Source organism: Ranitomeya imitator, chromosome 2 (assembly GCF_032444005.1).
Source record: "Ranitomeya imitator isolate aRanImi1 chromosome 2, aRanImi1.pri, whole genome shotgun sequence".
In the NCBI taxonomy this organism is placed as follows: Eukaryota; Metazoa; Chordata; class Amphibia; order Anura; family Dendrobatidae; genus Ranitomeya; species Ranitomeya imitator.
The window spans coordinates 445,530,825-445,591,772 of NC_091283.1; the positions used below are offsets into that span (position 1 = coordinate 445,530,825).

The 60,948-nt window shown below is 45.2% G+C and overlaps 1 protein-coding gene across 3 annotated transcripts; it reads left to right on the plus strand.

The window, feature by feature from the left end:
- Positions 1-13,367: 13,367 nt before the first annotated feature.
- Positions 13,368-50,719, plus strand: LOC138664344 (breast cancer anti-estrogen resistance protein 3 homolog). Of its 3 annotated transcripts, none has more exons than XM_069750969.1 (11): positions 13,368-13,492; positions 17,850-17,985; positions 19,538-19,653; positions 26,248-26,624; positions 26,940-27,034; positions 27,334-28,136; positions 33,257-33,372; positions 40,300-40,471; positions 40,919-41,024; positions 43,024-43,218; positions 49,028-50,719. In XM_069750969.1, exons 3-11 carry the CDS (start codon positions 19,546-19,548, stop codon positions 49,228-49,230), a joined length of 2,175 nt encoding a protein of 724 aa, XP_069607070.1. In that variant the 5' UTR covers positions 13,368-13,492; positions 17,850-17,985; positions 19,538-19,545; the 3' UTR covers positions 49,231-50,719. The 3 variants fall into 3 exon arrangements, with proteins under 3 accessions (XP_069607070.1, XP_069607069.1, XP_069607072.1); XM_069750968.1 differs by having other exon boundaries at positions 13,382-13,492; positions 17,847-17,985; XM_069750971.1 differs by lacking the exon at positions 13,368-13,492 and having other exon boundaries at positions 17,859-17,985; positions 19,542-19,653.
- The last annotated feature ends 10,229 nt before the right edge of the window (positions 50,720-60,948 follow it).

Here is a 60,948-nt window from a genome sequence, read left to right on the forward strand (position 1 = left end):
AGCGCGGGAAAGCGTGGCCGCAGCATGGCTGCATGCTACCCGGTGAATACATTGGCGGACAGCAGTGGAGAGCCGCCGGGACCTGCCAACACCAGAAGAGATGTCCCCGATCCGGTGCAACAAGAAACCCCGGACCAGAAGATTACCTTAGATCCGGAGCTCCTCGGCGCGGAGATGGAGGAACTGGCCCAACAACTCCTGCGGACCCAGATGACAGCGGTCGCCGCCTGGAAGGAGTCCCTGATTCAGAGGATGACCACCGCACAGCCTCAGACCACACCGCCGGTGCTCACAGCCCCAGCGGAGGTGGAGGGAACGACGCTGCTGCAGAAGATGGCGCTGACGAAAGACCCGGAGTCTGTGCCTTTGACCCCGGTGGAGCCAGAAAGTAAGACACTGCTGAAAAAGATGGCGGCGCCAATGGAAAACCCGGAGCCCCTACCTGTGATCCCAGCGGGGCCGGAAAGTGAGATGCTGGAGAAATGACAACGTTGCAACACCAGGCCCTGCAATCAAAGATCCTCACCCCAGCGGAGGCGGAGAAGAACACTGGCACCGGCGAGACAGGTACGCAAACTGCCCCGGTAGCTGAAGACACCCTGGTGGGTTCCCTAGCACCCCCGCCAACCTTAACAGCTGGTCAGGTAGTCACAGTTACTGTAACCTGGGACTGCATGATAAATCCTGGAAATTACTCGACTGAACCAATGATACCTGAATCATCTCCCCTGAAGGCATGCAGGCCAAAAGAGACTATACATTGGAGGCACCCTAAAACTGACCTGATGGGATTCCCAGTAGAGGCCCAAGCAGCGGCTAATAGTGTGAGAATAACGGAAAAGGAAGAGTATTGTAGACGACAGGTATTAAAACTTGCATTAGAGGAGAAAACGCAGAGCTAGATGGGAGGCAATGGAGGAACACAATATGCTAGCTAAAGCCAAATCCCGCAACTGTAACCCAGAGGACAGAGGAGGACCAATAAGGTCTGGAACTGTTGTTACTTTCAACCTGGACAGAGGCTGGGGATTTATTAGAGAGCAAGGAGGACATAAGGAACTATTTGTGAACCGCAGAGACGTTGAGTCACATCTCCTAAGAGGACACCCTGACCGTGACTTGTACCCAGGAGATAAAGTGACCTTTACCCGGCACCATGGAGAAAGGGGATACTAATACTATGCCCTTCATGTTAAAAGGTGCCCAGGACAGCATATTCACACCCGTGTAGCCACTGAAAGTGGAACGCAAACCCAGGCTACACAAACTTCTGATGATGGACACTTTTCTATGAAGTCACCTGTTGACACCTACACCAAAGAACTTCCCCAGTCAGGAAGCTGTGCCCACCAGGACCTGCCTTGGAAGAATAATTAAAGAGACATTCAGCTGCATCAAAGTAATGTTGATTATGTTAATAATAATAATAATCTTTATTTTTATATTGCTAACATATTCCGCAGCGCTTTACAGTTTTGCACACATTATCATCACTGTCCCCGATGGGGCTCACAATCTAGATTCCCTATCAGTATGTCTTTGGAATGTGGGAGGAAACCGGAGTGCCCGGAGGAAACCCACGCAAACACGGAGAGAACATACAAACTCTTTGCAGATGGTGTCCTGGGTGGGATTAGAACCCAGGACCCCAGCGCTGCAAGGCTGCTGTGCTGCCCACTGCGCCACTGTGCCACCCTATGTTTATTTAATGTTTTCTTTCAATTTAAATGGACAATACGGTAATGGACAATAATTACCTGAGAACTTTCTTGTAAATAGTTGGCACCCGTTCAGGTGTCCCTCATTGGTTTTACCACTCACTGGTAGCGTGAGTAGGACCGTGTCTACCTTGTTTTGCTTTACAGACCAGAAGTAGAACTTTATGGCGTAGCGGAGACCAGGACTGTTTAATACGCCTTGTTATTTAAATGTTTGCACTTGATTTGTGAACAGTTTGCACTTTTCCACCTGTGTGCACTTATGTAAATTGTTTGTTATGCAATGTTTAAGAAACAGCACCTCCCATAAAGGAATGCCTAAGTTTTTACCAATTAACCTGTTGACATGCATGTCTAAAAAACATTTTATGTCTTTAACCTGTACTGTTGTTTTTCTTTTCCCAGTCCAGGAGTACTGGAGTTAACGGGGGGAGTGTAACACCCCAGGTAACCAGTTGTTACAGTGATGTTGCCTTCCTTTCGGGGAGGGTGATATCATGCTTGGAGGCAAGAAGGATTCTCTTTACCAGATAACGCACCTACACAAAACACATTCTGAGTCCAAGCCAGAAGGGGGAGCTCAGGACCCGGATTCAGGGGAGCTTCCCCAGCTTTAAGTGTTATGGTCTGGAGGAGGAGTTAGGCAGTTGGTGAGAGAACGTGAACAGAGAAGGAAGTCTGGAACGGAGAGCAGACAGCAGAGCCGTGCAGCCAGGACTGAGCTGCAGCTCCTGGGAAGTAAGTGAACCCGAGGGGTTGAAAGTGGTGGAGCTACTGAGGAAAGGAGCACAGTGGAGAAGGAAAGAGGTTCAGAGGGGAACTGTGACCGGGCACCCTCAGAGCCAAAGCACAGGAACCGGGCACCGGGAGCCCGAGGCTGTGTTGTACTGTAGGACACGTAGCAGAACTAGAGGGCATAGGACCGTAGGTTATTGGCCCACACCATGCCTGGAAGCGAAGCAGCACCTGAAGAACCCGGGTCATCATAGAGACCCTATAAAATGGCTCCGGCTGCCCACCATACAGGTTCCTGTCTCACGACAGGAGGGAGAGGACATTTCCAGCAAGCTACAGGCAGCAGGGACCTCGCTTACTAGCGCGTGTAGGAAGGCTTACGGACCTCACCTGGGAGAGGGATCCACTTTGTCTCCAGGCCGGCCAGACCTTTCCACCATCTGTTCCTGGTACCCTGTTATGAAAGGCAATTCAGTACCACAATGGACATAGCGGTCAGAGCACATACAGTGATCTGACAATAACCCAAAATCATAGAACGAGCTCTGAGACGTGGGAACTCTGCAGACCGCAATCCCTAATCCTCTCCAAACAACACTAGAGGCAGCCGTGGATTGCGCCTAACTCTGCCTATGCAACTCGGCACAGCCTGAGAAACTAACTAGCCTGAAGATAGAAAATAAGCCTACCTTGCCTCAGAGAAATACCCCAAAGGAAAAGGCAGCCCCCCACATATAATGACTGTGAGTAAAGATGAAAAGACAAACGTAGAGATGAAAATAGATTCAGCAAAGTGAGGCCCGACTTTCTTAACAGAGCGAGGATAGAAAAGGTAACTTTGCGGTCTACACAAAACCCTAAAGAAAACCACGCAAAGGGGGCAAAAAGACCCTCCGTACCGAACTAACGGCACGGAGGTACACCCTTTGCGTCCCAGAGCTTCCAGCAACAAATTAGACAAGCTGGACAGAAAAAATAGCAAACAAATAGCAAAGAAGAACTTAGCTATGCAGAGCAGCAGGCCACAGGAATGATCCAGGGAAAAGCAAGTCCAACACTGGAACATTGACAGGAAGCCAGGATCAAAGCATTAGGTGGAGTTAAGTAGAGAAGCACCTAACGACCTCACCAGATCACCTGAGGGAGGAAACTCAGAAGCCGCAGTACCACTTCCCTCCACCAACAGAAGCTCACAGAGAGAATCAGCCGAAGTACCACTTGTGACCACAGGAGGGAGCTCTGCCACAGAATTCACAACAGTACCCCCCCCTTGAGGATGGGTCACCGAACCCTCACCAGAGCCCCCAGGCCGACCAGGATGAGCCACATGAAAGGCACGAACAAGATCGGGAGCATGGACATCAGAGGCAAAAACCCAGGAATTATCTTCCTGAGCATAACCCTTCCATTTAACCAGATACTGGAGTTTCCGTCTAGAAACACGAGAATCCAAAATCTTCTCCACAATATACTCCAATTCCCCCTCCACCAAAACCGGGGCAGGAGGATCAACAGATGGAACCATAGGTGCCACGTATCTCCGCAACAATGACCTATGGAATACGTTATGTATGGAAAAAGAATCTGGAAGGGTCAGACGAAAAGACACAGGATTAAGAACCTCAGAAATCCTATACGGACCAATGAAACGAGGTTTAAACTTAGGAGAGGAAACCTTCATAGGAATATGACGAGAAGATAACCAAACCAGATCCCCAACACGAAGTCGGGGACCCACACGGCGTCTGCGATTAGCGAAACGTTGAGCCTTCTCCTGGGACAAGGTCAAATTGTCCACTACATGAGTCCAAATCTGCTGCAACCTGTCCACCACAGTATCCACACCAGGACAGTCCGAAGACTCAACCTGTCCTGAAGAGAAACGAGGATGGAACCCAGAATTGCAGAAAAATGGCGAAACCAAGGTAGCCGAGCTGGCCCGATTATTAAGGGCGAACTCAGCCAAAGGCAAAAAGGACACCCAGTCATCCTGATCGGCAGAAACAAAGCATCTCAGATATGTTTCCAAGGTCTGATTGGTTCGTTCGGTCTGGCCATTAGTCTGAGGATGGAAAGCCGAGGAAAAAGACAAGTCAATGCCCAATCTACCACAAAAGGCTCGCCAAAACCTTGAAACAAACTGGGAACCTCTGTCAGAAACGATATTCTCTGGAATGCCATGTAAACGAACCACATGCTGGAAGAACAATGGCACCAAATCAGAGGAGGAAGGCAATTTAGACAAGGGTACCAGATGGACCATCTTAGAAAAGCGATCACAGACCACCCAAATGACTGACATCTTTTGAGAAACGGGAAGATCAGAAATAAAATCCATAGAGATATGTGTCCAAGGCCTCTTCGGGACCGGCAAGGGCAAAAGCAACCCACTGGCACGAGAACAGCAGGGCTTAGCCCGAGCACAAATCCCACAGGACTGCACAAAAGCACGCACATCCCGCGACAGAGACGGCCACCAAAAGGATCTAGCCACTAACTCTCTGGTACCAAAGATTCCAGGATGACCAGCCAACACCGAACAATGAACCTCAGAGATAACTTTATTGGTCCACCTATCAGGGACAAACAGTCTCTCCGCTGGACAACGATCAGGTTTATTAGCCTGAAATTTTTGCAGCACCCGCCGCAAATCAGGGGAGATGGCAGACACAATTACTCCTTCCTTGAGGATACCCGCCGGCTCAGACAAACCCGGAGAGTCGGGCACAAAACTCCTAGACAGAGCATCCGCCTTCACATTTTTAGAGCCTGGAAGGTACGAAATCACAAAGTCAAAACGGGCAAAAAACAGCGACCAACGAGCCTGTCTAGGATTCAACCGCTTAGCAGACTCAAGATAAATCAAGTTCTTATGATCAGTCAATACCACCACGCGATGCTTAGCTCCTTCAAGCCAATGATGCCACTCCTCGAATGCCCACTTCATGGCCAGCAACTCTCGGTTGCCCACATCATAATTTCGCTCAGCAGGCGAAAACTTCCTGGAAAAAAAAGCGCATGGTTTCATCACTGAGCAATCTGAAACCTCTCTGCGACAAAACAGCCCCTGCTCCAATCTCAGAAGCATCAACCTCGACCTGGAACGGAAGAGAAACATCTGGTTGACACAACACAGGGGCAGAAGAAAAACGACGCTTCAACTCTTGAAAAGCTTCCACAGCAGCAGAAGACCAATTGACCAAATCAGCACCCTTCTTGGTCAAATCGATCAATGGTTTGGCAATACTAGAAAAATTGCAGATGAAGCGACGATAAAAATTAGCAAAGCCCAGGAACTTTTGCAGACTTTTCAGAGATGTCGGCTGAGTCCAATCATGGATGGCTTGGACCTTAACAGGATCCATCTCGATAGTAGAAGGGGAAAAGATGAACCCCAAAAATGAAACCTTCTGCACACCAAAGAGACACTTTGATCCCTTCACAAACAAAGAATTAGCACGCAGGACCTGAAACACCGTTCTGACCTGCTTCACATGAGACTCCCAATCATCCGAGAAGATCAAAATGTCATCCAAGTACACAATCAGGAATTTATCCAGGTACTCTCGGAAGATGTCATGCATAAAGGACTGAAACACTGATGGAGCATTGGCAAGCCCGAATGGCATCACTAGATACTCAAAATGACCCTCGGGCGTATTAAATGCAGTTTTCCATTCATCTCCTCGCCTGATTCGCACCAGATTATACGCACCACGAAGATCTATCTTGGTGAACCAACTAGCTCCCTTAATCCGAGCAAACAAATCAGATAACAACGGCAAGGGGTACTGAAATTTAACCGTGATCTTATTTAGAAGGCGGTAATCTATACAAGGTCTCAGCGAACCATCCTTCTTGGCTACAAAAAAGAACCCTGCTCCTAATGGTGACGATGACGGGCGAATATGCCCCTTCTCCAGGGATTCCTTCACATAACTGCGCATAGCGGCGTGCTCAGGCACGGATAAATTAAACAGTTGACCTTTTGGGAATTTACTACCAGGAATCAAATTGATAGCACAATCACAATCCCTATGCGGAGGTAGGGCATCGGACTTGGGCTCATCAAATACATCCCGGTAATCAGACAAGAACTCTGGAACCTCAGAAGGGGTGGATGACGAAATTGACAGAAATGGAACATCATCATGTACCCCCTGACAACCCCAGCTGGACACCGACATGGATTTCCAATCTAATACTGGATTATGGGCTTGTAGCCATGGCAACCCCAACACGACCACATCATGCAGATTATGCAACACCAGAAAGCGAATAACCTCCTGATGTGCAGGAGCCATGCACATGGTCAGCTGGGTCCAGTATTGAGGCTTATTCTTGGCCAAAGGCGTGGCATCAATTCCTCTCAATGGAATAGGACACTGCAAGGGCTCTAAGAGAAACCCACAACGCTTAGCATACTCCAAGTCCATCAAATTCAGGGCAGCGCCTGAATCCACAAATGCCATGACAGAATACGATGACAAAGAACAGATCAAGGTAACGGACAGAAGAAATTTTGACTGTACCGTACCAATGGTGGCAGACCTAGCGAACCGCTTAGTGCGCTTAGGACAATCAGAGATAGCATGAGTGGAATCACCACAGTAGAAACACAGCCCATTCAGACGTCTGTGTTCTTGCCGTTCAACTCTGGTCAAAGTCCTATCGCACTGCATAGGCTCAGGTTTAAGCTCAGGTAATACCGCCAAATGGTGCACAGATTTACGCTCACGCAAGCGTCGACCGATCTGAATGGCCAAAGACATAGACTCATTCAAACCAGCAGGCATAGGAAATCCCACCCTGACATCCTTAAGGGCTTCAGAGAGACCCTTTCTGAACATAGCTGCCAGCGCAGATTCATTCCATTGAGTGAGCACGGACCACTTTCTAAATTTCTGACAATATACCTCTATCTCATCCTGACCCTGACAAAGAGCCAGCAAATTTTTCTCTGCCTGATCCACTGAATTAGGTTCATCGTACAGCAATCCGAGCGCCAGGAAAAACGCATCGATATTACTCAATGCAGGATCTCCTGGCGCAAGAGAAAATGCCCAGTCCTGAGGGTCGCCGCGCAAAAAAGAAATAACAATCAAAACCTGTTGAACTGGATCACCAGAGGAGCGAGGTTTCAAGGCCAGAAATAATTTACAATTATTTTTGAAACTCAGAAACTTAGCTCTATCTCCAAAAAACAAATCAGGAATAGGAATTCTTGGTTCTAACATAGATTTCTGATCAATAGTGTCTTGAATCTTTTGTACTCTTGCCGAGAGCTGATCCACAAATGAAGACAGACTTCTAATGTCCATCTCTACACCTGTGTACTGAACCACCCAAATGTCTAGGGGAAAAAAAAGGCAAAACACAGTGCAAAGAAAAAAAAATGGTCTCAGAACTTCTCCTTTCCCTCTATTGAGAATCATTAGTACTTTTGGCTTCCTGTACTGTTATGAAAGGCAATTCAGTACCACAATGGACATAGCGGTCAGAGCACATACAGTGATCTGACAATAACCCAAAATCATAGAACGAGCTCTGAGACGTGGGAACTCTGCAGACCGCAATCCCTAATCCTCTCCAAACAACACTAGAGGCAGCCGTGGATTGCGCCTAACTCTGCCTATGCAACTCGGCACAGCCTGAGAAACTAACTAGCCTGAAGATAGAAAATAAGCCTACCTTGCCTCAGAGAAATACCCCAAAGGAAAAGGCAGCCCCCCACATATAATGACTGTGAGTAAAGATGAAAAGACAAACGTAGAGATGAAAATAGATTCAGCAAAGTGAGGCCCGACTTTCTTAACAGAGCGATGATAGAAAAGGTAATTTTGCGGTCTACACAAAACCCTAAAGAAAACCACGCAAAGGGGGCAAAAAGACCCTCCGTACCGAACTAACGGCACGGAGGTACACCCTTTGCGTCCCAGAGCTTCCAGCAACAAATTAGACAAGCTGGACAGAAAAAATAGCAAACAAATAGCAAAGAAGAACTTAGCTATGCAGAGCAGCAGGCCACAGGAATGATCCAGGGAAAAGCAAGTCCAACACTGGAACATTGACAGGAAGCCAGGATCAAAGCATTAGGTGGAGTTAAGTAGAGAAGCACCTAACGACCTCACCAGATCACCTGAGGGAGGAAACTCAGAAGCCGCAGTACCACTTCCCTCCACCAACAGAAGCTCACAGAGAGAATCAGCCGAAGTACCACTTGTGACCACAGGAGGGAGCTCTGCCACAGAATTCACAACAGTACCCTGGACTGTGGACTGCTACTGTCAGTAAACCAGGTAAAGACTTTGCAGCTCTGTGTCCTCCACTTATTTGCCGGCATACACCATCCTTGCCCATACACCTTGGGAGCCCTGGGGACCCCGCTTCACCTGTGGGAAGTGTCACTATCTTGCTGCAACAACATCACCCCAGAGGACCCCTTTAAGCAGCATCGGTCCTCTCTGATCAAGAACCACAGGTGGCGTCACGAACACAAACTTTAATACAAAACCCATTAAAGACCTTTCCCCTTTACTTGAGCACCCAGGGCACGGACCATGTCGTTGCCACCGTGACCACCCCTTTAATTGTGACCGGACCCGGTGCCGAGTTCCCAAGGCCCTAGCGGGCGACTAAAATGACTCTTCAATTCTGGGTAACGGGTAAGCATCCTTGTGTGTAATGCGGTTAATCTGCCTGTAGTCAACACACATCCTCATTATACAATCTTTCTTTCTGACGAGGACTAATGGAGCTGACCAGGGGCTACAACTGTCTCTGATCACCACAGCCTACTTCATCTCCTGTAACATACTCTTGGCACATTGGTAGTGAGCTGGAGGTACAGGCCGGTACCTCTCTTTAATGGGCGGATGGCCTCCAGTGGGGATATGATTTTGAACCCCTTTTACATCCCCAAAATCTAGTGGGTGTTTGCTGAATATCCGCTCATACTCATGAACCACCCAGTAAGCCCCATGTTTTTGGTGTGAAGGGGTAGAGTCAGTGCCCACGTGTAACTTCTGTATAAGCAACAGGGGTAGGCGGGCACCGCACAAAATATAACGGCGATCAGCCACGTGCATATGGACAATGTACAAGAAAAAACACCAGAAAAAGATATGCACAAACTGGGATCAACCATATATACTAAATTTTATTTTAACAAGTCTTTACTACAAAAGGCAATAAGCAAAACACACAATTAAAAGCATTTAAAACCAGAACAGACCAACCCTCCTCCTCCAGGATTAAGGTAATGTAGATAAGTATACAGATGTTACATAGGGCATGAGATCAAAAAAACAGATACATATAATCCAAAATTTGGTCACATAAGAGATCAACAATGCCCCATAAGAGAGTCCATCCAGACCCCTACTTATAGCAATTATTTAGATAAACTCTCTAGCCCCTAATAAAGCAGCAGTAATGCGAAAACAGAGCACCAAATATACACCCAACCAATATGGTGCTGCACCCTATACCCGCACACCTGCTACACACCCAAACCTGGACAGCCACTCATACATCACCTAGTCCCCTGACGAAGACGCCTTAGTAGCGTCGGAACGCGTGGGGCCGTCATCCTCCTCCTGGACTTTCTCTCCCTGTCAGCTACCCCCTCGCTACATTCAGCCCTTCTTAGGGACACATTTATTCCGCGTACCGGGGTTTCTGATTACCCTTTCCTTGTTTGTCCAGTACCTTGGCCACCTAGGGACTATTCCTGCATTGATCTGGATCTTTTCCAGACTAGGTGATGTATGAGATTGGCTGTCCAGGTTTGGGTGTGTAGCAGGTGTGCGGGTATAGGGTGCAGCACCATATTGGTTGGGTGTATATTTGGTGCTCTGTTTTCGCATTACTGCTGCTTTATTAGGGGCTAGAGAGTTTATCTAAATAATTGCTATAAATAGGGGTCTGGATGGACTCTCTTATGGGGCATTGTTGATCTCTTATGTGACCAAATTTTGGATTATATGTATCTGTTTTTTTGATCTCATGCCCTATGTAACATCTGTATACTTATCTACATTACCTTAATCCTGGAGGAGGAGGGTTGGTCTGTTCTGGTTTTAAATGCTTTTAATTGTGTGTTTTGCTTATTGCCTTTTGTAGTAAAGACTTGTTAAAATAAAATTTAGTATATATGGTTGATCCCAGTTTGTGCATATCTTTTTCTGGTGTTTTTTCTTGCACGTGTAACTTCTGGCACCATTCCTCCATCTGTCCTGCAGAGCCATTGTCCTCCGCCTGGTCGGACATCAACCACCCCTCTGGCTGTCAGGATTGTGGGCCTACTATCTGAATACACAGGTTCTACCAGGGCCTGGTAATCTTTACCTCTGAGGCCTATTGCTGCCCGACACCAGATTAACATTTCACTCCTGGGGGGTATTGCAATGGGGATCGGATCACTCACTCATAACGGCATTATGGGGGCTGTAGCTGCGGCTGGGTCAGGCCGGTTTACAGAGGTTGCGGCCACCGCGGGGCCTGGTGGAATCATGGGGCCTGCGGCTGCATCTCCTCCCGGGTCGGACATATATCTTCCCCCGTGCTAACCTCAAGCAGGCCTGACGTCCCGTCACCAGAATCTGCAGCAATTCCACCCGCGCTTGGTGCAGTGCTCCTTCCGGTTCTCTGTCCTGGGCATCCTGCTTCTTCACTCGCGTACCTCTCAGCATGGAGCGCCGCTTCCTCTCTGCACTCTTTGTCAAGCTCCGCCCATGAAGGCACGCCCCCTTCTTCTCCTCACACTCCACACGGTGTTGCAATGGCAGCCCACACGCAAATTGAATGCAGTCTATTGCACACAGTACAGGGCGATGCCAGGGTACGCATCCTGTTTGTGACGCCAAGTTGGTGCTCCCGCTAGGACCCTGAGGTACTCGGGCCAGGTCCGGTGGTCGTTAAAGGGGTGGTCACAGTGGCAGTGACCCGGTCCGTGGCCCTGGGCTTCCAAGAAAAAAGGAAGGGACTTTTAAAGGATTATTTGAATAAAGACTGTTTGTGACGCCACCTGTGGTACTAGGTCAGGGATGACCGACGCTGCTTAAAGGGGTCCACTGGTGAATGATGGTACTGCAGGAGGGATGGTATGGCTTCCCGCAGGTGAAGCTGGGTCCCCAGGGCTCCCGATGAAATTGGCAAAGATGGTGCAGTGCCAGAAAGAATCAGAGGACACAAGGTTGCAGTCTCTTTACCTGTTTACTGGTGGTGAAAAGCCACAGTCCAGGGTACCGGTAACAGGTGATGGTGAGGTCCAGGCAGCCTGGAAACGATTAGGGATCCCCTTAGCCAGGTGGGATTAGCAGCCTTCCTTGCTGCGCTATAAGCGCCTTGCTGCCTGAGGCTTCTCTCAAGGTCCTCTCTCTTTCTCTCTCTGTGTCCTAGGACGGTACTTGCATGGCAGGCAGTGGGAGCCTTTTTACAGGTGTCTGTATTTATGGTGACTCCGGGCTCTGGATGCTGCTGTGCCTTCGGGTGTAGATGTGGGCAAGTAACTTTCAATCTCCTGCTCTCCGCTTTCTGCTGTGGGGAATACAGTCCCACACAGCCTCGGACTCCCGGTGTCCGACTCCTGCACTGCAGCGTGGAGGGAGCCCAGTCGCAGCTCCCCTCCAGCTCCTCACTTCTCCTAGGCTCCTTCCTCCTATACACTCTCTACAGACACTGAACTAATTCCTCCTCCAAGCCAGAACATATTTAAGGGAATTTCCCTGAAACCAGGTCTAGAGCTCCCCCTTCTGGCCTTGAGTCAGAACATGTTGCATGTAGAGGTTACCTGTTAAAGGGATCCTCCTCATTTCCAGGCATGGCATCACCCTCCCCGAGAGGAAGGCAATACCACTGTGGTACCCGGACTCCTGGGGTGCCACATTTGTACATAGTGACTCCACCAGCAGAATAGTGAGTGCAGCTCTGGAGTACAATACAGGATGTAACTCAGGATCAGTACAGGATAAGTAATGTATGTACACAGTGACTCCACCAGCAGAATAGTGGGTGCAGCTCTGGAGTATAATACAGGATGTAACTCAGGATCAGTACAGGATAAGTAATGTAATGTATGTACACAGTGACTCCACCAGCAGAATAGTGAGTGCAGCTCTGGAGTATAATACAGGATGTAACTCAGGATCAGTATAGGATAAGTAATGTAATGTACTGTATGTACACAGTGACTCCACCAGCAGAATAGGGAGTGCAGTTCTCGAGTATAATACAGGATGTAACTCAGGATCAGTACAGGATAAGTAATGTATGTACACAGTGACTCCACCAGCAGAATAGTGAGTGCAGCTCTGGAGTATAATACAGGATGTAACTCAGGATCAGTACAGGATAAGTAATGTAATGTATGTACACAGTGACTGCACCAGCAGAATAGTGAGTGCAGCTCTGGAGTATAATACAGGGTGTAACTCAGGATCAGTACAGGATAAGTAATGTACTGTATGTACACAGTGACTCCACCAGCAGAATTGTGAGTGCAGCTCTGGAGTATAATACAGGATGTAACTCAGGATCAGTACAGGATAAGTAATGTATGTACACAGTGACTGCACCAGCAGAATAGGGAGTGCAGCTCTGGAGTATAATACAGGGTGTAACTCAGGATCAGTACAGGATAAGTAATATAATGTATGTACACAGTGACTGCACCAGCAGAATAGTGAGTTCAGCTCTGGAGTATAATACAGGATGTAACTCAGGATTAGTACATGATAAATAATGTAATATATGTACACGGTGACACAGATTTCCGTATTTGCAATCCTGGTAACTCCATTGGCTGTGAATAATTGTGGATCCCTGCTGCGGCTCAGGTAGGACAGTTGGGTGGGTCTACCTTATGTCAGATGCTGAGATCAGTCATTGTGTGTATAGGGATGGTCTGGCCTCCTGCATTCCTGATGAGAAAGTCAGGAAGGCGTCCAGGAAAGGGAGGGATTGTTGTCAGCACACAGAGTTCTGGACTGCCAGGCACTGGGCTCTGCTCGCCCATCGTCTACACAGGAGGCCATAGGGTAGGCAATGGGGAGAACAAGACTTTTTTGGGGAGGTGGGATCCAGAATATGAAGCAGAGTACATGGCATTGATCTAGGATACATTATATGTAACTGCTACTGGCTGATGTAGAACTACAAGTCCCATTGTGCCCTGTGTGCTTGCTGTAATTGCTGAGACTTGTAGTACTGAGCAGTCCGGCAGGTTGTCACATTCTAACGTGGAAAGGGCAAGCTGGTATTTTTACTTCTAAACCTTCTAGATTCCCGATTTATCTTGGTTTGGCAGGCTGCGACTTCACGTTTTGTAAGAACATATGGCGATGCATTGTGGCTCTTGTGGTTCTACAACTGATAAGACAGCAGAACTCGATGCATATTTGTAGCTGACGTTTAATCGTCTACATTTATTTATATCATTATGGAAGGCTGAGGCTGAGCCACCTCTTAGATCTGTAGCTGCCAGCAAAAATGCCATGTTTTATCATTTTCACCCAACTGCACCATCTTATGGCATGGTGTGCACAGACACTTACAGGACTGCAACTCCCTCACTGTCACCTAATTGCAAAGCGCACTGTTGCTTTAAGAGGAAACTGCTGAATTCCTCTGTGCTGCCACCTGAGGCTAGAGAATTATTCCACAGCCTCCAGCACAGAGGATTTCAGCTCTCCATCCCTGATGTATGTGCTGCAGAGAGGAAGGTGCAGCGGGGTACAAGGAAGCGTATCACACCAGGGACTTAGCTACCCCAAACCCAGCAGATATCACACCTGGGAGACTTAGATACACAGCCCAGCGGAGAGTATCACACCTGATAAACTTACATACAGCAGCTCAAACAATATCACACATGATAAGCTTAGGTACACAAATTAGCAGACAGTATGGCACTTGATAGGCTTAGATGCAGCACAATACCAGATATAACAGGCTTAGATACACAACTTATTACGCAGTATCATACTTTGTCGGATTAGATACAGCAGCTCATGAGACTGCATCACGCATGATATTCTTAGATACAGCAGACAATATGACACATGGGCCAAGATACACAGCTAAGCAAACAGAATCATGCATGATAGGCTTAGACACTGCAGCTCCACAGCACAGTATCACACATGATAGGCTCAGATACATCAGCTTAGAAGATAGTATCTCAGATGGGCTCAGATACAGCAGCTCGGCAGACAGTATAACACATGATAGTGTGATACAGTGTATCTACCGGTTATTGAAATCAGTAAGAATCTATAACATTTTATGTTGAGAAAGTAGAAATTTTGGAATGTTCTTGAACAGCAGGGACATCAGACATGTGACTAATGTACACAATGTGATAATGTGGCCCCAAGCAGAGGTGTTCCTTTTACATCATCCCGAAAAGCTATTATTAATAGAACAGTAAGTGTAATAAATGTAGGGGTGACAGTGGAAGGGAGGACACTAGGCACTGGGGGGATGCAGGGAGAGCAATGGTGAGAGCAGTGGAGGGTGCAGAGAAAGCATCAGCGACAGTATTGGAGGGTGCAGGGAGAGCACTGGGGACAGCGTTGGAGGGTGCAGGGAGAGCACTGGGGACAGTATTGGAGGGTGCAGGGAGAGCACTGGGGACGGCATTGGAGGGTGCAGGGAGAGCACTGGGGACAGTATTGGGGGGTGCAGGGAGAGCACTGGGAACAGTATTGGAGGGTGCAGGGAGAGCACTGGGGACAGTATTGGAGGGTGCAGGGAGAGCACTGGGGACAGTATTGGAGGGTGCAGGGAGAGCACTGGGGACGGCATTGGAGGGTGCAGGGAGAGCACTGGGGACAGTATTGGAGGGTGCAGGGAGAGCACTGGGGACGGCATTGGAGGGTGCAGGGAGAGCACTGGGGACAGTATTGGAGGGTGCAGGGAGAGCACTGGGGACGGCATTGGAGGGTGCAGGGAGAGCACTGGGGACAGTATTGGGGGTGCAGGGAGAGCACTGGGGACAGTATTGGAGGGTGCAGGGAGAGCACTGGGGACAGTATTGGAGGGTGCAGGGAGAGCACTGGGGACAGTATTGGGGTGCAGGGAGAGCATTGGAGACAGCATTGGAGGGTGCAGGGAGAGCACTGAGGACAGTATTGGGGGAGCATTGGAGATAGCATTGGAGGGTGCAGGGAGAGCACTGGGGACATCATTGGAGGTTGCAGGGAAACAACTGGGGACAGCGTTGGGGAGTGCAGGGAGAGCACTGGGGACAGTATTGGGGGTTGCAGGGAGAGCACTGGGGACAGTATTGGGGGGTGCAGGGAGAGCACTGGGGACAGTATTGGGGGTTGCAGGGAGAGCACTGAGGATAGTATTGGGGGGGTGCAGGGAGAGCACTGGGGACAGTATTGGGGGTGCAGGGAGAGCACTGGGGACAGCGTTGGGGAGTGCAGGGAGAGCACTGGGGACAGTATTGGGGTGCAGGGAGAGCATTGGAGACAGCATTGGAGGGTGCAGGGAGAGCACTGGGGACAGTATTGGGGGAGCATTGGAAATAGCATTGGAGGGTGCAGGGAGAGCACTGAGGACATCATTGGGGGTTGCAGGGAGACAACTGGGGACAGCGTTGGGGAGTGCAAGGAGAGCACTGGGGACAGTATTGGGGGTTGCAGGGAGAGCACTGGGGACAGTATTGGGGGTTGCAGGGAAAGCACTGAGGATAGTATTGGGGGATGCAGGGAGAGCACTGGGGACAGTATTGGGGGGTGCAGGGAGAGCACCGAGGATAGTATTGGGGGTACAGGGAGAACACTGGGGACAGTATTGGGGGTGCAGAGAGAGCACTGGGGACAGCGTTGGGGAGTGCAGGGAGAGCACTGGGGACAGTATTGGGGGATGCAAGGAGAGCACTGGGGACAGTATTGGGGGGTGCAGGGAGAGCACTGGGGACAGTATTGGGGGTTGCAGGGAGAGCACTGAGGATAGTATTGGGGGGTGCAGGGAGAGCACTGGGGACAGTATTGGGGGTGCAGGGAGAGCACTGGGGACAGCGTTGGGGAGTGCAGGGAGAGCACTGGGGACAGTATTGGGGTGCAGGGAGAGCATTGGAGACAGCATTGGAGGGTGCAGGGAGAGCACTGGGGACAGTATTGGGGGAGCATTGGAAATAGCATTGGAGGGTGCAGGGAGAGCACTGGGGACATCATTGGGGGTTGCAGGGAGACAACTGGGGACAGCGTTGGGGAGTGCAAGGAGAGCACTGGGGACAGTATTGGGGGTTGCAGGGAGAGCACTGGGGACAGTATTGGGGGTTGCAGGGAGAGCACTGAGGATAGTATTGGGGGATGCAGGGAGAGCACTGGGGACAGTATTGGGGGGTGCAGGGAGAGCACCGAGGATAGTATTGGGGGTGCAGGGAGAACACTGGGGACAGTATTGGGGGTGCAGAGAGAGCACTGGGGATAGCGTTGGGGAGTGCAGGGAGAGCACTGGGGACAGTATTGGGGGATGCAAGGAGAGCACTGGGGACAGTATAGGAGGGTGCAGGGAGAGCACTGGGGACAGCGTTGGGGAGTGCAGGGAGAGCACTGGGGACAGTATTGGGGTGCAGGGAGAGCATTGGAGACAGCATTGGAGGGTGCAGGGAGAGCACCGGGGACAGTATTGGGAGAGCATTGGAGATAGCATTGGAGGGTGCAGGGAGAGCACCGGGGACAGTATTGGGAGAGCATTGGAGATAGCATTGGAGGGTGCAGGGAGAGCACTGGGGACATCATTGGGCGTTGCAGGGAGACAACTGGGGACAGCGTTGGCGAGTGAAGGGAGAGCACTGGGGACAGTATTGGGGGGTGCAGGGAGAGCACTGAGGATAGTATTGGGGGATGCAGGAAGAGCACTTGGGACAGTATTGGGGGGTGCAGGGAGAGCACTGGGGACAGTATTGGGGGTTGCAGGGAGAGCACTGAGGATAGTATTGGGGGGTGCAGGGAGAGCACTGGGGACAGTATTGGGGGATGCAGGGAGAGCACTGGGGACAGTATTGGAGGGTGCAGGGAGAGCACTGGGGACAGTATTGGAGGGTGCAGGGAGAGCACTGAGGACAGTATTGGGGTTGCCAGGAGAGCACTGGGGGTTGCAGGGAGAGCACTGGGGACAGTATTGGAGGGTGCAGGGAGAGCACTGAGGACAGTATTGGGGGTGCCAGGAGAGCACTGGGGGTTGCAGGGAGAGCACTGCGGTGTTATGACATGTGCTTTCTGCAGGAATGTCTTTTCCTCCTGAGATTCCTTGCTGTGTGCCTGGACTTGCCTGATGCAGCCTCTTACACCTGTGATGTCAGTGGGTGTGATTTCCTCTCCTCATCTCTGACGGTTAATGATTAAGAGACTGACAATGGAATGTGTTTAAAACCAGTAGGAGCTGCACCCAGCGCCAACAGCCTGCACCGTGACACCCAATGTTACCACCAAGGGTCGGGGGACCCAGGCTCACAATGTAGTCACAGAACCCTTCAAAGTTGAAACTACAAGAAATATTCCGCGAGGGGGCTGAGGTAAGAGAAGCACGTGGTGCGTGAGGCCTGTGTGCTGGGATCTTAGAGGCCAGGCCAGTCTTGAGCATCTATACACAATCTGTCAGTTCTGCAACTCTCTAATATACTTTGTTTTTCAATTCCTCACCATTTTCAAGATCTGTTCTTGCAGTCAGTGAACGGGGACTTTCCTGTTTACATTTTGTGGCTAAAAATATGAGACCTGTCGCCAGATCCAAACAGTCCAGTTTATTGTATCTGTTGGTATGAGTATTCTGTCCTTGTCTTTCTTTAAGTCCGCCATACGGTTCAAGACGTGGCCTTTTAAATTTAGTGCTAACTTTATGGTCTTTTCTAAGGGGGTGTGGCTGATACGGTAATTATGCAGAGCAGCCTAAAGACACGCCCCAGAGGATCCTGTGAGCCACGCCCCCTTAAAGACCAGAACAGTTAGAACTAAATTAAAAGGCCATATCATATTCAACTGCATGGTGGATTGAAAAAAAAGAACAAAAACAATCAGGGTAGCAAAAACTGCCCACTTTCCATCTGGTGACAGGTCTGCGTCTCACATCTGAGCATTTGCTACAATTGCATCCTGCTTTTAGCCAGTCTTTTGTATAGCCTCGACCCCAGACTGATACAATTGTAACTGGTCTTGACTGTTGCAGTGTGACAAACCCTCAGCTGTGAGAAGAAGTAGGTCAAGATTGGGTTTTCAGCCTCCTACTGTACAAAAGGGTCCGACCTTCGTGACCTGTTCTAATCAGAAAAATGATGGTAGAAGGAGCTGCAGTATCAGGCACCGAGGCAATGCAAAAGCAATGAACAGGACCCCTCATTGTGCAGATGTGGTGGGTGGGGGCTCTAGCAATCAGATCCCCACCAATTGTAATTTTTAGGATACATCATGAGTGTTCACGTTCTAAGAAAACCCCTTCAAGTATGTAAAAGATGTCAGGGATTAGTTAAACCTCAGTCCTGCAGATCTGTACAGATTAGATTAGAAAACTGGAATTTCCACATTCCTACTGCTAGAGGTAGATAGAGGTAACAAGGATTTATAAGGGAAAAAGTAGAAGTCTGAAGTTAGGAGACCAGATATTATTCTAACACAAAGGTCCAAATATTCTGGACAGTCATGCTTATAAAATTATCACTGCCCGCTGTCACCACTAGAGGGAGCGTACTGCATACAGTTTATTGAGATCAATAATAGAACATGAAACTCTTTAGCTCCCTCTTGTGGTGGCAGTCAAAATTCCATGATAATACCATGGCTATACAAGGTATTTGGAGCTCCAGATCCGTAAAACTCGACCTCCACAGTTATATATATTATAGAACTGAGTATTGGACGCTAATGGGCTAGTTTTGTCCGTATGTGACCCTCTAACTATCCCAACTCTAGGGAAACAATTCCAATCTTATAAAAAGCCAAAGGGATGGGCTGCACAAAAACAAGGCTTGTTTTTAAAAAAAACAAAAACGTGTAAGTAGCCAAATCTATTGAGTCATGCTATGCTCAGATTAGGGAAGGAACATTTCATTTACTAAGCATATGTTGTCTTAGAAAGAAAGATGCTGTCTTCATCAGAAGCTTTTAAGAAAGAGCTAGAGGAGGAGCTGAAGCTCAGCAGTGATGACCTGCGGAGTCATGCGTGGTACCATGGACCTCTCTCCAGACAGGTGAGTACATGGCGTCATCATACAATAGCCATATGGTATAACTTTGGTTGTAGGTCTGATATGGACATTATATATCATCTGTATCATTTAGCACTACAAGGCAGTATTACGTAGGATCTTTCATTTTTGGCACTGTATGGCACAATTTAGGCATCGTAGGTAGGTAGCATTCTGTTGTGGTATGGTGGTATTAAGGTGCTGTATAGCGGTACATGGCGCTATTAATTGGGAACTGTATTGGTATTAGCCCAAAGGGGGCACATAGTTCTCGATTCATCTTCTGTGACTTTTTTTTTATCTTGCTGTTTTTTTGTGCCAAACTCTTCAGAACAGCATGTACAAGTTGATGAATTTTGTGTAATTCAGAAATGCTCTTTTTTTTTACATTCTTTGCATATTTTTAGAGCAAAAAGAAGCATGATGCTTTAAAATGTCTCACGTAATAACGTAGCGCAAAAATAAAACTAGACAGATTTTGTACTCCACTAGGTTACTGGATTGCAGTTACACAAAGATGTTGCAACATCTTGGAAAAAAATTGCAAATGATGAGTTAAGATAAAGAAAACCATTCCCAAAATACTAAATACAATTAAAAAAAAAACAGACAAAACCAAGTAAGGTTAACATAAAGGGAATTTGTCAGCAGGTTTTTAGTATGTAATCTGATAGCAGCATGATGTAGGGGCTGAGAGCCTGATTACAGCGATGTGTCACCTACTGGGCTGTGTTTTGATGTTTCAATACAATCAGTGTTTTATCAGCAGGAGATTATCACTGCAGGACTAGGTGTCTTGTGCCTCTAAGGGTACCGTCACACTGAAAAGACGCTGCAGCGATACGACAACGATGTCGATCGCTACAGCGTCGCTGTTTGGTCGCTGGAGAGCTGTCACACAGACAGCTCTCCAGCGACCAACGATCCCGAAGTCCCCTGGTAACCAGGGTAAACATCGGGTTACTAAGCGCAGGGCCGCGCTTAGTAACCCGATGTTTACCATGGTTACCAGCGTAAACGTAAAAAAACAAACACTACATACTTACCTTCCGTGTCTGTCCTCCGGCGCTCTGCTTTCCTCTGCACTGTCAGCGCCGGTCAGCCGTAAAGCAGAGCGGTGACGTCACCGCTGTGCTTTCCGGCTGGCCGGCGCTCACAGCCAGTGCAGAGTAGCAGAGCGCCGGAGGACAGACAGCGAAGGTAAGTATGTAGTGTTTGTTTTTTTACGTTTACGCTGGTAACCAGGGTAAACATCGGGTTACTAAGCGCGACCCTGCGCTTAGTAACCCGATGTTTACCCTGGTTACCAGTGAAGACATCGCTGAATCGGCGTCACACACGCCGATTCAGCAATGTCAGCGGGAGATCCAGCGACGAAAGAAAGTTTCAAACGATCTGCTACGACCTACGATTCTCAGCGGGTCCCTGATCGCAGTAGCATGTCAGACACAGCGAGATCGTAACGATATCGCTGGAACGTCACGGATCGTGCCGTCCTAGCGATCAAAGTGCCACTGTGTGACGGTACCCTTAGTCCAACCATGCACCCAGCACTGATTAGCAGTCAATAAACAGTGTAAACAAAAAGCAACCAATCAGTGGTGTGGCGGGGTTATACACTGGGATCAATATATTATTGATATAATATTCCAAGCTCTGCTAGATCTGCAGCAGACAAAACTGTGATTCAATCACAACTGCTGCACCCAGTAAACTAAGTGATACATCACTGAAATCAGGGTCTCTGCCCTTCCATCATGGTGCTGTCAGATTACATAACAAAACCCCACTAACAGTCCTTTAAAAAAAAAATCATTTTTTGGCTTGTGATATTTGCTGACATTTTTTTCTACAACTAATTGCACGCGGCTTATTAATTTTGTGCAAAATGTAAAAAAAATTACATATACTCTTTAATTATGTCTTGAACTTTTTTCATTACTTTTTAGTTATAGTGGTTTGTTAATATTCGCAAACAAAAAATCCAGATGTACCCGTATATACTCGAGTATAAGCCGACCCGAGTATAAGCCGACCCCCCTAATTTTGCCACAAAAAACTGGGAAAACGTATTGACTCGAGTATAAGCCTATGGTGGAAAATGCAGCAGCTACCGGTGAATTTCAAAAATAAAAATAGATGCTCCATACCATTCATTATTGCCCCATAAGATGCTCCATATAAAGTTGTGCCCCATATAATGCTCCATACATTTCATTATGGCCCCATAGATGCTCCACATAAAGCTGTGCCATATGGAATGCTCTGCACCGTTCATTATGGCCCCATAGATGCTCCACATAAAGCTGTGCCCCATATATAATGCTCTGCACCGTTCATTATGGCCCCATAGATGCTCCATAGAAAGCTGTCCAATATATAATGCTCTGCACCGTTCATTATGGCCCCATAGATGCTCCATATAAAGCTGTGCCCCATATATAATGCTCTGTACTGTTCATTATGGCCCCATAGATGCTCCATAGAAAGCTGTGCCATATATAATGCTCTGCACCGTTGATTATTGCCCCATAGATGCTCCACATAAAGCTGTCCAATATATAATGCTGCTGCTGCTGCAATAAAAAAAACTAATCACATACTCACCTCTCTTGCTCAGGACGCCGACGCTTTCAATATTTACCTGCTCCTCGTGTGGCTCCGTATCCAGCACTGACGCTCAGCAGAGGGCGCGCACTGACTACGTTACCGCGCCCTCTAACCCGAGCGTCACAGCCACAGGACGCTGGAGACAGCGCAGGAGCGAGGAGCAGGTGAATATCGCGCAACGTTCCCCTCCCCGTATACTTACCTGCTCCTGGCGCCGTCCCTGCTTCTCCCGACGCTGCATCTTCTTCCTGTATTGAGCGGTCACAGTTACCGCTCATTTTCAGTCATGAATATGCGGCTCCACCTCTATGGGAGGTGGAGCCGCACATTCATGACTGTAATGAGCAGTACCATGTGACCGCTCAATACAGGAAGAAGATGCAGCGCTGGAAGAAGCAGGGACTGCAGGGACCGCGCCAGGAGCAGGTAAGTATAACTAGACAGCCCCCGCTCCCCCTTCCCTGCCGACCCCGGCTATGACTCGAGTATAAGCCGAGAGGGGGACTTTCAGCCCAAAAAAATGGGCTGAAAATCTTGGCTTATACTCGAATATACTCGAATATATACGGTACATAAAAAGACTCCAGAAGGAGGGAACTGAAGTATATTTATGCAAAAAATGTTTTGTTTAGGTCTTTTTTTTTTAAGTTTCAACTGATAAATCAGCCAAAAACATCTGGAAAGCTCAAACCCCTTACACTCCCTGACAGAAGTTATGTCACTTATCCATGTTATGTAAATAAAAGCTTATAACCTGACGTTAATGCAGCGCCCCAGAGATCTGGTCGTTGCAGTATGACACTCTGCCGCTAAGGGGAGTGATGGTACGTCTGATGGCACTGAAGGAATTCTACTGACCAGGTATCACCAGCACACATTACACTTCACACTCCGGCCACTAGGGGGAGAAAAAGGCTTTATTTATTGGGCCACTCCTCACACTGGTAAAACTAGGGGTTGGGTAGAAAGTTAGGCAGAAGCTGACTGGGTTGGATTCAGGCAACATCCCGTGGCAGGGGGTGTTGCAGGGAGGTCCCTGTCGGGCGTGGGAACCTGGCAGGTACCTAGCGAACAGAGCAGAACGTTACGGAACCGCGCCTGCACTACCTTGCGGCAGTATCCTAAGAAAGAGACACAAAGGGAAGGGTATTGTGGAACAGTGAGAAACGAGATCAAGCACAAAGGAGAGCCAGTAGGAGTCGTGCCGTGAGACCGAGGCAACTTCCTACTGAGGCGCGTAGCCGGAACACCGCGGAAGTAACTGACTCTATACCTTAATTCGAACTCCGCAGGACTGTTAATTATAGGTTAGCTGTCTACCTTAAATTTCCTACGAAGACATAGGGGGCAACGCGTGGAGAGGGGCGTCTCTAGGGTCCCAGAAGAGCTCCGAGCCTTCCCGTCATACGGGTGCGTCCTAGCCATAACATATCTGGGGGACGAGAAACTAGTAACATCTGGAACAAGAGAGAGAGAAAGAATTAGAAAGAACGAACGAACGAGAACAGAAGTTGGGAGGACTATTCCGAATGCTCAGCAGGGTAGCACTACAACACACAGGCGCTGGTGGTAGGCAACGATTTCCACCTGCAAAGGGAACTCTGGATGTGCCCATCGGACCGGCCGGTCTCAGAAAGCCCTGTTAAACGTGCTCTGGATTGCGGATCCTGAAGTCTTCAGTAAAAGAGGTAAAGAGACTGCAACTTTGTGTCGTTATTGTCTGCACCTCACATTATCGCCATCTACATCACTGGGAAGCCCTGGGGACATACTTCACCTGTGGGAAGGTATACCATCTAGCTGTCATTCCATCACCCCAGCTGACCCCAAGCAGCGTCGGTCATCCTGACTGAACACCACAGGTGGCGTCACGAAACCTTGACAGACTCCTATCACCTTTTATTGGACGCCCCTTAGCAGGGTCACAGACCGGGTCCAGCCACCGTGACAACCCCAGAACTGAGACAGAAAGGACCGGTACCGACTGACCTGTGGCCCTGTGTCTGGGGGCGATCCATTAAATTCATTCATTGGTTGTATAAATTATTCTTCTGAAAGCTGAAACCCTTCGAAATGTGGTTTAGGTTAAGAAAATAAATTGGCATCAATGCAGAAATATTGATCAGTTAATGGACACAGAATGGTCAGATTTTGGCAAGACAAAAGTTTTGTTGCCTGGTCATATAATGCACCCAATCCTAGTTTACATCCTCATCTGTGCTCAGTAAATGATTGGTTAATTAGTGTGTGTGTATAAAAAGAAACCCAGCACCCCAGACCTTCACTTGAACTGCAACTTGAGCTCTGACAACATGCCAAAAATCCACCCTGCGACCAAAGCCTGGATTATCAAGAGGCTGAAGACCAGATCCACTGCAAAGGTGGCTGGCACCTTTAATGTGTCTCAGCGTCAAGTACAAAGAATTAAAAAAAGATTTGAAGAGACTGGAGATGTGTTTGACAAGCCCAGGTCCTGCAGACCCCGCAAGACAACTGCTCAGGAGGAACGTTTGTTGGTTAGAAAATCCAAAGCAAACTCCTCTTCCACTGTAGCAGAGCTCCAACAGGCCTGGTCACCTCAAGTCCATGTGTCAACTAGAACAGTTTGTAGGATTCTGTCTCGAAATGGCCTCCATGGTAGAATCAGTGCCTAGAAGCCAGCACTAAACAAAAGGCAAATAAAAAACTGTATGGCATTTGCAAAGTCCCACAGCCTGCTAAACAGATGGACGCTGGAAAAGTGGCAGAAGGTGGATTTCACTGATGAATCTTTAGTAGAATTACACCACAGCCGCCGCAAATACTGCAGGAGACCTACTGGAGCCCGTATGGATCCAAAATACACCCTGAAAACAGTTAAATTTGGTGGTGGAAAGATCATGGTCTGGGGTTACATTCAGTATGGGGGTTTGCAAAACATTTGCAAGGTGGAAGGCAATATCAATAACCTAAAATATCAAGAAGTATTAGCTACTTCTTATATTCCAAATCATAAAAGGGGTCAAATTCTGCAGCAGGATGGTGCTCCACCTCATACATCCATCTCTACAGCAAAGATCCTCCAGGCAAAAAAGGTCAAGGTGCTAAAGGACTGGCCAGCCCAGTCACCTGACATGAACATCATTGAGCATGTTTGGGGTAAGATGAAAGAGGAAGCTTGGAAGACAAAACCAAAGAATCTAGATGAACTCTGGGAGGCATGTAAGACTGCATTCTTTGTTCTTCCTGATGACTTCATTAATAAATTGTATGAATCATTGTTGAACTGCATGGATGCAGTCCTTCAAGCTCATGGAACGGACACAAAATATGAAATATGACTCTAATAGCACCACAACTTCATTCACCAATGTTATGCAACATATATTTGTAATTTACGTTAATTTGTTTGAATATCACATTACTTTCTGTGAGCGACAAAACTTTTGTCTTGCCAAAATCTGACCATTCTGTGTCCATTAACTGATCAATATTTCTGCATTGATGTCAATTTATTTTCTTAACCTAAACCACATATTGGAGGGTTTCAGCTTTCAAAAGAATAATTTATACAACCAATGGATGAATTTAACGTCAGGTTATAAGCTTTTATTTACATAACATGGATAAGCGACATAACTTCTGTCAGGGAGTGTACACAATGAAGGAGATAAAAAAAACAACAGGTGAACACATATAAAGGAAAGGCTTTTAAAAAGTCGCAAATTAAAAGAAGAATAAGTTGCAAATAAAAAACACCAAAAACGACACAAAATAAGGTGAGAATGCAATAATGAATCTGGCCCATAATGTTTTGCCAAGAGGACTCCCTGTATCTTGACGTGACTCTGTCTTCCAGTGTGGAACCATGTTAAACAGGAAAATTGTGAATGCATATTTGGATGTGAGTGGAGCATAATTAACTTTGAAGGTGGGGTAAAGGTCCCGCATCCTCTAGATAGAACCTTGTAGATGGTTTCAATTTGAGATTGTTCCTTTTGCCCACAGGAGGCAGAGGGACTTCTGCAGACAGATGGAGACTTCCTAATCCGTGACTCTCTATCCTCCCCTGGAGACTATGTATTAAGTTGTGTCAGCTCCAGGCAGGTCCTCCACTTTAAGATCATCGCCGTCACCCTGCGTCCACGTCAGGGTATCTCCCGGGTTCTTTACCAGCTGGAGCAAGACCAATTCAACAACATTCCTGCTCTTGTTCGCTCCTATGTTGGCGATAAGAGGACAGTGTCTGAATCTTCAAGAGCCGTTATCAAGAACCCCCTGAACAGGACTTTGCCGATCAGTGTGCTGAGGGGGAGGCAAGAGTCCCAGAGGGCAAATAAAGAAAACAGGAGGAGCCTTCATCTGGGTGACAGCAGCTTGCTAAGGTAAAAAAATCTTTATATTATGAAATATGGCCTTCCAACATTCTGTAGTTTTCCTGTCCTGGCCTGCAGGATCTCTGAAAATGTTCAGAAACCCCCTCAGTCACCAAAAAAGTCTTGAGACAATGAGCAAAGAGAGAGAGGAAGGGGATGCTGCTGCAGTTTCTCGCTCTCTTTATGAAAGGGGAGGAAAGCCATATGATTGGTTCTTCTGAACACAGACTTAGCATAACACCATGAAGAACCCACCCACTCAGAAGAGAGAGGGATATGCAGGCCAAAGTCTTACAAAATATTCTATGCATCTCTATTCACCAGGAATAAAGACAGATTTGGAAGCCAACCTGGGAACCTCGATGTGCTTAAGGAAATACCCTTACAAAGTGCCCAGTCTGACAGCAACCTGCTCTCAGGTAATGTTTGGGACAAGATGAACAATTGTGGCCTTGGTATAATAGTTGCCCTTAAGTGGGTTGTTGTAGATTAGGAAATATTAAGGAAAAAAGCATACATTTTGTTCACAGCTCCTGTGTGGTATTGTGGCTTTGACCCATCACTTAAATAGCGCTGAGGTTCAATACAAGACAACCCAAGGACAGTTGTAGAACTGTTTTTAGAAGAAAGCAGTCCTCTTAATTCTTCTGACTGGCTATAAGAACATTTTTTCTTATTCTTTGCCCTACTCATGTCTCAAAAAATGTTTTCATTTCAGCCATTTCTGCAGAAACTTCAGGGTCTCCAGAAGAACCCTTACCCATTCCCCTCTCCCCGATGTTCCGCACGGGCAGTGACCCAGTCCTAAGAGCCAAAACCCAGCCAGTTGTTCCCTTAGACTATGACGGAAACAGTGCTTTGAGAGGATCTGACAGCCAGCTGCACTCCAAGGCTCCTCCTAAACCCATAAGAGCCCCTTCTGTGCTTCTTCCTGATCCCCCTGAAGGATCAGACACGTACTGTGAATTAGTGCCCCGTGCTCCCATAACCAAAAGATATGTAGACACTTTAAAAGCAGAGGAGAAATGGAAAAATCGAGCCCGTGCCACTGAGACTACTTTTGGTTTCCTGGATGCTGAAAAGTCACCAGAGGCAATTTCCTCTGGACGGGTTGGTCTCTGCAACCTCATTACTTCAGAGGTGGACAATTCAAAAATAATCTACTCTGAGTTGGACAAATCCAAAGTGGTTCAAACTGATAAATCAACCACACTCCTTTCAGAATCTATAGATCGTTCTAAAGTATTACATTTCAGCCCGGAAAATCTTAAAATATCCAATTTTAGAATGACTTATTCCAAGGTGAATCAACCTATATTAGAGATTCCAGAAGAAGGGGATGAATTTGTGCGACCACAAATACAGACCACAACCTCATTTCAACCAAGAACCTTCCAGTCCATTCTACTTTCTCCAGACAATAAACCTTTGGAACCGAACGCCTTACGCAAGCTCAAGGAGATTGTCAGCCAACGAGATTGCAAAGAGAGTGCTCTTCATATCCTACGAGAAGACTGCCAGGTAAGTAGAGCCAGCTGTTAGCTGGCCAATAACTATATTCTAACCAGTGGGATGCTATCATGGTGGTGGCTTCTTGTGTATTCAAAATTATGCCATATCATGGAACAAAAAACTATGCCCAATGACAAAGATATGAAGACACTTTCCAGAGGCCCATGACTGCCTTTGTAATTGGTGAAGGCCCCAGCCAGTCTTTGAAACCTCTAATACATTTTAAAGGGTTATTCCCACAACATGAAATCACAGCTCAGTGGATTAATATCCTAAAATAACTTTATTAAATGGTCTAAATTTCCAAAAAGTGCTCGCTAGTCCAGATATAGCCCCCTGAAAGTCAACGGCTTTCACTTATTTGGTTGCCTGTGAATATGTCCTGTAGCATTTTTATGACAGGTTGCACATGCTTAGTAGACACCTGCTATGTTTCTAGCATTCTTACTGTGCTGTGAAAAATCAAAAGAGATTACTATATATATATATTATATATATATATATATATATATATATATATATATATACAGTGGCGCAAAAAAGTATTTAGTCAGTCAGCAATAGTGCAAGTTCCACCACTTAAAAAGATGAGAGGCGTCTGTAATTTACTTCATAGGTAGACCTCAACTATGGAAGACAAACTGAGAAAAAAAATCCAGAAAATCACATTGTCTGTTTTTTTAACATTTTATTTGCATATTATGGTGGAAAATAAGTATTTGGTCAGAAACAAACAATCAAGATTTCTGGCTCTCACAGACCTGTAACTTCTTCTTTAAGAGTCTCCTCTTTCCTCCACTCATTACCTGTAGTAATGGCACCTGTTTAAACTTGTTATCAGTATAAAAAGACACCTGTGCACACCCTCAAACAGTCTGACTCCAAACTCCACTATGGTGAAGACCAAAGAGCTGTCAAAGGACACCAGAAACAAAATTGTAGCCCTGCACCAGGCTGGGAAGACTGAATCTGCAATAGCCAACCAGCTTGGAGTGAAGAAATCAACAGTGGGAGCAATAATTAGAAAATGGAAGACATACAAGACCACTGATAATCTCCCTCGATCTGGGGTTCCACGCAAAATCCCACCCCGTGGGGTTAGAATGATCACAAGAACGGTGAGCAAAAATCCCAGAACCACGCGGGGGGGACCTAGTGAATGAACTGCAGAGAGCTGGGACCAATGTAACAAGGCCTACCATAAGTAACACACTACGCCACCATGGACTCAGATCCTGTAGTGCCAGACGTGTCCCACTGCTTAAGCCAGTACATGTCTGGGCCCGTCTGAAGTTTGCTAGAGAGCATTTGGATGATCCAGAGGAGTTTTGGGAGAATGTCCTATGGTCTGATGAAACCAAACTGGAACTGTTTGGTAGAAACACAACTTGTCGTGTTTGGAGGAAAAAGAATACTGAGTTGCATCCATCAAACACCATACCTACTGTAAAGCATGGTGGTGGAAACATCATGCTTTGGGGCTGTTTCTCTGCAAAGGGGCCAGGACGACTGATCCGGGTACATATAAGAATGAATGGGGCCATGTATCGTGAGATTTTGAGTGCAAACCTCCTTCCATCAGCAAGGGCATTGAAGATGAAACGTGGCTGGGTCTTTCAACATGACAATGATCCAAAGCACACCGCCAGGGCAACGAAGGAGTGGCTTCGTAAGAAGCATTTCAAGGTCCTGGAGTGGCCTAGCCAGTCTCCAGATCTCAACCCTATAGAAAACCTTTGGAGGGAGTTGAAAGTCCATGTTGCCAAGCGAAAAGCCAAAAACATCACTGCTCTAGAGGAGATCTGCATGGAGGAATGGGCCAACATACCAACAACAGTGTGTGGCAACCTTGTGAAGACTTACAGAAAACGTTTGACCTCTGTCATTGCCAACAAAGGATATATTACAAAGTATTGAGATGAAATTTTGTTTCTGACCAAATACTTATTTTCCACCATAATATGCAAATAAAATGTTAAAAAAACAGACAATGTGATTTTCTGGATTTTTTTTCTCAGTTTGTCTCCCATGGTTGAGGTCTACCTATGATGTAAATTACAGACGCCTCTCATCTTTTCAAGTGGTGGAACTTGCACTATTGCTGACTGACTAAATACTTTTTTGCCCCACTGTATATATATATATATATATATTACAGCATGGGATCACAGCTTATTCTTTCTGTGAGGTAAAACATTTTTTTTAACCCCCTTCCAACATCAGGCGTAATAGTACACCAATGTCAGACTCCCCCTGTTTGGTGCGGGATCCAGCACTGTGCCCGCTCCTTTCTGGGCACGTGACAGCTGACATATACAGCTGACATGTTCCAACACCCACGGGTGGAATCGCGATCCACCCGTGGCTGTTAACTAGTTACATGCCTCTGCCGGAAATCCCACCCATCGATGACCCCGCCACATATCGCGTGTCATTGATGGGTTGGCATGACAACCAGAGGTCTCGAGCAGACCTTTATGGCTGTCATAGCCAAATTGCTATAAGTGCCGACCGGTGGTCGGCACTCATAGCAATTGTGCTTTTCTGTTATATACAGGTGATCGGATCATTGCCTACAGTACAGACCAAAAGTTTGGACACACCTCATTTAAAGATTTTTCTGTATTTTCATGACTATGAAAATTGTACATTCACACTGAATGCATGAAAACTATGAATTAACACATGTGGAATTATATATTTAACAAAAAAGTGTGAATCAACTGAAATTATGTCTTATATTCTAGGTTCTTCAAAGTAGCCACCTTTTGCTTTGATGACTGCTTTGCACACTCTTGGCATTCTCTTGATGAGCTTCAAGAGGTAGTCACCGGGAATGGTTTTCACTTCACAGGTGTGCCCTGTCAGGTTTAATAAGTGGGCTTTATTGCCTTATAAAAGGGGTTGGGACCATCAGTTGTGTTGTGCAGAAGTCTGGTGGATACACAGCTGATAGTCCTACAGAATAGACTGTTAGAATTTGTACTATGGCAAGAAAAAAAAGCAGCTAAGTAAAGAAAATGAGTGGCCTTCATTACTTTAAGAAATGAAGGTCAGTCAGTCCGAAAAATTGGGAAACTTTGAAAGTGTCCCCAAGTACAGTGGCAAAAACCATCAAGCGCTACAAAGAAACTGGCTCACATGAGGACCGCCCCAGGAAAGGAAGACCAAGAGTCACCTCTGCTTCTGAGGATAAGTTTATCCGAGTCACTAGCCTCAGAAATCGCAGGTTAACAGCAGCTCAGATTAGAGACCAGGTCAATGCCACACAGAGTTCTAGCAGCAGACATCTGTACAACAACTGCTAAGAGGAGACGTTTTGCAGCAGGCCTTCATGGTAAAATAGCTGCTAGGAAACCACTGCTAAGGACAGGCAACAAGCAGAAGAGATTTGTTTGGGCTAAAGAACATAAGGAATGGACATTAGACCAGTGGAAATCTGTGCTTTGGTCTGATGAGTCCAAATTTGAGATCTTTGGTTCCAACCACCGTGTCTTTGTGCGATGCAGAAAAGGTGAACGGATGGATTCTACATGCCTGGTTCCCACCGTGAAGCATGGAGGAGGAGGTGTGATGGTGTGGGGGTGCTTTGCTGGTGACACTGTTGAAGATTTATTCAAAATTGAAGGCATACTGAAACAAGAAGGACTACCACAGCATCTTGCAGCGGCATGCTATTCCATCCGGTTTGCGTTTAGTTGGACCATCATTTATTTTTCAACAGGACAATAACCCCAAACACACCTCCAGGGTGTGTAAGGGCTATTTGACCAAGAAGGAGAGTGATGGGGTGCTACGCCAGATGACCTGGCCTCCACAGTCACCAGACCTGAACCCAATCGAGATGGTTTGGGGTGAGCTAGACCGCAGAGTGAAGGCAAAAGGGCCAACAAGTCCTAAGCATCTCTGGGAACTCCTTCAAGATTGTTGGAAGACCATTCCCGGTGACTACCTCTTGAAGCTCATCAAGAGAATGCCAAGAGTGAGCAAAGCAGTCATCAAAGCAAAAGGTGGCTACTTTGAAGAACCTAGAATATAAGACATATTTTCAGTTGTTTCACACTTTTTTGTTAAGTATATAATTCCACATGTGTTAATTCATAGTTTTGATGCCTTCAGTGTGAATGTACAATTTTAATAGTCATGAAAATACAGAAAAATCTTTAAATGAGAAGGTGTGTCCAAACTTTTGGTCTGCACGGTATATGTAGCAGAGCCGATCGGACAAGTACAGCTTGAGTGGAGGATTAACCCTTTTCCAACGTTGGGCGTAATAGTACACCCACGTCAGACTCCCTGTTTGTTGTGGGCTCCGGCACGGAGCCCGCACGTTTCCAGGCACATGTCAGCAGATCTATACCGCTGACATGTGCCCACAACAGCCGCCTGTGGAATCGCAATCCACCCGCAGCTGTTAACTAGATAAATGCTGCTGTTAATCTCTGACAGCGGTATTTAACTCCCACTTACCGGAAGCGCGTCCTTTATCCCGCTCATCGGTGACCCCGTCACATGATCGCGGGTCACCGATGTGTCGACATGACAACCAGAGGTCTCCAGCAGACCTCTATGGCTGTCATAGCCAGGTTGCTATGAGCGCCGCCTGGTGGTCAGTGCTCATAGCAAGTGAGCATTTCTGCTACACACAGGCGATCTGATCATCGCCTGTGTGTAGCAGAGGCAATCGAAGTTGTGCAGCTTCTAGTCTCCCATGGAGTATATTAATAGATGTATATAATAATAAAAAAAACTAATTAGTATTGCCATAGCACTGTCCCCTCCTGTAAGAGGCGTAGCTGATGTGGCTTCTGCACAGGAGCCAGGGAACCTGGAGAAGGAGCAGGTGCTTATGGGAAATGTAGTTTACACTGGTCACATGGGCAACACTGAAGGACCGCCCACTTTACACCGAGCAGAGAGACGCAGTTATGGAGAAGATGGAGCTATAAAGAAGAGTAGGAATCTAGCCAATGAGTATCTGAAATCATGGTTCATTTACTTTACTGAGGTTATTAGGCTACAGGGAGTTTGACAGAAAAATACAAAAATTCTTGGATAACCCCTTAAATAATAACATACAAGACGTTTAAAAGGTGGAACATGATTAACATGATTTTACTCTTTTGCAGGAGATTCATATCTGGGGAGTTACCAAAGAAAGACAGAAGATTATGGGTGTTCAGTCAGGTTTGGAGCTAATATTACTGCCCTATGGGCAACAGCTAAGAAAGGATCTTCTGGAGAGGTCAGTATCTCACAAGACCATGACCTTATTCCTTGCCTTATTTTTACCCTTACTAAAAGAGTAAGAGTCGTTTTAATTTAATAACCCAATAGTACACATGAAAATAAGCAACTTTTTAATATATCTTGTCAGCGAAATCTGCTTCTTTTTTCCCTGCCACTGATCATTTATTTTCAAAATTCTCAATTCACGGATAAAATCTGTATTCGGTAAAGACAGACTTTTCCATTACTGAGACAGAATTTTATTAGTAGCATCTGCCATCTCCTATGTAGATCTAGCTCCCTCCTCCTCCTCTCCTGTCTACATAGAAGATGGCAGATGCTACGGATAAGATTCTATGTAGACAGGAGAGGAGGAGAAAGAAGGAGTAAGGGTACCGTCACACAGTGGCATTTTGATCGCTACGACGGCACGATCCGTGACGCTCCAGCATCGTAACAATATCGCTCCAGCGTCGTAGACTGCTGTCACACTTTGCAATGTACGACGCTGGAGCCATAATTTCATGACGTATGTGCGATGTAGAAGCCGTTGGTTACTATGCGCACATCGTATACAATATCGTGCACACCTTTGTTACACGATGCGATCATGCCGCCACAGCGGGACACTAGACGACGAAAGAAAGTTTCAAACGATCTGCTACGACGTACGATTCTCAGCGGGGTCCCTGATCGCAGGAGCGTGTCAGACACAGCGAGATCGCTGGAACGTCACGGATATATCGCTGGAGCGTCACGGATCGTGCCATCGTAGCGATAAAAATGCCACTGTGTGACGGTACCCTTAGAGGCAAAGCTCCCTCCTTCTCCTCTCCTGTCTACATAGTAGATGGCAGATGCTACTGATAAGATTCTATGTAGACAGGAGAGGAGGAGAAAGAAGGAGTTAGAGGCAAAGCTCCCTCCTCCTCCTCTCCTGTCTACATAGTAGATGGCAGATGCTACTGATAAGATTCTATGTAGACAGGAGAGGAGGAGAAAGGAGGAGTTAGAGGCAAAGCTTCCTCCTCCTCCTCTCTACATAGAAGTTGGAAGATGCCACTAATACGATTCTATGCAGACAGGAGAGGAGAAAGGAGGAGTTAGAAGCAAAGCTCCCTACTCCTCCTCTTCTATCTGCATAGAAGTTGGAAGATGCCACTAATAAGATTCTATGTAGACAGGAGAGGAGGAGAAAGGAGGAGTTAGAGGCAAAGCTCCCTCCTCCTCCTCTCTACATAGAAGATGGAAGATGCCACTAATAAGATTCTATGTAGACAGGAGAGGAGGAGAAAGGAGGAGTTAGAGGCAAAGCTCCCTCCTCCTCCTCTCTACATAGAAGATGGAAGATGCCACTAATAAGATTCTATGTAGACAGGAGAGGAGGAGAAAGGAGGAGTTAGAGGCAAAGCTCCCTCTTCCTCCTCTTCTATCTACATAGAAGATTCCACTGATAAGATTCTATGTAGACAGGAGAGGAGGAGGAGGGAGCTTTGCCTCTAATTCCTCCCTTCTCCTGTCTACATAGAATCTTATCAGTAGCAGCTGCCATTTCCTATCTCAGTAATGGGAATGTCTGTCTTCACTGAAGACAGTTTTTTATCTGTGAATTGAGAATTTTGAAAATAAATTATCTGTCCTGATGGAGAAGGAAGTTGATTTCCCTGATAAGATATATTAAAAAGTTGCAAATTTTCATGTGTGCCATTGATTTTTTAAATAAAAATTAAAATTATGGTTCCTCATTAAATACAGGTTGCGCAGGATTAAAAAACATGGCAGATTTCTTCTAGGAAAAAATGCCCCAGTTCACTTGTCCATAGATTGTGTGTGGTATTGCAGCTCAGCATCAGTCAGTGGAGAGCAGTTTTAATACCATACGGTCAAGTGTGATTCTGTTTTAGGAGAAAATCTGCAAATTCTTAAGGAAGTGACAATCAATAGTTTATAGATGAGGAACAATGAGGCTGATTCATCAAAGCTTTTGATCCACAAAAGTGGCGGAAACGTTTTGAAAAGTTGCAATTTTTGTGCACAACAGAGGTATGCAAAAAACTGCGATTTTTGCAATTTTCTCTCCCATTTGGGTCAGTTCCACCAAAATGAGCAGAGACGGGGAGGAAACGGCTGGGATTAGGCATGGCCATTCCTGCTCTTCAGATTCATGAGAAGTGGCTTTGTTTTGTATAATAACTAGTGATGAGCGAATATACTCGTTACTCGAGATTTCTCGAGCACGCTCGGGGGTCCTCCAAGTATTTTTTAGTGCTCGGAGATTTAGTTTTTCTTGCCGCAGCTGAATGATTTACATCTGTTAGCCAGATTGATTACATGTGGGGATTCCCTAGTAACCAGGCAACCCCCACAAGTACTTATGCTGGCTAACAGATGTAAATCATTCAGCTGCGGCGTGAAAAACTAAATCTCCGAGCACTAAAAAATACTCGGAGGACACCCGAGCGTGCTTGGGAAATCTCGAGTAACGAGTATATTCGCTCATCACTAATATTAACACTACTCTAGTCCCTGACTGGAGTAGCATTTCTAGCGTGGTGCATGGAGGAATGCGACATTCAGAAGAGGCACTTTACACTTTAAGTGGCATGCACCTCTATAAGCATTTGGTCCCTTCAGGGCTGGAATAGGGTGAGTGTGCTCTATGCCAGTCTCAATGAATCTGCCCCTATGTCTTTGGTGATACTTGGCAGCTCTGCACAGTGTCACAAATAACTTAGCTGGAACAGAATGTGGATTTTGTCTGCCAAGACGTCTTGTAAAACTCTTCTCAATATTACCTGGGTGACATAACACCCAGAAGGGAACTAAAGTAGATGTTTCCATAAGGCCGGCTTCACACTTGCGAGTTTTACGGACGTAAGAGCGCAGAAACTACGTCCATAAAACTCGCAAAAAATACGGCACAATTATTCTCTATGCCCCTGCTCCTATCTGCCGTATTAAACTGATCCGTATTATACGGCTTTCTACGGCCGTACAAAATCGCAGCATGCTGCGTTTGTCACCGTACTGCGCAAGAAATACGCCAATGAAAGTCTATGGAAGCGTGAAAAATACGGATTACACACGGACCAGCAGTGTGACTTGCGAGAAATATGCAGCGCTGTTAGCGAGAAAAGCCGGTAATTCAGTGCGGTGTACAGTAAAATCACACTGACAGCTTCCAGTCCAATAGGTAGAATAAATGTGTACACATAGAATAGGTATATATATATATATATATATATGTCAGTGAGACACATATATGTATATATATTAATATTTATTCCAGCGCTATACAGCTTGAAAGCCGGTAATTCAATTACTGGCTTTTTCTTTCTCCTTCCTAAAACCCGACATGATTTGAGACATGGTTTACATACAGTAAACCATGTCTTCTCTCCATTTTTTTTGCAGATTCCACACTACTAATGTCAGTAGTGTGTATCTGCAAAATTTGGCCGTTCTAGCTCTTAAAATAAAGGGTTAAATGGCGGAAAAAATTGGCGTGGGCTCCCGCGCAATTTTCTCCGCCAGAGTAGTAAAGCCAGTGACTGAGGGCAGATATTAATAGCCTGGAGAGGGTCCATGGTTATTGGCCCCCCCCCTGGCTAAAAATATCTGCCCCCAGCCACCCCAGAAAAGGCACATCTGTAAGATGCGCCTATTCTGGCACTTGGCCACTCTCTTCCCATTCCCGTGTAGCGGTGGGATATGGGGTAATGAAGGGTTAATGCCACCTTGCTATTGTAAGGTGACATTAAGCCTAATTAATAATGGAGAGGCGTCAATTATGACACCTATCCATTATTAATCCAATTGAATGAAAGGGTTAAATAAAACACAAACACATTATTTAAAATTATTTTAATGAAATAAAAACAATGGTTGTTGGAGTATTTTATTCTACGCCCAATCCAGTCACTGAAGACCCTCGTTCTGTGAAAGAAAAAACATAATAAACCAACAATATACTTACCCTCCGCAGATCTGTAACGTCCAACGATGTAAATCCTTCTGAAGGGGTTAAAACATTTTGCAGCAAGGAGCTTTGCTAATGCAATGCTACTCCTCGCTTCAAAACCCCGGGGAATGAGTCTAAATATAGATCAATGAGCTATATTTAGCTTCATTTGCGGTGAGGCGCCCTCTGCTGGATGTTCATAGATCGTGGGAAATTTCCTAGAAAGCTCCCAGGCTTTCTAGGAAAGTTCCCACGATCTATGAACATTGAATTACCGACTTTCAAGCTGTATAGCGCTGGAAAAAATAGTAATATATATACATATATGTGTCTACTGACATATATATATATATATATATATATATATATATATATATATATATATATATATATAGACAGTATATATATATATATTTTTTTCTTTTTGGGACACGGATCATTTCTATAGCGGTATGTTGGTTTTGCAAGCCTGCGAGAAAACCACGCAGTACGGATGCCATACGGATTACATACGGAGGATGCCATGCGCAAAAAACGCTGACACACCCTGTCTACGGAGGAGCTACGGACCACTATTTTCGGGACATTTCAGCGTATTACGGCCGTAATATACGGACCGTATTTTCATACGCTGAGTGTGAAGCCGGCCTAAGAGGTTTGGAACCTAGGTGATTCTCTAGCACACTCACTGCCTATTAATATTTATCCCATTAGTATGCATTAGTGTGACATTGCAGAGCTGCACTAATTATGCTGGTAAGGTAGTCATTGTGTACATACATTCTATTATTGGTCCGGAGTTATATTGTATTATACTCCAGAGCTGCACTCACTATTCTGCTGGTGGAGTCACTGTGTACATACATTACATTACTTATCCTGTACAGATCCTGAGATACATCCTGTATTATACTCCAGAGCTGCACTCACTATTATGCTGGTGGAGTCACTGTGTATATACATTACATTACTTATCCTGTACTGATCCTGAGTTACATCCTGTATTATACTCCAGAGCTGCACTCACTATTCTGCTGGTGCAGTCACTGTGTACATACATTACATTATTTATCCTGTACTGATCCTATGTACACAGTGACTCCACCAGCAGAATAGTGAGTGCAGCTCTGGGGTATAATACAGGATGTAACTCAGGATCAGTACAGGATAAGTTAGCCTACTTTCACACTAGCGTTTTTTGCAATACGTCGCAATGCGTCGTTTATGGGAAAAAACGCATCCTGCAAAGTTGTTTGCAGGATGCGTTTTTGCCCATAGATTAACATTAGCGACGCATTGCGACGCATTGACACACGTCGCAACCGTCGTGCGACGGTTGCGCCGTGTTGTGGCGGACCGCCGGGAGCAAAAAACGTTACATGTAACGTTTTTTGCTGCGGACGGACCGCTTTTTCCAACCGCGCATGCGCGGCCGGAACTCCGCCCCCACCTCCCCGCACCTTACAATGGGGCAGCGGATGCGCAGGAAAAATGCATCTGCTGCCTCCGTTGTGCGGCGCATTTCACTGCTAGCGTCGGAACCTCGGCCCAACGCACTGCGACGGGCCGAGTCCGACGCTAGTGTGAAAGTAGCCTAATGTAATGTATGTACACAGTGACTGCACCAGCAGAATAGTGAGTGCAGCTCTGGGGTATAATACAGGATGTAACTCAAGATCAGTACAGGATAAGTAATGTAATGTATGTACACAGTGACTGCACCAGCAGATTAGTGAGTGCAGCTCTGGAGTATAATACAGGAGGTAATTCAGGATCAGTACAGGTCAGGATAAGTAATGTAATGCATGTACACAGTTACTCAGCCAGCAGAATAGTGAGTGCAGCTCTGGAGTATAATACAGGATGTAACTCAGGATCAGTACAGGATAAGTAATGTAATGTATGTACATAGTGACTCCACCAGCAGAATAGTGAGTGCAGCTCTGGGGTATAATACAGGACGTAACTCAGGATCAGTAAAGGATAAGTAATGTAATGTATGTACACAGTGACTGCACCAGCAGAATAGTGAGTGCAGCTCTGGAGTATAACACAGGATGTAACTCAGGATCAGTACAGGATAAGTAATGTAATGTATGTACACAGTGACTGCACCAGCAGAATAGTGAGTGCAGCTCTGGAGTATAACACAGGATTTAACTCAGGAACAGTACAGGATAAGTAATGTAATGTATGTACACAGTGACTCCACCAGCAGAATAGTGAGTGCAGCTCTGGGGTATAATACAGGATCTAACTCAGGAACAGTACAGGATAAGTAATGTAATGTATGTACACAGTGACTCCACCAGCAGAATAGTAAGTGCAGCTCTGGAGTATAATACAGGATGTAACTCAGGATCAGTACAGGATAAGTAATATAATGTATGTACACAGTGACTCCACCAGCAGAATAGTGAGTGCAGCTCTGGAGTATAATACAGGTTGTAACTCAGGATCAGTACAGGAAAAGTAATGTATGTACACAGTGACCTCACCAGCAGAATAGTGAGTGCAGCTCTGGAGTATAATACAGGAGGTAATTCAGGATCAGTACAGGTCAGGATAAGTAATGTAATGTATGTACACAGTTACCCAGCCAGCAGAATAGTGAGTGCAGCTCTGGAGTATAATACAGGATGTAACTCAGGATCAGTACAGGATAAGTAATGTAATGTATGTACACAGTGACTCCACCAGCAGAATAGTGAGTGCAGCTCTGGAGTATAATACAGGATGTAACTCAGGATCAGTACAGGATAAGTAATGTAATGTATGTACACAGTGACTCCACCAGCAGAATAGTGAGTGCAGCTCTGGAGTATAATACAGGATGTAACTCAAAATAAGCAATGTATTATATGTACACAGTAACTCCATGAGCGGAAAATTAATGTTTTAACAAAAGTACTTACCTCCTTATGAAATTTCCTTCTCTCTCATTCATGTACATATAAAATGAGCTATTGTTCCCCTGTCCAGACATCACTTGCTCTCGCTGGGTATAGCTGTGGACATACTGGGCTGCACTGGAGCTGTCGCAGAACGAGCGCACACATTACACCGGATCATTTGCTTGGCATCTGAGCTGAAGGACTTTGCAGGGGATCTCTTTGCTTTTTCCGCTGTCATGAAGGCCTTGATGGTGCCACAGGTAAGAGAGCCCGCGGTGATGCAGAAGAAGGTAAAGGGAAACATGACTAGCTCACCTAGGCAGAATCTTCAAATGTGATGCATTTTTCTTTAAAGATTTGCAACATTTTTGCAGCAAACTCTTACTACACATGAACAGGACGTGACGTATGGTAAAGAGACTAACATTTCTAATTTAGACTAACACCAAATTTATCATGTCTTGTCAGGAATTTTGATAAATTTCACACAAATTTTTGCTGGTTGTCATTTACTTTAAAAAGCTACATTAAAGGTAATGCTGACAAAGAACCCTCAATAGCTACGTCACTTTTGATTTGTGTTATGTATTGATAAAGTTCTAAATACTGCAGCATATGAATAATGGCGACTTGTATCATAAGTAATGTGCAGTACCAAATTATTCTCCTGTTCAGACCTTTTGTTAAAGCAAAATTGTTATGTTCAGGTTTCTCGTCTAGAACAAACATGGCAGATGCTACGTCAAACGCACACAGACAGTGCCATCACCTTCCATAAGCACCTCAAACCAGCCCTTAGAGACTTGGATGAATGTGAGTAAAACACAATTATATTGTTTTGAATAAAATTAAAATTACTACTATAAGAACATAACTACTATAATACTGCCGCTATGTACAAGAATATAACTACTATAATACTGCCGCTATGTACAAGAATATAACTACTATAATACTGCCCTTATGTACAAGAATATAACTAACTAGCTATTGAACCCGTTCTACGCCCGGGTGGCGAGCATTTATATTGGTATATGGTCTCCATCCTGTCATGTGCTGCTCCCATCCTGCGCCCCCGTTCTGTCATGTGCTGCTCCCATCCTGCGCCCCCATTCTGTAATTTGCTGCTCCCATCCATATGCCCCATACACTGCTCCATAAAGGTTTATGGCCCCCATAAGATGCTCCATATTATATGCCCCGTACACTGCTCCATAAAGGTTTATGGCTCCCATAAGATGCTCCATAGTATTATATGCCCCGTATGCTGCTGCAATTATATATAAAAAAAAATAACATACTCACCTATCATCGCTGGGCGCCGAGTGCTGGGGGGCCTGAGCAGGCGGGGACACCGGCGCGCTGTGGGGGTCAGGTGCCGGAGTCGCCGCTAGCTCAGGCCCCCGACACTTGCTATAGTCACCTGGCCCTGATCCAGCGCTGCGTGCCGCTCCGTGTTCCGGCTCCTCTGGCTGTGACTGTTCAGTCAGAGGGCGGCGCGCATTAAGCGCGTCATCGCGCCCTCTGAACTGTGAACGTCACAGGCAGAGGACCCGGAACACGGAGCCGCACGCAGCGCTGGAACAGGACAGGTGACTATAGCTTATACTTACCCTCCTGGCGCGTCCCTGCCTCTCCGTTGGAGATCGCGATGTGCGTTCAGTGCTTACGCATACCGCGATCTCCTGGGAGCGTCACTCTGTGGGGTCCAGACTGCGCCAGCGCTTGCGCAGTCTATAAAGGCTTTGGACAGAGTGACGCTTCCAGCCTTATAGTATAGATACTGTCCCTATGTACAAGAATATAACTACTATAATACTGCCCCCTATGTACAAGAATATGACTACTATAATACTGCCTCCTATGTACAAGAATATAGCTACTATAATACTGCCCTATATGTACAAGAATATAACTACTATAATACTGCCCCCTATGTACAAGAATATAATTATTGTTATACTTCCCCTATGTACAAGAACATTACTATAATACTACCCCTATGTACAAGAATATAATTACTATAATACTGCCCCTATGTACAGGAATATAACTTCTCTAATACTGCCCCCTATGTACAAGAATATAACTACTGTAATACTTCCCCTATATACAAGAACATAACTACTATAATACTGCCCTCTATGTACAAGAATATAACTACTGTAATACTGCCCCCTATGTACAAGAATATAGCTACTATAATACTTCCCCCTATGTACAAGAATATAACTACTATAATACTGTCCCTATGTACAAGAATATAACTACTATAATAATGTACCCTATGTACAAGAATATAACTACTATAATACTGCTCCTATGTACAAGAATATACCTACTATAATATTGCCCCTATGTACAAGAATATAACTACTATAATACTGCACCTATGTACAAGAATATAGCTTCTATAATACTGCTCCTATGTACAAGAATATAACTACTATAAGACTGCTCCTATGTACAAGAATATAACTACGGTACTATAATATTGCCCCTATGTACAAGAATATAACTACTGTAATACTGCCTCCTATGTACAAGAATATAACTACTATAATACTTCCTCCTATGTACAAGAATATAACTACTATAATACTTCCTCCTATGTAGAAGAATATAACTACTATAATGCTGTTCTCTATATAGGAAATAAAGTGTAATTTTTATCAGCTGGGTTTAATACACATACACACACACACACACACAAGTAATCAGCCTGATACTAACCTGTGTTCCTATAACTAGTTTTATTGAGCAGTGTTGAGTTATAACATATTTTTTTCATACTTTGCCTCTCGCCCACCAGGCCTCAAAGAGCCATCATCCAACAACGTTGTAGTTCCACACATTTTGCCGGTACTTAAGGCTCTGGAAGGAGAGGAAGATTGGGGAGGTGCAGTGGACGATAGCTGTGGACGTCTGCTCCGCATACTGCAAGCTGCACGATCATACGCTGCCAATGCCGAGCTCTACCAAAGCAACGCTGAGCGCAAACTCAAAGGTAGGAGACAATAATACAGGTCCTTCTCAAAAAATTAGCATATAGTGTTAAATTTCATTATTTACCATAATGTAATGATTACAATTAAACTTTCATATATTATAGATTCATTATCCACCAACTGAAATTTGTCAGGTCTTTTATTGTTTTAATACTGATGATTTTGGCATACAACTCCTGATAACCCAAAAAACCTGTCTCAATAAATTAGCATATTTCACTCATCCAATCAAATAAAAGTGTTTTTTAATAACAAACAAAAAAACCATCAAATAATAATGTTCAGTTATGCACTCAATACTTGGTCGGGAATCCTTTTGCAGAAATGACTGCTTCAATGCGGCGTGGCATGGAGGCAATCAGCCTGTGACACTGCTGAGATGTTATGGAGGCCCAGGATGCTTCAATAGCGGCCTTAAGCTCATCCAGAGTGTTGGGTCTTGCGTCTCTCAACTTTCTCTTCACAATATCCCACAGATTCTCTATGGGGTTCAGGTCAGGAGAGTTGGGAGGCCAATTGAGCACAGTAATACCATGGTCAGTAAACCATTTACCAGTGGTTTTGGCACTGTGAGCAGGTGCCAGGTCGTGCTGAAAAATGAAATCTTCATCTCCATAAAGCATTTCAGCCGATGGAAGCATGAAGTGCTCCAAAATCTCCTGATAGCTAGCTGCATTGACCCTGCCCTTGATGAAACACAGTGGACCAACACCAGCAGCTGACATGGCACCCCACACCATCACTGACTGTGGGTACTTGACACTGGACTTCAGGCATTTTGGCATTTCCTTCTCCCCAGTCTTCCTCCAGACTCTGGCACCTTGATTTCCGAATGACATGCAAAATTTGCTTTCATCAGAAAAAAGTACTTGGGACCACTTAGCAACAGTGCAGTGCTGCTTCTCTGTAGCTCAAAAGTGGCTTTACCTGGGGAATGCGGCACCTGTAGCCCATTTCCTGCACACGCCTGTGCACGGTGGCTCTGGATGTTTCCACAACAGACTCAGTCCACTGCTTCCTCAGGCTCCCCAAGGTCTGGAATCGGTCCTTCTCCACAATCTTCCTCAGGGTCCGGTCTCCTCTTCTCGTTGTACAGCGTTTTCTGCCACATTGTTTCCTTCCAACAGACTTACCATTGAGGTGCCTTGATACAGCACTCTGGGAACAGCCTATTTGTTGAGAAATTTCTTTCTGGGTCTTACCCTCTTGCTTGAGGGTGTCAATGATGGCCTTCTTGACATCTGTCAGGTCGCTAGTCTTACCCATGATGGGGGTTTTGAGTAATGAACCAGGCAGGGAGTTTATAAAAGCCTCAGGTATCTTTTGCATGTGTTTAGAGTTAATTAGTTGATTCAGAAGATTAGGGTAATAGGTCGTTTAGAGAACCTTTTCTTGATATGCTAATTTATTGAGACAGGTTTTTTGGGTTATCAGGAGTTGTATGCCAAAATCATCAGTATTAAAACAATAAAAGACCTGACAAATTTCAGTTGGTGGATAATGAATCTATAATATATGAAAGTTTAATTGTAATCATTACATTATGGTAAATAATGAAATTTAACACTATATGCTAATTTTTTGAGAAGGACCTGTAGATGCTGAGGCCATTATAGAGGTCTCAAAAAGGCAAGACTAATGGTGGATGTAAGATTAGAGAAATAACTGGCATACTTCCAGACACCACCTACCCAGTTGGACCACTAAAAGGATTTACAGTGGGGAAAAAAAGTATGTAGTCAGCCACCAATTGTGCAAGTTCTCCCACTTAAAAAGATGAATGAGGCCTGTAATTGACATCCTAGGTAGACCATAACTATGAGAGTCAAGATGAGAAAACAAATCCAGAAAATCACCTTGTCTGACTTGGCAAGATTTATTTTGCTAATTATGGTGGAAAATAAGTATTTGGTCATCAAAAAAAGTTAATCTCAATATTTTGTAATATATCCTTTGTTGGCAATGACAGAGGTCAAACATTTCCTGTAAGTCTTCAGAAGGTTGGCACACACTGTTGGTGGTATGTTGGCCCATTCCTCCATGCAGATCTCCTCTTGAGCAGTGATGTTTTTGGGCCTGTCGCTGGGCAACCTGGACTTTCAACTCCTTCTAAAGGTTTTCTATGGGGCTGAGATCGGAGACTGGCTAGGCCACTCCTGGACTTTCATATGCTTCTTACGGAGCCACTCCTTCGTTGCCCTGGCGGTGTGCTTGGGATCATTATCATGCTGAAAGACCCATCCACGTTTCATCTTCAATGCCCTTGCTGATGGAAGGAGGTTTGCACTCAAAATCTCCAGAAACACCAAATAATATCCCTAACAGGGTCATGAAGGAAACCATAAACACTACCGAAAAAACCTTCACAAGACGACCAAAAAATAAAAGGCATATATAATCTTTATTGAAATACACATTAAAAACATAGACAATAGGGCAGTAACCACTGGTGCAGGAAAAACACAGTGGGACCCACACAAGAACCAACCTCAAAAAACAGTAATACAATAATAATGGCAGGCTAAATATAAACCAATGTATATATAAATATCAGTGATGTGCAGATAAATAGGTAAAGCTCCATATAAAAATAGGCATATATATAGATATAGGAAGGAGCACCTAAAAATAGCGCAATAAAGTGCAAATATAAAGTAAAATAGCCTAAGAATAAATATCCAAATTACTGCAAATGATGTAAAGTGTAAGTATAGTTGCCAAGAGGAGGAACTCGGGGACCCACCACACCCGACGCGTGTTTCGCAATGAAATGCTTCGTCCAGGGGTCAAAGACCCCCTCATATAGTATGATGTAACCCCCATAATATTATGTAGTCCCCTGAGAGAATAATGCAGCCCCCCATAGAGTATACTGTAACCCCTCATATAGTATGATGTAGCCCCCCATAATATAATGTAGTACCTTGAGTATAATGCAGTCCCCCCACAGAATATAATGTAGCCCCCCAGGGCCGTATTTAGAGTTTCTGCTGCCCTAGGCACTTTTAGCGCTGCCTCCCCTTTTGGTGAGTATGACACTATCGGCAGTGACTTTGGCAAGAATCGCTGATGTGAAAGTCGCCTTTTGCAGCAGATAGGGCAGTTTTTCTGCATCTGCTGCGTAACGGATCACTTACGGCAACACTGCGTTCGGCCTCATTCATTCCCTATGGGATTTGCGGCACTTGCCGTGATCTGGCAAATGTGGTACCATACCTCCCAACTTTTGAAGAAGGGAAGGAGGCATAAAGTTTGCGGCGCGCATAGTGCGCCGCGGCAAATTTTAGGCCACGCCTCTGACCAGATCCATTTCACAACTAGTCACACCCATATCCACGTCCCAACCGCAGCCATTTAGCACTGCTGATCACACTGTTTTATATACAATAATTATAAGCAAACAAAAATATGGCCACACAGTGCTCCATACTGTATAATGGCCACACAGTGCTCCATACTGTATAATGGCCACATATGATGCTCAATACTGTATAATGATCACACATGATGCTCAATACTGTATAATGGCCACACATGATGCTGCATACTGTATAATGGCCACACACAGTTCTTCATACTGTATAATGGCCACACATGATGCTCCATAGTGTATAATGGCCACACATTGCTCCATACTGTATAATGGCCAGACAGTGCTCCATACTGTAGAATGACCACCCACACATAGTGCTCCATAGTGTATAACGGCCACACAATTCTCCATACTGTATAATGATCCCACATAATGCTCAATACTGTATAATGACCACAAATGATGCTCCATACAGTATAACGGCCACACATGATGCTCCATACTGTATGTCCATTGGCCACACATGATGCTCCATACTGTATAACGGCCACACATGATGCTCAATGCTGTATAATGACCCCCCTCCTGTATGCATGGCTCATCTCCCTCCTATCCCATATACATAGCTCATATTACCCCCTTCTGTATGCATGACTCATATCTCCCCCTGTATGAATGGCTTATATTCCCCCCTGTATGCATGGCTTATATTCCCCCCTGCATGGCTTATATTCCCCCCTGCATGGCTTATATTCCCCCCTGTATGCAGGCTTATCTCTCCGCACCCGCTCGGCGCGCTGGCTTATGTCCTCCTTCATCCCCCCGTCCCTCATACTCACCTGTCCCACTGCACGGCCATGCCGACATCCCTCGCACTCTGTCCCGACTCCAGGCGGCGGCGCCGGCGCAGCACCTTCTTCCTGCTTGAGCGGTCATGTGACACTGTTCATTAAGATCATGAATATGCGCATATTCATGATCTTAATGAGCGTTGTCACGTGACCGCTCAAGCAGGACGAGCTGCAGTGCAGACACCGAGACCATCGCTGGAGCAGGGTGAGTATTCAAGGCGGGCGGGCGGCGGCGGGGGAGGGGGGGGCCCTGGAGCGGGGGGAGGGCCCTGGAGCGTGGGGAGGCCCTTCCAGCAGGTGTCAGTGCCAGGGCCCACCGGAGGATCCTCCGGTTCCCCGGTGGGCCAGTCCGAGCCTGGTCTTACTGTGTTTTTCCTGCACCAGTGGTTACTGCCCTATTGTCTATGTTTTTAATGTGTATTTCAATAAAGATTATATGCCTTTTATTTTTCGGTCGTCTTGTGAAGGTTTTTTTTGGTAGTACTCAAAATCTCCAAATACATGGCCCCATTCATTCTTTCATGAACACGGATCAGTCATCCTGGTCCCCTTGCAGATAAACAGCCCCAAAGCATGATGTTGTCACGCTTCACAGTAGGTATGGTGTTCTTTGGATGCAAACTCAGCATTCTGTCTCCTCCAAACACGGTGAGTTTTGTTTCTACCAAACAGTTCTACTTTGGTTTCATCAGACCATATGACATTCTCCAAATACTCTTCTGGATAATCCAAATGCTCTCTAGCAAACTTCAGACGGGCCCGGACATGAACTGACTTATGACACGTCTGGCACTGCAGGATCTGAGTCCCTGGCGGCATAGTGTGTTACTGATGGTAGCCTTTGTTACTGTGGTCCCAGCTCTATGCAGGTCCTTCACTAGGTTCCTCCATGTGGTTCTTGGATTTTTCCTCACCTTTCTTGTGATCAATTTGACCCCACGGGGTAAGATCTTGCGTGGAGCCCCAGATCGAGGGAGATTATCAGTGGTCTTGTATGTCTTCCATTTTCTTATTATTGCTCCCACAGTTGATTTCATCACACCATGCTGCTTGCCTATTGCAGATTCAGTCTTTCCAGCCTGGTGCAGGGCTACAATTCTGTTTCTGGTGTCCTTCCACAGCTCTTTGGTCTTCACCATAGTGAAGTTTGGAGTATGACTGTTTGAGGTTGTGGACCGGTGTCTTTTCTACTGATAAGTTCAAACAGGTTCCATTACTACAGCTAGTGAGTGGAGGACAGAGGGGCCTCTTAAAGAAGAAGTTACAGGTCTGTGAGAGCCAGAAATCTTGCATGTTTTTAGGTGACCAAATACTTATTTACTACCATAAATTGCAAAATAAATCTTGCCAAATCAGACAAGGTGGTTTTCTGGAATTGTTTTCTCATTTTGACTCTCATACTTGTGGTCTACCTTTGATGTCAATTACAGGCCTTTCTCATCTTTAAGTGGGAGAACTTGCACAATTGGTGGCTGACTAAATAGTTTTTTCCCCCATTGTAGTCAGACAGTTTTGGTAGCTTGTTTCCTTAAAAAAAAAAAATAATTGTATGAAAAACTTATATGCATGGGAAAATAAGTAAATGAGGGCAGGAGTTAAGTGGCATGATATAAGATATATTTAGGCGGTCTTATTTTCTTCCAGGGTTCATACCTCAACCAGAACTAAGAGAAGCCTTCAAGACTGAATTTTCCTTGAGGCTGTTTTGGGGAAATAAAGGCTCAATGGCTGACCAGACTGAGAGGTATAAGAAGTTTGAACAAATCTTGAATGTTCTATCCCAAAAGCTGGAGCCTGAAACTCAAAGAAGTAGGTTGGCTAGCTCTGTCTATGGAACGGCCTACTAGACTTATGACAATTTATTACTCTCAGACAGTAGTAGGTCCACCACGCCTTCTTCACCAACCAACATCCGCATATTCTATGGGATCCACCATGAGAAATGTAGGTACCACGCATGTACTAGACTCAAGTCCAACCAGCAATTATGGTCACCAAGTATGGTCAACACATAGGATACCAAGGTACTGGACCCATGCAACAGAGGACATCACTCCACAGAATAAAATATGAAGCCACTGTGAATACTGTAAAGACAAGCAAACGTCCACTGAATGTACTGTATCTACAAAATAGTATAATCAAAATGAAACTTGCAAGTGATAGGTGCTACTGCGCATGCGCCGACATTTTGCTGCAGTTACTTTTTTTTTTTTTAAAGACCACGATATTAACTGCATAAACGCAGTATTTAAAATAGGAGGCAGATCACTGAAAGTACAGTGACCTATCATTTAAGCCAGAATAAGTACGATGAGGCCAGAGCACCAAATAAAGCTCCGCCCACAGGCCCCCACAGCCCCGCCCTGGAGCACCAGAATCTCATTAACTGATAACTTCTAACACAGATTAAACAACAACCATAAGACGGATATCTTCACCCCAGGTATTATTTTAATCAGTATAACAGCGCCAAACTCACAATGCCTGTAGTTTACTTAGAAAAATCCTGATGACAGGTTCACTTTAAGTGTATTACGCATGGAAAAAACAGTTGTTTTTAACAGCAGAGAAGAGATTTAGTAAGTCCGCAAGGACAGGGTCCTCTCCCCTCTGTACCAGTCTGTCACTGCAAACTTGTTTACTGTAAATGATATCTATAATCCTGTATGTAACCCCTTTCTCATGTACAGCACCATGGAATTAATGGTGCTATATAAATAATAATAGTGTGACCGCACCCCAAGGCTATATGCACACAACCTCTTTTTCAGGTGGATTCCACCAAGAATCTGCCTGAAGAATTGCCCCAAATAGTTTTCACAAGCAGAAACCTACCAACAAAAGCACGTTATTGCTTATAATTAAAAATGCATCAATAATCATGGAGAAACTCTTAAAAAACCACATGTAACCTGGGAATCTGCATCAAAGACTTGACCTACCACTCCTTTTTTAAGATGCAGTTTTCCAAGCCTTGTAAAGTAACAACTCGCTGCATGAAGAGCATCAGGAATTTCCCATTGAAAGCAATAGAATATTCAAAGATATCTGAAATAGATTTTCATGAAAATTTTGAAGCATCTGCAAAATCCATGTAAAAAAAATTCTGTAGATTTTGTGTTATTTTTTTGGCCTCCCGTGACTGTCTGATAATCCAGAACCTACTATGCACAGATGATGCCGGATTAAAAGGACATTTTCTGTCTTTCTATAAATTCACCAGATCAGCACTTTACGCCGCAGTCGTTGACACTTCTTATGACTTTTTCTACTGAAGTTTTGCCTATTGTTACCATTTGTGATAATTGTATTAAAAACATATTTTTCCATAAATTTGCCATTTTCCAGTATTTTTTAAAGGTGTAATCTGGTAACAGTTTATGAAAAATAATGGATGTTAATATTTTGTTAGTGATTTCTTCCTATTCACATACAGCAAACAGAGATCTTGCAAACATTGAGAAATTAAAGTATATTTGAGAGCTACAAAACTTTTATGGTGCAATGATTAAGTTCACATCTCATTAGACAGGAATGGTCCTTTGGGGAGGGGCTTTTCAGAGAGGGTGACCCCTTAAAAGCAATCACCTGATTGGTCACTAGAGGAAATAGCACTTCCATTTTTTTTGTCTGCCTGTATTCTGATTGGTCGGCATCAGGGCTGTGGAGATGGTAAGAGAAACCTCTGACTCCGACTTCTCAATTTCCATGACACCGACTAACTCCACAGCTCTTGTCAGCATACTGACATGCTCCCCAAACCCATCGTATGAGGCTTTTTTTTTTGTGAACCGAGTTGTAGTTTGACACCATTCCTATTACCATACAATGTACTGAAAAGTGGGGGGGGGGGGGGGGGGGAAGATTCCAAGTGGAATGAAAATGTGCAAAAATTAATAATAAAAAAATGCAATTCTGCAATTTCTTTATGACGTTCATTTGTGCGGTAAAAAAATTACCTGGACACGTGATTGTTAATTTTATATTTTGATAGATTGGACTTTAATGGATGCAGTGATACCAAATGTTTAATTTTTTTATGGTGCAAAAGGGGAAGAGACTAGAACTTTACATTTTTTAATCTTTAAAACAACAACAAAAAAAAGTTTAGACCCTTCATGGGACTTGAACCTTTAATCACTTGCACTAGTATTGCAGCATATAGCAAAAATGATGGTTTCCCATGAAGTTCAGCCTGTGACCGAGCTTCACGGGAGTACCCAGATGGCAGTGATGGGGCAATAGCAGACCCCCCAACAACCACGATAACCGATCGTGTCGTGGGGGGCTGATGGAAACCAATGTGAGCACACACTGGCGGCCACTCAATTTAAATGCCACTGTCAGCGTCATTAGCGTGGTTAATGCTGCTGCCATCTGCTGGGTATGGTCGTCTTCAATATCCACCTTAAAATACTTCAAATACTGGTTGGATAGTCTTTCTATTGATTTTAGCGTGAAATACAAATTGTAGTTTATACAGTAAGTTGTTACTTTTAAACTCGTAAAAAAATGAAAAAAATCAAGGAATAAAAATTGTGACATATTCATCATTTGATGATAATTTTAAAGCGGATTGCACAAGCAATGAACACTGTCTGCAGGAAAAAATAAGAAAAAGGTCCTAGTCTGATGAGAAAAAAAAAAAAAGTTTCTTCGCCTTCCATCAGTCCATGAATAACAGACATGACTCGGATGGCAACCCAGCGCTGTCTGCTTTTTTTTTCCCCCTGGATCCATAGACATTCATTACCAAATTTGATCCGAAACTAACATGACTCCGCTGTTTTTCACTGACAACCCGATCAGCAAAAAAAAAAAAAAACAACGGCATAAACTATCATAGGTAAGAGCACTATAAGTTAAACACACGAAGCACTTGGACATGAAGAACTAGTGTCTGAACGAGCCCTTAGATTTGTCATGAAAATCAGGTAGAATTTTTCCACTTCGTAAAATCTGTGTGAACATATCTGAACAGGCTCCTAACAGAATTGTGAGTGCAGCTCTGGCAGGGAGAGGAGTGCAAAATGTGATGCAACAAGATCAGTGCAAATAAAGGCGTTTCTTAACCCCGAAGATGATGATCGGACATGAAGCATCATCTATTGCGTGCTTGCTAAACAAGGTTCCTTTGTGTGTAGGACTTGTGATCAGTGCCAGGGTACACATCTGCAGTCACAAGCATGGCAGGACTGTTAAACATTGGCGCCAGCAAACAGCTGCAGAGGATTGCACCCTAGCATTGGAAATAGAAAGGGAATCCTTGATCCCAACAAGCAGGCTATTAATGCATGTGTTGAGACTGTCACACAGCCGCGACACATGCAGCACCCAACAGCTGATTATCAGGTGCACTCCAGGTTACTGATGCAGCTATTCGGATACGCACTTATCCAAAGATATTCGATCAACCCTACAAGAGACCCATGAGGACCACACTGCTAACACAGACAAAACAAATCTAGAGTGCAGTTTGCCAAAGTGTATGTAAGAAAAAAACCTTCGGGGAAAGCGTCTTTTGAACAGAAGAGACCAAGATAGAGCTGTTCAGTAAACAGTAAAATAAATTTGCTATACCAGAAACCGAATGATGCCTTACAAAGAAAAGAACAGTACCTACAGTCAAATATTGTGGAGGTTCAAAAGATGTTTTGGGGTTGTTTTGCTGCCTCTGGCACTGGACACCTTGACTGTGTGCAAGGCACCATGAAATCTGAAGCTTACCAATGGATTTTGGGTCACAATGTAGTGCCTAGTATTAAAGCTGGGTTTGCGTCCTGGGTCTTCCAGCAGGACAATGACCCCAGAAATGTATGTAAACAATGCATTGGAGCTTTCTCAAGTGGCCACCAATGAGTCTGGATCTAAATCCCATTGAACACATGGGAGGGTTCTTAAAATTGCTGTTGGGAAAAGGCACCCTTCAACAATGAGAGACCTGGAGCAGTTTGCAAAAGAGGAGTGGTCCAAAATTCCCTCTGAGGCTGCCATCACACTAGCAGTATTTGGTCAGTATTTTACCTCAGTATCTGTAAGCCAAAACCAGGAGTGGAACAATCAGAGGAAAAGTATAATAGAAACATATGCACCACTTCTGCATTTATCACCCACTCCTGGTTTTGGCTACAAATACTGAGGTAAAATACTGTCCAAATACTGATAGTGTGATGGCAGCCTGAGAGATGTAAATTGATGGTTATAGGAAGAAATTGATTACAGATATTTATTCCAACTTTCCTCTCTCTCATTTTTTAGGTTGCTCCAATACACACAAAACGAAAAAACTTGTATAACAAAATGTGTAATTGCAATAATTTTGAGAGAAATATTGCATTTTCTGGAACCATTTCAAGGGGGTCACTTTCAGCCATGACTGTACATACTAAAAATATTTATCACACAAAAAAGTAATTTTTTAGGGCACTTGGCAGTATAATCAGACTATTGCTGGTTCAGAGAATTATGAACACGAAATACTATGGTTACGTCTCTACATAGATCGATGTGAAAAATGGGCATCATTTTAATATGTTCAAGAGCAATGTAACAAAATAATCAACAATAAAATAAAAAAAAAATAATATGGTTAAATCTGCAGTGATCCTTAGGGTACCGTCACACTATAACCTTTCGATCGCTACGACGGTACGATTCGTGACGTTCCAGCGATATCGTTACAATATCGCTGTGTCTGACACGCAGCAGCGATCAGGGATCCTGCTGAGAATCGTACGTCGTAGCAGATCGTTTAGAACTTTCTTTCATCGCTGGATCTCCCGCTGTCATCGCTAGATCGGTGTGTGTGACACCGATCTAGCGATGCGATCCAGCGATGCGTTCGCTTGTAACCAGGGTAAACATCGGGTAACTAAGCGCAGGACCGCGCTTAGTTACCCGATGTTTACCCTGGTTACAAGCGTTAAACTAAAAAAAAACAAACAGCACATACTTACATTCTGGTGTCCGTCAGGTCCCTTGCCGTCTGCTTCCAGCACTGTGACTGCCGGCCGTAAAGTGAAAGCAGAGCACAGCGGCTGTGCTTTCACTTTCACTTTACGGCCGGCAGTCACAGTGCGGGAAGCAGAGACTGCAAGGGACGTGACGGACACCAGAATGTAAGTATGTGCTGTTTGTTTTTTTTTAGTTTTACACTTGTAACCAGGGTAAACATCGGGTAACTAAGCGCGGTCCTGCGCTTAGTTACCCGATGTTTACCCTGGTTACCCGGGGACCTCGGCATCGTTGGTCGCTGGAGAGCTGTCTGTGTGACAGCTCCCCAGCGACCACACTACGATTTACCTACGATCACGGCCAGGTCATATCGCTGGTCGTGATCGTAGGTAAATCGTATAGTGTGACGGTACCCTTAGTCTGCTGAACCGCCGCACGACCAGCTCTACCCTCTACTAGTGTATTCTCACCCATCCCTGTAGACTGTGAGCCCTCGCGGGCAGGGTCCTCTCTCCTTCTGTACTTGTGTGTGCCTTGTATTGCTCATGTTTATTGTATTCTACATTGTAGTCTACATTTGCTCCTTTTCACATGTAAAGCGCCATGGACTAAATGGCGCTATATAATTGTATAATAATAATAAAATTATTTGTACAATACCTGTACTTCATTCAATTGAAGGTTGTAATCCTATTATGGTAGACACTAGAACAATCATTAGATTCATACTTGCTATAACATCTGCACCCCATTTTGGGGGGCAGTTTTGGCTGCAGTGACAGAGGTAGACCTTTAGTAACCATGTATTTGAATGAAGCAAAGATAACAGCCTGTTGCCAGATAAGGCACGGTTTCCATAAAAATGGAGCACTTCTGCTTTCCCTGATCTGTCAGCAAAGTGATGCTGCTGCATTTCAAGCAGGACAAATGCCGAGAAAAGCGCCTAATAAGAGGTGCCGCAGAACCCCTTTATGGAGGAAGGTCAACAGTTATTCTAAAGAGAATGTCGAGGCTCATGACTCGGGGTAGGTCATCACTATTCAATAGTGGGGATCTTACACACTTGGAAGCCCCACGATGAGCTGATCTGCAGTACCTGGCAACAGCAGCTACACAACAGTTGTTTCAGTAAGTGAGCTAACAGCTGATTGGTAGAAGTGTTGGCCCCCTCCAAATGATGATTAATTCTAAGGTTATCAATATTCCAGAGAACCACTTAGTGACAGAGCCAATTTGGTACTTAACCCCTTCATGACCCAGCCTATTTTGACCTTAAAGACCTTGCCGTTTTTTGCAATTCTGACCAGTGTCCCTTTATGAGGTAATAACTCAGGAACGCTTCAACGGATCCTAGCGGTTCTGAGATTGTTTTTTCATGACATATTGGGCTTCATGTTAGTGGTAAATTTAGGTCAATAAATTCTGCGTTTATTTGTGATAAAAACGGAAATTTGGCGAAAATTTTGAAAATTTCGCAATTTTCACATTTTGAATTTTTATTCTGTTAAACCAGAGAGATATGTGACACAAAATAGTTAATAAATAACATTTCCCACATGTTTACTTTACATCAGCACAATTTTGGAAACAAAATTTTGTTTTGTTAGGAAGTTATAAGGGTTAAAATTTGACCAGCGATTTGTCATTTTTACAAGGAAATTTACAAAACCATTTTTTTTAGGGACCACCTCACATTTGAAGTCAGTTTCAGGGGTCTATATGGCTGAAAATACCCAAAAGTGACACCATTCTAAAAACTGCACCCCTCAAGGTACTCAAAACCACATTCAAGAAGTTTATTAACCCTTCAGGTGCTTCACAGCAGCAACATGGAAGGAAAAAATGAACATTTAACTTTTTAGTCACAAAAATTATCTTTTAGCAACAATTTTTTTTATTTTCCCAATGGTAAAAGGAGAAACTGAACCACGAAAGTTGTTGTCCAATTTGTCCTGAGTACGCTGATACCTCATATGTGGGGGTAAACCACTGTTTGGGCGCACGGCAGGGCTTGGAAGGGAAGGAGCGCCATTTGACTTTTTGAATCAAAAATTGGCTCCACTCTTTAGCGGACACCATGTCACGTTTGGAGAGCCCCCGTGTGCCTAAAAATTGGAGCTCCCCTACAAGTGACCCCATTTTGGAAACTAGACGCCCCAAGGAACTTATCTAGATGCATAGTGAGCACTTTGAACCCCCAGGTGCTTCACAAATTGATCCGTAAAAATGAAAAAGTACTTTTTTTTCACAAAAAAATTCTTTTAGCCTCAATTTTTTCATTTTCACATGGGCAACAGGATAAAATGGATCCTAAAATGTGTTGGGCAGTTTCTCCTGAGTACACCAATACCTCACATGTGGGGGTAAACCACTGTTTGGGCACATGGTAAGGCTCGGAAGGGAAGGAGCGCCATTTGACTTTTTGAATGAAAAATTATTTCCATCGTTAGCGGACACCATGTCGCGTTTGGATAGCTCCTGTGTGCCTAAACATTGGCGCTCCCCCACAAGTGACCCCATTTTGGAAACTAGACCCCCCAAGGAACTTATTTAGATGCCTAGTGAGCACTTTAAACCCCCAGGTGTTTCACAGAAGTTTATAACGCAGAGCCATGAAAATAAAAAATAATTTTTCTTTCCTCAAAAATGATTTTTTAGCCTGGAATTTCCTATTTTGCCAAGGATAATAGGAGAAATTGGACCCCAAATATTGTTGTCCAGTTTGTCCTGAGTACGCTGATACCCCATATGTGGGGGTAAACCACTGTTTGGGCGCACGGCAGGGCTCGGAAGGGATGGCACGCCATTTGGCTTTTTAAATGGAAAATTAGCTCCAATCATTAGCGGACACCATGTCACGTTTGGAGAGCCCCTGTGTGCCTAAACATTGGAGATCCCCCAGAAATGACCCCATTTTGGAAACTAGACCCCCAAAGGAACTAATCTAGATGTGTGGTGAGGACTTTGAACCCCCAAGTGCTTCACAGAAGTTTATAACGCAGAGCCATGAAAATAAAAATAAAAAATTATTTTCTCAAAAATGATATTTTAGCCTGCAATTTTTTATTTTCCCAAGGGTTACAGAAGAAATTGGACCCCAAAAGTTGTTGCCCAGTTTCTCCTGAGTACGCTGATACCCCATATGTGGGGGTAAACCACTGTTTGGGCACATGCCGAGGCTCGGAAGTGAAGTAGTGACGTTTTGAAATGCAGACTTTGATGGAATGCTCTGTGGGTGTCACGTTGCGTTTGCAGAGCCCCTGATGTGGCTTAACAGTAGAAACCCCCCACAAGTGACCCCATTTTGGAAACTAGACCCCGAAAGGAACTTATCTAGATGTGTGGTGAGCACTTTGAACCCCCAAGCGCTTCATAGAAGTTTATAATGCAGAGCCGTGAAAATAATAAATACATTTTCTTTCCTCAAAAATAATTATTTAGCCCAGAATTTTTTAATTTTCCCAAGGGTAACAGGAGAAATTTGACCCCAATATTTGTTGTCCAGTTTCTCCTGAGTTCGGTGATACCCCATATGTGGGGGTAAACTACTGTTTGGGCACATGCCGGGGCTTGGAATTGAAGTAGTGACGTTTTGAAATGCAGACTTTGATGGAATGGTCTGCGGGTGTCACGTTGCGTTTGCAGAGCCCCTGGTGTGCCTAAACAGTAGAAACCCCCACAAGTGACCCCATTTTAGAAACTAGACCCCCCAAGGAACTTATCTAGATATGTGGTGAGCACTTTGAACCCCCAAGTGCTTCACAGACGTTTAGAACGCAGAGCCGTGAAAATAAAAAATCATTTTTCTTTCCTCAAAAATTATGTTTTAGCAAGCATTTTTTTAGATTCACAAGGGTAACAGGAGAAATTGGACCCCAGTAATTGTTACGCAGTTTGTCCTGAGTATGCTGGTACCCCATATGTGGGGGTAAACCACTGTTTGGGCACACGTCAGGGCTCGGAAGTGAGGGAGCACCATTTGACTTTTTGAATACGAGATTGGCTGGAATCAATGGTGGCGCCATGTTGCGTTTGGAGACCCCTGATGTGCCTAAACAGTGGTAACCCCTCAATTCTAACTCCAACACTAATCGCAACACACCCCTAACTCTAATCCCAACTGTAGCCATAACCCTAATTCCAACGCTAACCCCAACACACCCCTAACCACAACCCTAACCCCAACACACCCCTAACCCTAACCACAACCCTAATTCCAACCCTAACCACAACCCTAATTCCAACCCTAACCCTAAGGCTATGTGCCCACGTTGCGGATTCGTGTGAGATATTTCCGCACCATTTTTGAAAAATCCGCAGGTAAAAGGCACTGCGTTTTACCTGCGGATTTTCCGCGGATTTCCAGTGTTTTTTGTGCGGATTTCACCTGCGGATTCCTATTGAGGAACAAGTGTAAAACGCTGCGGAATCCGCACAAAGAATTGACATGCTGCGGAAAATACAACGCAGCGTTTCCGCGCGGTATTTTCCGCACCATGGGCACAGCGGATTTGGTTTTTCAGTGTGCACATAGCCTAATTCTAAAGGTATGTGCACACGCTGCGGAAAATGCTGCGGATCCGCAGCAGTTTCCCATGAGTTTACAGTTCAATGTAAACCTACGGGAAACAAAAATCGCTGTACACATGCTGCGGAAAAACTGCACGGAAACGCAGCGGTTTACATTCCGCAGCATGTCACTTCTTTGTGCGGATTCCGCAGCAGTTTTACAACTGCTCCAATAGAAAATCGCAGTTGTAAAACCGCAGTGAAATGCGCAGAAAAAAACGCGGTAAATCCGCCATAAATCCGCAGCGGTTTAGCACTGCGGATTTATCAAATCCACAGCGGAAAACTCCGCAGAGGACCAGAATACGTGTGCACATACCGAAACCCTAACCCTACCCCTAACCCTACCCCTATTCTAACATTAGTGGAAAAAAAAAAATTCTTTATTTTTTTATTGTCCCTACCTATGGGGGTGACAAAGGGGGGGGGGGGGGGTCATTTATTATTTTTTTTATTTTGATCACTGAGATAGATTATATCTCAGTGATCAAAATGCACTTTGGAACGAATCTGCCGGCCGGCAGATTCGGCGGGCGCACTGCGCATGCGCCCGCCATTTTGGAAGATGGCGGCGCCCAGGGAGAAGACGGACGGGACCCCGGCTGGATCGGTAAGTATGATGGGGTGGGGGGAGACCACGGGGGGGGGGGGGGATCGGAGCACGGGGGGGGGGGGGAATCGGATCGCGGGAGGGGTGGAACGGAGCACGGGGGGGCTGGAATGGAGCACGGGGGGGTGGAACGGAGCACCGGGGGGAGGGTGGATCGGAGTGCAGGGGGGGTGATTGGAGCATGGGGGTGAGCGGACAAGAGCCCGGGGGGGAGCGGAGCACTGGACGGAGGGGAGCCGGAGCAGTGTACCGGACAGATCGGGGGGCTGGGGGGGCGATCGGTGGGGTGAGGGCACATTAGTATTTCCAGCCATGGCCGATGATATTGCAGCATCGGCCATGGCTGGATTGTAATATTTCACCAGTTTTTTAGGTGAAATATTACAAATCGCTCTGATTGGCAGTTTCACTTTCAACAGCCAATCAGAGCGATCGTAGCCACGAGGGGGTGAAGCCACCCCCCCTGGGCTAAACTACCACTCCCTCTGTCCCTGCAGATCGGGTGAAATGGGAGTTAACCCTTTCACCCGATCTGCAGGGACGCGATCTTTCCATGACGCCACATAGGCGTCATGGGTCGGATTGGCACCGACTTTCATGACGCCTACGTGGCGTCATGGGTCGGGAAGGGGTTAATGACCAAGCCAATTACCGTATTACAATTCTGTCCACTGTCACTTTATGAAGTTATAGCTCTGGAATGCCATATCCCACTGATTCTGAGACTGGTTTTTTTTTTCGTGACATATTGTACTTCATGTTAGTGGTAAAATTTATTCGATATAACGCATTTATTTATGAAAAAAATGGAAATTTGGCAGAAATTGAAAATTTAGCAATTTACAAACTTTTAATTTTTGTACCCTTAAGGCTATGTGCACACGATGCATTTTCGCAATTTAAATTTTTTTTTTTTTACACGCGTAACTGCTCCACAAACGCAATGGAACACTAAAGTGAGGTAATTCATTGACAATCCTGAAGTGTTGTGCATATGATCAGTAAAATTTCCCTCCATATTTGCAGCATTTTATTTTCTGCAGCATGTCAATTCTTTTTGCGTTTTTGACTCATTGACTTCAATTGAGTCAGTCAAATCTGCAGTGGAAACGCAGGTGTAAAAAGCGCTGCAGATTTGCTGCCAAAAACGCTGCAGTTTGTCAAAGGGAAATGTCAGAAGGAGGAAAAGTGTGTGGGTGGAGAATGTGTGTATACACTCAGGCGTCATCTGATGGGACTACCACTCCCATCCAGCTACGTGTTTTGTCACATATAACAGATACAGCATGAGCGGATGATGGGAGAATAGTATCATCATCTAGCTCCTGTGTTCAACTGTAAAAAAACAAAAACACAACATCAAAACATTTAACATAATTGCATACATATTCACTTACTCGCCGAACGCCTAATCCTCAATGCCCGTGAC

What these genes read in the sequence shown, in the direction of transcription:
- LOC138664344 (XM_069750969.1), top strand. Translation starts at nt 19,546, where the DNA reads ATGCTGTCTTCATCAGAAGCTTTTAAGAAAGAGCTAGAGGAGGAGCTG. An exon ending in GGTGACAGCAGCTTGCTAAG is followed by an intron (nt 26,625 to 26,939) that starts GTAAAAAAATCT and finishes TCTATTCACCAG; the next exon opens with GAATAAAGACAGATTTGGAA. An exon ending in AGGCCTTGATGGTGCCACAG is followed by an intron (nt 40,472 to 40,918) that starts GTAAGAGAGCCC and finishes TGTTATGTTCAG; the next exon opens with GTTTCTCGTCTAGAACAAAC.